The sequence below is a fragment of the Papaver somniferum genome, unplaced genomic scaffold (genome assembly GCF_003573695.1).
Source record: "Papaver somniferum cultivar HN1 unplaced genomic scaffold, ASM357369v1 unplaced-scaffold_107, whole genome shotgun sequence".
NCBI classification, from domain to species: Eukaryota; Viridiplantae; Streptophyta; class Magnoliopsida; order Ranunculales; family Papaveraceae; genus Papaver; species Papaver somniferum.
Window position 1 is genome coordinate 10,118,488 of NW_020619603.1, and position 72,089 is coordinate 10,190,576.

A 72,089-nucleotide genomic window follows, 5' to 3' on the forward strand; every position below is an offset into this window, starting at 1 on the left:
AAACTCATAAGTTGCTCTGATTCAATTTCGCTTCATCAAGATTGCACAAGTAACGCTGCAAATCCATCGTTGTTAAGCTCTTGAGACACCATTACTACCATCCACCAACAGAGAAGCAAGTTTATATCACCAAGACCTGCAGATAACTCGTCGTTTTCTGCATATTGTGACTACTGTCACCAAGATCGCAGGATCTTTTACCATATACCATTGACCTCAAAAAATATCATTACTAACATCATTATAGATTCCCAAACACCATTAGCAACAACCCGAAACCAAGATCAAAATGATCTTTTGTTATAGAGAGACCAATAGAGCTGATGATTTCTTAGCAGGGTTGTATCCTGGAGGAACTTGGGTGGAGCTTCGACATGATGATTTCTCTCCTGACTTTAGAGAGATCGGTTGATACATGAAAAAATATCCCCCTTAACGGGTTAAGGGCACCCTTAAGAGTGGTAACAAACTTGGGTTAAGGCGTGGAGACCTGGGGACTAAGCCCAAGTCTAGGTGGAAAAGGCCCAAAAGGATTGAAGGATTAAGAAGGAATTAACAAAGAACAAAGGGTTAGCTTAAGGAGTGGAGTTAAAAGTAATTAAGAAGTATTAGGACACATGGAGTGATGTCACAAAATGAGGGTCTTTTGGGAAAGCTTATAAAAGAAAGGACAAGATACAATGGAAAGGGGGACTCTCTCTCTCTTATCACAATTGGTACAATGAGGTCATGTGAGGCAACTAGGACGGGTAGGACCTAAACTGAAATTTGGGTACTAAAATTTGGCGACCACATCCGGAGGTTCGTGGCTAGCTCACAAATGACCAACGTGGAAAGCGTCGATCCAAGCGCTATAGGAGAGCAAATTACCAACCGACCCATTAACCTTGATCAAGTAACTTTAGAGGAAGAGGACAGCGAGGAGGAAACACCGATCCTAAGCGTCGTCAAGCAACCGGTGAAGCGCACAGCTCAACCAAAGGAGTCAGCATCGCCTGAATTCCAGAACATGCAAGCAGAAAACTGAAGCAGCGTGCCCGGTGGAGACAAGAATTGGAAAATTGGATAGCCCAAGCGGTTGAAGCAGGACAGATCGCCCCAGAAGAGGCGAGAAGAGAGGATCACCAGGCCAACAGAACAGAAGCAATGTCGGAAGATAGGATTGCGGAGTATTTGGAGCAGAACTACCATATGGTAAATCAAGATGATCTCTGCCGCTTGAGTAACCCATACCCTACACACATCTAGGCTTACTCGTATCCAGAAAACTACATTTATCCAAAATTCAAAACATATGAAGGGCAAGGAAATGCGCGGGAACATCTCAGCCGATTCTTGTCAGCTATAAACGATAGGGCCAATGATGAAAAATTGTGTTTAAAAGAATTCCCGAAGTCACTTACGGGCATGACATTCTCTTGGTATGATAACCTGAAGTAAGAAAGTGTTGACTCCTGGAAGACCATGTCTACACTCTTCCTCGGAAAATTTTATTCGGCTAAAAGGAAAATCACTGCAATAGATTTAAGTAAGAGTGGGCAGCAAATCGGAGAAGACATAAGAAAATACATCTCGCGATTTAGACGCTTAACCATGGATTGCCATGAAGACATCAATGAGGGGACGCTTGTAGAAATTTGCGTACGAGGGATGAATCTGGCTTTCAAGGGAAATTTGATCAACTTCAAGTTTCGGACCTTTGTAGAACTAGAAGAAGCAGCTTATAGAATCACCGACTGCATAGAAGATGTGCCCGTGGAGTCTAACTGGCATGCTACGATAAGTGTCGTGTCAAGAACTTCATCCTACGGGAAATCTAGTGCTAAGGAGGAAAGTTGGAATCGTCCACAAGGATATGACAGAAATCAAGGAAAAGGAAGAGGAAGGCGATATGATGAGCCACCTCCCCTCCCATGCAGTAAAGACCAAATAATCAAGCTCTTGAACCAATGGATCGCTGAGGATGAAATTCAATTACCCCCAGCCAAGGTGGACATCAACAAAATGGACAAGGGTTCAACTAACTACTTCCACTATCAACAAGACTGGGACACCCAACCGAGGAGTGTTTCGTCATCCGAAGCATATTCGAGCGGAAACGGGTAGCAGGAGAGCTCGATAGGCCAAGACAAACAATCACGCACGACCCATTCCCGCACCATTATCCTATAAGAGAAAATCCGACAACGAGCGTACAAGTTGTGGTCAGTTTTATTTCGGAAAAAGGAAGCGGATTAATGACAGATGTTTTTTTTGAATCAGTGAGTAAACACTTCAAAAAGGTCTCAGGTTAGTCAAGGGCGCCTGATTGACTGACAAACTTTACGAAAGGTCTCAGGTTAGCCAAAGGCGCCTGATCGACTGACAAACTTTACGAAAGTTCTCAGGTTATCCAAAGGCACCTGATCGACTGACAAACTTTACGAAAGGTCTCAGGTCAGCCAAAGATGCCTGATTGACTGACAAAAGGTTTCAGGTTAGCCAAGGGTGCCTGATCGACTGACAAACTTTACGAAAGGTCTCAGGTCATCCAAAGGTGCCTGATTGACTGACAAAAGGTCTCAGGTTAGCCAAAGGCACCTGATCGACTGACAAACTTTACGAAATGTCTCAGGTTAGCCAAAGGCGCCCGATCGACTGAAACTTTACAAAGGTCTCAGGTTAGCCAAAGGCACCTGGTCAACCGACAGAAGGCCTCAGAGTTGCAGAGACCCCTAAATGATTGGGAAATAAGGAACGAACACGAGTTACGGGGGGATAGGCGCATTCAACCAACACCCACCCCATCTGCTAACCCTTTGAAATAAGAAGAAAAAGGGTAATAGGCGCGTTTGTCAAACGCCCGCCTCACCCACCAACCCTTTGAAATAAGAAGAAAAGAGGGGGGAGTAGGCGCGTTCAACCAACGCCCGCACCACCTGCCGACCCTTGGAAATAAGAAGAAAGGGGGAATAGGCGCGTTTAGAAAATGCCCGCCTCACCCACTAACCCTTTGAAATAAGAAGAAAAGAAGGGGAGCAGGCGCATTCAACCAACGCCCGCCGACCCTTGGAAATAAGATGAAAGGGGGAATAACCGCGTTTAGCAAACACCCGCCCTACCCACAAACCCTTGGAAATAAGAAGAAAATAAGGGGGAGTAGGCGCGTTCAACCAACGCCCGCCCTACCCGCCGACCCTTTGAAATAAGGAGGAGGGAGTAGGTGCGTTCAACCAACTCCCACAACACCAATCATTTGTTGCCTTAGTATCCTACTTGCTCACTCGCATGAATGGCTCCAAATACACAAGTTCACAAAATACCAAAGCAGTGTAGAAATTAAACATAAAAACCAGAATATCCCACAAATAAAAACAAACAAGTACAGTTAATACAGACATAAACATCCCGTGACAAACATCAACTCAAAAAAAATGGGGGGAGAGAGAGGGGAGGAGAAGAGAGCGAAGAAATGCAACAAATTAAAGCCTTTCCAACTCCAGCTGTTTTGCCTCAAGCTCAGCGCGAACTTTCGTCTCGACAGTCTCAGTCCGCAACACCTCGTCATTAGAAGCACCAACATAAGCAAGCAGTAAGTCCAATACAGTCCTTTTGCTGGCAGTTGTCTCAGCACATTTCTGCAGCTGCTGCTCCAATAGAGAAATTTGGCTGACAAGACGACCACGAGGTTCATCACGGTTCTTCACCTTCATCAACAGATCCTTAAGCCACGCCACGTGGAATTGAACATTGAGTGCAGACGACTCCCAACCACGCAACTTAGTCTCATCAATGGGACCACCCCCCACGCACGTGAGCTGGTCCGCGATATCCAGAAGACTCCGAGTTATATAACACATAACGGGGACGCTTAACAAGCCATGCTTCACTATATGACCGCCCCCGCGCTCAACAATGTCCCTATAATTGTCAGCAAAGACGGTTGGGACCCAGAAATCGTAAACAAGGGTGTGAGTATCAGGATTCACCTCAACCTCTGCAGCGCTCACTACCAAAGGAAAGCGAAATTGAGCATCCCCAGAACTCTCAGCCACCATGGAAGCACCTGATGCTCCAGCACCAGGAGGGTCCACTCGTTTCTCCAAGGGAATTACTGAATTCCCATCCCCATCCAGTTTAGTGCGCTTTACAGATCCCTCGCCACCAAGAACATCGCACTTGACCCCGTCTATACCGGGCTTCGAGGTCTCTTTCCGCTTCTTACCTATATCCTGGAGTCAGTAGTAAGGTATTAACAAAAAGGAAAGGAGGAGAGGGAAAAAGAGAAGCCAAGGAAAGGGGAATGAAATAACCTCAAGAACCTTGGGGCGATACTTAGAAGAGTTAGAAGAGGACTCAGAATCGCTAACAAAACCTGACAAATAAGAAATGAGCACCATTGAAAAAACAACTTCTTTTTATAAAAAAAAAAAAGAGAAAGAGAGGAAAGGAACAAGGAAAGAAGAACAACAGGAACAAAGACATGTATTAAATAAAGAAGTTACCTGCTAAATCATTAACTTCCAAAGCCACATGGGATGTGGACCCACCAAAAACTGACCGACCAGACCCAGAAGAACTCATCGATTGCAAAAAAGTACTAGGGGATACTGGAGGTTCACTCCTGCCCCGATAAGTTTCATCCATGAGAGGATGAATGGATGACACGTGAAGACGCGGCGACACCCAACCACTCCCCGAAGGAAGGTTGATGCCTAAATCCCTTAACTGATACACAAATGGGGTCGAGTCTGCAAGGGTGTGATGCGCTCCGTTGGGAGGTTGTGATGCGCTCCGTTGACGACCTTGATGAGTCTGCATGGGTGCAACATTAGCGGAAGAACAAGGACGTGGGATAGATGACTGGTTCGCTTCCCGCCTAGCCTTTTTCTTCAAACTACTCTCAGTCCAATCACACTCGGGCATGTTCAAATATTCCTCCATCACGTAATAAGGAGCCTTCCACCCAAGACGATTGGAAGGGAGAACTCCCTGAGAAAGTTATTCCAACCACCTACCCCAGTTAAAAAAAAATATATATATACTAAGGCATCAAGTAACTCGTCAAAAGAGCAAAATACCTGAGGCGCTAAGAGACTAGCTGAGGTTCTCACGTTCAGGCGTGGAGCGACTCTTTCATTGGCTTTACAGGCTCATGATCTCCTGGGGGGTCCCAAGAGGTTACCACAGGGTCTGAACAACCTTTGTTAACAGGGACAAGGCGATGCTCTGCAGCCACAACATCATTGAGCTTAATCCTCTCGGACGGATGAAGCTCTCGAAGCTCCTGAACGGTTAATTCACTAGGAGGAGATGATTCAAGTAAAAGGAATTTCAATGCACGGCGCCTTAAAAATCATGATGCTCGTGGGCCCTCTCTGTGACCGCCGATGGGCGCGCGGCCATAGGCTGCCTAAAAGAAAAATCGATCCCACGGTCTGACAAGCGAATCGCTTCTTTAAAGACATAGCGGTTGAAGCTGGCAGTGATGACACTCACACTAGAGTTATTCGGAGGAGGGAACCTGTGAGGAACCCCTTGGTCAAAGCCCACCTGCCTAGCCGCACGATCAGGGTTGTGTGACGCAGCGATGAACTTACCTGTATGAAAACCCGGGAGATAACCATGAAACACATCCATGACTGAGTCGAAATATGCCTCCGAAAAAAGCGTTGAAGAACTCAATTCTATTTCAAAGGGGGCGAGGAAATCATAATGCTCCGGACCGGCGCGGTCGTCTTGATAAGGGCATGGTTCAAAATCCTTAGCCACATCCAGATGCCTGCCCAAGTCGGCTTTCGGGACTTTACCTTTTGAATTCCAAAGAGCCATCCGCGGATAACTATAGGCGACAGGAAGCCTCTCTACCGAGCCATCATCTTGCTCGACATCCTCTTCACGAAGAACAACGAGCTCGTTCGGTTCTGGCACACATGGAGGAACATGCTCCCAATACCACGCCTGCACAAAAGAAGCGGGAATGTAGGTCTCGATCTTATGAGACGAACCCACCGTATTAAGGTCTCGGCAGAACAGATAAAGGTTGTGGTATAGGCCTCCTAAAAGAAACCCCACAGGATAGCAACACCTCCATGGGCACAAGCTCGCCCTTATAGTATCTTGGGGACTGTACTCGAACACTTCGTGACATAACCAAAACAAGATGCAAGCAGCGCGCTCCGCTCGGGGAGTCGTCTCTTGGCTCTTGTTGGGAAATGCCTGCTTATTGATTACTTGAGGAGCCCAATACTTCAGCCGAAGAGAAAAAGACTCGCGACGATTAACCTTGACTTCCCATTCAGAGTCAGTCTCTAGCGGCTCTGACGAACTTTGAATCGCTTAAAAAGCACGGAAGGAGCTGGACAATAATCGATCGTTGGATGGGCGCTTAGGTGAGGATTTATTTTTCTTCTCTACCATCGGGTTCCCTCTCTTGGAAGACAACCAAATCACCTCCTCACCTTGGGATTCTGCATCTTCTGCTCCTATCTGGGGGACTTGGACTTTCCGAACTAATTTACGACGAGAATCATCCTTGCACTTCAACAAATAAGTGCATAAATCCCTGTCCTCATCATTCAACTCTGCAAAAACGGTTTCCTCTTCATATGAATGACTGTCATGGATAGGTAACCCGGTAAGGGAGACTACGTCTTCAAGCACAATGGTAGCTCCCCCCCACGCCGTGAAAAAGGTGTGCACGGGAGCCCAAAAGAGCGTGTCATATCACGAAGACACCTATGAAACTCTCTCTTGAGGGATGAGCGTATAGCTTCCTCGATACCCGCCATCCGAAGCGCCGCAACATGCTCAGGGTTAGAGCGGATACGGGCTTTCCAATGCGGCCATACTAGGTGAGTCTTCACCTTGGATCTGATATCGATAGGGGCAGAAGTTATAATCGCCACGATGGATATCCATGCGTGGGATAACTTTGAACGTTAAGGTGTCCATTCTTTCTGATTCAGGCCGCATAAGCCACCCAGGAACGGCGTGATAAGGTAATACAGGAGGATTTATGAGGCGAGAGGACAGTATGTCCTCCAAAGGAAAGGGGCGCTTACCTCCGCGATTTTCCCGCGTCCTCAACGCACGCTTTAAGACAAGACCGCTCGTAAACTCGGCGAGTGTATACAGACTACCATCGGTTGGAGGAGGAAGGATGAGCTCCGTCTGGCTGGGTACCTCCGCCTCTTCAGGGTCTACATTGCCTGGATGCTCAAAATCGCTTCTTTCGTCAGAATACTAGCTACTAGAAGAACTACTAGACATGGCGAGTGCGCGGGGGTGTAAAGAAGGGGAGTTAAAAGTGAAAGTTTAGAAAAGAAAATCAATAGAGCTCTATATATAGGGGTAATTTCAGGAGTCAGACGTGGAAGTTATGAGTAAGTGAAAAGTAGTAACCGTCAGGAAGCGGGAAAGAAAGTGTTGCACGATGAGGAGTTGGAACGCAGCCCACGATCGTAAATTTGATAGAGGGACACGAACCGCTCCAGAAAAGGGAAAAGCACTGAAAAGAATCTTTTGACTGTAACAGTCAGGGGACTATTGTTGATACATGAAAAAATATCCCCCTTAACGGGTTAACGACGCCCTTAAGAGTGATAACAAACTTGGGTTAAAGCGTGGAGACTTGGGGACTAAGCCCAAGTCTAGGTGGAAAAGGCCCGAAAGGATTGAAGGATTAAAAAGGAATTAACAAAGAAGAAAGGGGTTAGCTTAAGGAGTGGCGTTAAAAGTAATTAAGAAGTATTAAGACACATGGCGTGATGTCACAAAATGAGGGGCTTTTGGGAAAGCCTATAAAAAAAAAGGACAAGGTATAATGGAAAGGGGGACTCTCTCTCTCTTATCACAATTGGTACAATGAGGTCATGTGAGACAACTAGGAAGGGTACGACCTAAACTGAAATTTGGGTATTAACAAGTTCCTAATAGCTGATAAGGCTCAGCAAGTTTATCACAGAAGAATAAGATATGTCTAGTTGTGTTTTTCTCTCTCTCTCTTTTTTTTGTTTTTTATTCTTCTTCTTTGTGGTTCCCAAAACACTATTACCGACACCCAAAAATCGTCAGCAGACACCAAGATCAAATTGATCTTTTACCTTAAACCATTAAACCCAAAAATACCGTTAAAAACAACATTATCAATCCAAAACACAATTATGAACTCCCAATACCAAAACATCACAACAGAAACAAAACAAATCTAAGATTTAGATACTTAAGCCCTCGTTCAGTTTGGTTTCGATCTATGAAAGTGATAATTTTGATGTCACGAAAAACAAAATTAACTTTTTCTACTGTATATATACCATGAACCAAAAAAACACCAATACCACCATCAACTCATGATTTCCTTCTCCCATGAAATTATCACTCAATTAAGTTCAATAAGGTTTTTGAAACAGATTATCTAATAAATAAAAAAGAACAAAATCTAAAAACTTAACGAACTATGCTAAAAAGCACATTGAATGAGATCCTTGCTGGGGTTTGGAGGAGTAGAGAAAAGAAGAGAGAAAATGGAGGCGACAAACACCTAAACCACGTTAATATATTACAATAATAAACGATATTTTAGTTTCAATTATGTGTAACTAAGTATGAGTAACTGTAAAATTATTTATCTTTTCTAAACAATTTAATATTTTTAATTTTCTATTAATCTGTAATTTTGATTCATACCTATAAATGCTATAATATTTTTAATTTTCTATTAATCTGTAATTTTGATTCATACCTATAAATGCTATAACAATAATAAAAATCATAGTTATCGTTTTTATTTTATACAAAAGAAAAAAAAAGAAGAATTGAAACGTTGTTGGTGAAAATAATATCAAATAATAATGCATAGATAAATATTCAAGGTAAATCTTGTTTTTTCAATAATAACAAGGTTAAAATAAAATCAGTTAAACATAACCAAGTGGTCCACCATTTTAGTATTCACCATTTCTATAAATTAATTTTGGGTGGCTTTAAAAAACTGGCACCAAAAGGAATTGTTTTCGGAAAAAACTGAAAATAATACCTTCTTCTTCATCATCATCATAATATGTTACTAAAACAAACGATGCTACACACACTCAAATTCACGCTTCATTTTATCCCGAAAGAGAATCGAATAGATGGAGTTCGCGTTCCGTGCATCAGGATATATGTATGGGTAGAAATGGGGCCATGTGTTATCTTTGTCGGTGTAAAACTCCGCGAAAGAGACGAAGTCAGTTTAGACTTATTGTACTAAAAATGACTTTGAAAACATATTTATACTCTTCATTAGTTACTTATCCAAACTTGATCATGACAAATTACCAAACAAAAATACTAATTTATTAATTCCACAACACGTTACATATTATGTATGGTGTGCCAAGCATCCAACAACCATATTATTTCGACCTCAAATCACATGACAACACACAGAAGAATTTTTCAAAAACTTACAGTACTACCAAACTCGCGTTAATTTTACCAGCACCTGATATTAACCGGATTCAATGAGCAAATCTAAACCAGCACATGAGGTTTTGTTGAGAAAACCCAAACAAGGAGAGGAAATTCAAAGACCTTATTGCACGCACGATATTTATGATGAACTCACTACCCCTGATGTGATTGTAATGATGACGTCAGAGAATGAGCTGAAGGAAATACCTTCCTTCCATGGCTGGGTTTGTTGAGGAGAAGAACGAAATTCTAGCTCGCGAGAAACCTAAAAAATCGACTCATATAACGGTTATTCGTTCTCTTCTCTTTTTTTCTTTTCTTTTTAGTTCTGATGTCAAATAAGATATTTGGTTCTCAAGGTCTTGCTTATCTTTCTCCTCCCGATCCAACACCATGGATATATTCTTCTTGAGATCTTTCTTATTATTCTTCTCTTGATCTAACTGCTCTTGTAGATTTGATATTCGTGATATCCACATCTTCTCCTTTTCTTTATGCATGGAATTCATAATTTTTAATTGTAAAACTACTTTCACTAGAGCTTGTTTTTTAGCAATCAGTCGATCTTGTTCGACAACCCACGCAGGCAGAAAAGCTGGCAAACTATAGAACGGCTTATTTAGTTCCTCACGAGCCATATAAAAGCCTCCGCTGCAATCCGAGGAGACCAGGAAACCTTGAGAGTTTATCATGGTATCATCCGGCCTTCTCATTAAATCGGAAAAGAAACACTCATAATCAGTTTCTTTGTTATTACCTAGAGAGAGATGTTTTGAGAAACCATAACCTGTCCAGTTACTGAAATTGCTTAATTTGAGAGCCGTACCAATCGGTAATATTTCTTCTATCCTGCAAACAAGAAAAGACGAGTACGACCGGTATATAAACAAATGAGGATCTCTATACCACGACATAGTTAAGCTCTTAGTTTGCACAAAGATGCTAATGTAAAGTTTCGAATGAATAGAAAGAAAAGCGTAAATGATCGGAATACGAATGTAGCTGTATACCGATTTAACAATGATCAAACACAATTATAAAATACTCATAGAGATATCTTTAGAATAAATCAGCGCGCAAATAACGTGGTGATGACTAAGTTTGCTGACGATCTTGCACCAAAATTCTCATATATACTTATTACAGACTCAAAGTCTCACGCGCTTATCTCTTAACAATGACTAAACATTGTGAGATACAGATGGATAGATTTTGGAACAAATCAGCAAATAAAGCTGTAGTTACAACCACATCTATTTTATACTATATAATTCTCTATATATCGAATACAAAATATTACAAACATTTTATTTGCTCTCCAAATAAACTTTCTCTCTCCTAATTTATTGTCTAACACTCACCTTAGAGATCTCTCCCAATACACAGTTTCCTTCCTCATATAGGGTACTACATAGTGGATGACAGCTAATAGATCCCCTATTTTTCGGAATCACTATGCGTTATAATCGCTCATGTACATTCGCTCAATTTCGCACACTCTACTCTTTCGCACAGATCATCACACTTTACTCGTGATTATGTTGACATCATTAAATACGTCATCCTAATTTTAGAATATGCGATGGTCTTCGCTTAGATTTGATGACCTTTACTTCGCATACATAATGAATGTGCGATATTTCACTCCTACATTTTGCCTCTTCTCATTTCGTTCTCTTTATAAAGTGAGCGATATGAGAAATCTCCATCCAATAATATTGCACACGATCAACTTTTCATATTCTGCTTTGCCGACACATTTCCAGACTTTGAGCTTTCCTAACTTACACGTGTCTTTCTATCCACTAGTTATCTGACACGTCCTTGTAACCGTCTATTTCTATCCATTCATTCTTCGCAGAATGAGATAAAATCACGAAAAACGAGAGTAAATTTTTCTTATATATCTTCTTCTTTGTTCTTTTTACCTTCTTCTTTCTTTTTCTCCACTTTTGCATTTTAACTGTGATTTCATTGATCTGATTAAGATACACCTCTTTTTTTTTTTTTTACTGTGATTTCATTTACCTATATATCCATCATTCCCATTCTTATAATGGCTCCAGCTGGTAAAAAGATGGAAAATGAATTCACCAGATTGAAAAGAGAATTTGGCACAAGAGGTTTTTCACTTTCTCTTCCTTCCCATTCTGATTATTCATCCAAACTCAATCTTGAATTAATAAATTCTGAACAATGGTCTAATCAAAAGATCATCATTTCATTAGGACAGCTTTTGAATAATCTACTGTTGCCGGGATGTAGTTATGTATAATGTCGTGACTCGTGACTCACAGTAGTTTTTCTGGGGAAAAAAATGGAAAACTTAAACCTGTTTCTGACACAGTGGTTCTTTAAAGGGGTATTTTTGTAAAAATTCTGAGATTCAAGAACCACTGTGAGGGATGGATTTTTCTGCGGAAAGAGAAAAAGAAATCAAACCTTATCTCTTTTATCTCATCTGCATCTAGCCTCTTCCATCACTTCTCTCTGGCTGTTTTGCTTCATTTTTTTTCTGTATCAAAACTTAAGTATTAGGTTTTGCGTCCTCTTCTTCTCTATCATAACAACATTAGCTCCTGAGGATTTGTTCTGAATTGAAAACCAACTGAAAACCAAGATTCATCTAGAAAACTGAATCGAAAGGTAAGTATCATCTTTACTTATCGTTTCAGTTCAATCGATTAACTTATCCATCCACAAATTGAAATTTCAGAAAGAAAAAAAAATCGATCTTAGTAAACCTAAAATCTTAGTTTCACCTCAGATCTCTTTTCTGATTCGTTATCAGTTTATGCAGTTATTCATACTTTTAATTGATTTGTTTGTTTTCTTAATTAGTTTTGTTTTCTTAATTAGTTTTGTTTTATTGATTGTGTCCATTCTCTTTTTATTCAGGCACTGAAGAAGTAGAAAACTCCACCACCATCTTCAGATCCAGCTAAATCTAATGGAGTTAAACAAAAGAATAAGATATTAAGATCAATTCATGATCTAATCTATATGGGTTTCTTCTTTTATGTTGAATTTAATTTAAGTTTTTTAATGTATTTTTCATTGAGTTGTTTTTGTTCTGTGATTTCTACAGAAGTGGAGCGAAGGAAGGCAAAAGGAGAAGGTTAACAACATGCTCATGTTTGATAAAGCTAGGATTTAATCTCTGATTTTGCTTTGTAAGATCATTACTTCAGCTAGTTATGAAATATTATGCATATTATACTGTTTGATAAATATGAGTTTTCTTATGTTACTAGATTACGATCCTTGTGCTGGAAATTTGTGTTGTTACGGCTTTGATTAAAATGGTTTTTGTGGTGCATCAGTTATCACAATCCTTAGTTTCAAATCAAATAGATATAAAGTGTGATTTTGATGCATTTTTTTGTTATAGTTTTGAAAATTTGTGTAATGGGACTGTTAGTACAGGACATCAATATGGAAAAGTCTGCATTGGCATTAATGGGTCATTTAGATTGGCGAAAATCTCATGCTTTTGATCATTTCATGGGTAAGCAAATCCTTTAGAATCCTATTTCAGTTTTCTAGCTTGATTTTGGGTGTATAATATTAGGGATTTCTGAAACTTGTTTCATGTTGTATGTTTTCATCAGGGTCCATGATAGCATCCAATTTATCTGCGATGGTACTACCTGAAAGGTTGGTGTACCTAATCAGAATAAGCTTGTAATGTTCGCAGCTAGTCCTTTGGCTTGTAAACATTTATTATCTTCATAGAGATGTAGTGATAACATGCAAAGCGGCAAAACCATAGAGATGTAAAGCGACTTCTTTTTCATTTTTACTTTTCTTTCATGGCTTTTCCTACAAGGAAGACATATCACTCGTTTTAATCTTCGAATGTGACTCCATTTCCTCTTTTTTAGTGTCCGTAAGTTCCTTTTTAGCATGTCCTCTTTTATTAAAGACTAAACCACGTTGTTCAACATTATTGGGGATAAACATGTTTTTTTTTTCCCAAGTACCTAACCTAAGCATACATTTATTAGCAAATTACTTTTTACAATTAAAATCTCATTCCATTGTTAATATTTCTTTACTATGTTTACAGATACATGTACATTAACAGAAGGCTATTTTTCTATTTTGTTTTTGGATGGCTTGAGATTGTAATTTGTACATTCAAAAGAATTATTGACAAGTTCCTGCTTATACTATTGTTTCGTAGGACGGAACTACTCATTTGATGGAGATGCCTCTCTTGATGTGGTCCAGCTGGTCCATTAGCCTGATAGAGCAATTAACCATTTGACATCGTCCTTGTCCGAACTAGAGAAGAACACCTCACTCTGTTGTCTTGTTATCCGAATATCAGTTGGCCCCGTTGTGGACATAGATGGAGTAGATGCTGGTAATCACGTGGGAGCACTCAATTTTTTTAGATTTACAGTTTTTAAGAGGTTTCATGTCATAGTTTAGTCTTTTCTGATGTATTATGTACTTTTTAGAAAAAAATTCAGGACATGGTGGAAGTGGTGTCGTCCTTGATGCTGCAGTCAATGACCTGTTATGTTTCATATGAATGCTGAAAATAAATGAGAATTCTATCTTGCTCCTTCTGATTCATTTAAAGTTGAAAAAGTAATAATTGAACTGTGTTTTTTGTTGTCCTTTAAATAACAGAAAGCCTTCATTAAGAAGATGTTAGCAGAAAACCATGGACTTCCTTGTTTTTGCTTTGGACATTCGACAGGTGGTGCCATTTTTCTGAATGTACACATTTATCCGACATTTATGATTGTTTTTTACGAGAAGATAGTTATAACTGTGCTTAATTTTTAACATATTGGGGTTTATCTCATGGTAGATAATGTCCAGATATCAGATTCTTATTTTTGCTCCTAATTGAGAAACCATTTGTACTCCCCACTATATATATATATATATATATATATATATATATATATATATTTGTTTTTATCAAAGGATGGTTTCAGGTGGTGCTTGACCCCAAGATTGAGACACACATACAGGGTGTTGTGTTGACCTCACCTTCTGTAGGAGTTCAACCTTCGCATCTAATATTTGGTCTAAGAGGACATAGTTGTCAATTTTTCGACAAATCCTCGTATATTCTTCACATAGTTGAATTGTTTATGCAAATATATTGTGTTCTTACTGTTTCGCAATTATTTTGTTTGAATTTCTTGCAGGTTGAATTAAAATTTGATTATATAAATGGTGATGGATGCATCTATGGACCTACATACGCGTGAGTTCAACTGGCAAGTCTGCTTGGTAAGGATCTCAGTTTGTGAAGTTTTTGGATTCTCTCCTAAGACCTCTGTCAATTCACTATGTATGTTTTGGGTCAGGATATCAATTTCTTCATGAGTTATGGACTGGATATTTTATATACGAAAATAGCTACAGGTCATATGTTTTTTTTTAAATTTCAATTTGAGTGGATACTTGTATATGTGTTGTAGGTGGTGCAAGTGTCATTCACTGTCACTGTCACTTTTCCTTTTTTTTTTTACTATTAATTGATTTAGTCTTGTTTTTTTTGTTTGCAGCTTAGGGATTGAGTAATTGACCTGATTTAATCAAGTTTGTCAGAAGATGAAGGTATAGATGGTGAAGTCTTACTTTACTTTCAACTTAGTGTTGAAATTTTATGCTTGTAATAATCTTGTAATAGGAATATAGGTTAAGGTTTTCCAACTTAGTGTAAGTTTCTAGACTTGGAACTCGCAGTATTTTAGATAGTTGAAATTGTAAACTGAATTCACTTTTCAACACAAAATGAGTTTTAAAGTCGCTATTAAATTCAGTTTCGGAGTCATTATTAATTTAGTTATTGATTCAGTTGAATCAGCTTTGGATTCAGTTGAATCAATATCATTTTTTTTAAGGAAATATCATAAGAAAAACTATTATGTCTGGCTGTATTTATCGATCTACTGTTAAAGAAAGTGTTTTTTTTTTTAAAGAATTCAACCTTTTCCAGATACAGTCGTTTTGGGAAAAACCACATCTAGAATGCTGCTGATGGACACAATCGTTTCTAGTGATATTACTTCATGTCCTGACAGTGGTTTTACTTCGATTTTCCACTAGTGTTCCCATCCCGCTGTATAATCCGGAAATTCCCTTATTCTATGAAATTCTATTCGATGATCGATTCGCAAGAGGTATATTCCAATTGAGTGGAGATCTTATTAGAATAACTTTGGAATACTCTCGTCGCGCAGCAGGATTATGAACCTCTTATTCTTATGAAGTGCGAAATGCATCATACCGTGATAAATCCATCAACCCTACAGAGTACAATGTTGATAATTTCTTAAAAAACTACTATGTTGTTGTTGATGGTGGTTTTAAGATGAGGGTTAAAACCATAAAACCTTACACCTGGCATGACGTCACTACCACCACTGACACATTTATTGAACCATTTAACACGTCTACCTAAAAAATTACCGGGGTACCTTTTTTTTTTACTAATTAGGGTTCCGATAGACCGAACCCTGATTCCCACACCACCGTGCCAGCAGCATGCCAAACATGCCAACCGCACCACCGTGCCAGCAGCATGCCAAACATGCCAGCCGCACCACCGTGCCAGCAGCATGCCAAACATGCCAGCCGCACCATCGTCTCAGCAGCAAACATGCCAGCCGCACCACCGTGCCAGCAGCATGCCAAACATGTCAGCCGCACCACCGTGCCAGCAGCATACCAAACATGTCAGCCTCACCACCGTGTCAGCAACATGCCAAACATGCCATCCACACCACCATGCCAGCAGCATGCCAACCATGCCAGCCGCACCACTTTGCCAATGGAAAACCATGCCAGCCACACGCCAAGGCATGCCAAGCATGCCAGCCGCACCACCGTGCCAATGGCAAACCATGCCAGCCACATCTACGCGCCAAGGCGTGCCAACCATGCCAGCCGCACCATATGCTAATGGTATGCCAAGCCCTTGGCCCCACCATGCCAAGCCAACCGCACCTTGCCTTGGCACTAGCCATGCTAGCCACACCATGTGCCAACGTCTTGCCAAGCCCTTGGCCCCACCATCCCAAGCCAATCGCGCCTTAGCTTGGCCCTAGCCATGCTAGTCACACCATGCGCTCGTCCGCGACCCAACTATACCATGCGGTCCTTCCCTATGCGGCTACCAAAACGAAGGCGTGCGACAATCAACGGTCGCCCTTCAATCCCAGGAGAAAATCCTATACGTCCAAGGTTACCAGACAACGCATGGTAACCTTTGACCCAAGACCCTAGTTTGACCACGCCAAACCGCGCCAATGGCATGCCAACCTTATCGCGCCACCATGCTGGCCTTCCATATGCGGCTACCAAAACGAAGGCGTGCGACAATCAACGGTCTCCCTTCAATCCCAGGAGCAAATCCTAGCCGTCCAAGGTTACCAGACAACGCATGGTAACCTTTGACCCAAAACCCTCGTGTGGCCACACTAAACCGCGCGAAGGCATTCCATGTCAATGGCATGCCAACCTTGCCGCGCCACCATGCTAGACTTCCCTATGCGGCTGCCAAAACGAAGACGTGCGACAATCAACGGTCGCCCTTCAATCCCAGGAGCAAATCCTAGCCTTCCAAGGTTACCAGACAACGCATGGTAAACTTTGACCCAACACCCTAGTTTGGCCACGCCAAACCGTGCCAAGGAATGCCATGCCAATGGCATGCAAACCTTGCCGCGCCACCATGATGGCCTTCCATGTGCGGCTACCAAAACGAAGGCGTGCGACAATCAACAGTCGCTCTTCAATCCCAGGAGCAAATCCTAGCCATCCAAGGTTACCATACAACGCATGGTAACCTTTAACCCAAAACCCTAGTTTGGCCACGCCAAACCGCGCCAAGGCATGCCATGCCAATGGCATACCAACCTTGCCGCGTCAGCTGGCCTTCCCTATGCGGCTACCAAAACGAAGGTGTGCGACAATAAACGTTCGCCCTTCAATCCAGGAGAAAATCCTAGCCGTCCAAGGTTACTAGACAACGCATGGTAACCTTTGACTCAAAACCCTAGTTTGGCCACGCCAAACCGCGCCAAGGCATGCCATACCAATGGCATGCCAACCTTTCCACGCCACCATGATAGCCTTCCCTATGCGGCTACCAAAACGAAGGCGTGCGACAATCAACGGTCCCCCTTCAATCCCAGGAGCAAATCCTAGCCTTCCAAGGTTACCAGACAAAGCATGGTAACCTTTGACCCAACACCCTAGTTTGGCCACGCCAAACCGTGCCAAGGCATGCCATGCCAATGGTATGCTAACCTTGTCGCGCCACCATGATGGCCTTCCATGCGCGGCTACCAAAACGAAGGAGTGTGACAATCAATAGTCGCTCTTCAATCCCAGGAGCAAATCCTAGCCGTCCAAGGTTACCAGACAACGCATGGTAGCCTTTGACCCAAAACCCTAGTTTGGCCACGCCAAACCGCGCCAAGGCATGCCATGACATGCCAATGCATACCAACCTTGCCGCGCCACCATGCTGGCCTTCCCTATGCGGCTACCAAAACGAAGGCGTGCGACAATCAACGTTCTCCCTTCAATCGAGGAGAAAATCCTAGCCGTCCAAGGTTACTAGACAACGCATGGTAACCTTTGACTTAAAACCCTAGTTTGGCCACGCCAAAACGCGCCAAGGCATGCCATACCAATGGCATGCCAACCTTTTCGCGCCACCATGCTAGACTTCCCTATGCGGCTACCAAAACGAAGGCGTGCGACAATCAACGGTCGCCCTTTAATCCCAGGAGCAAATCCTAGCCATCCAAGGTTACCAGATAACGCATGGTAATATTTGATCCAAAACCCTAGTTTGGCCACGCAAACCACGCCAAGGAATGCCATGCCAACCTTGCCGCGCCACCATGTTGGCCTTCCCTATGCGGCTACTAAAAACGAAAGCGTGCGACGATCAACGGATACCTTTCCTCTTAAGATGCAAAATCTCGACCGTCGAAGGCCACCAAGCCAGCAAGTTTCCCAAGCTCGACTTGCCAGACTACAACAATATGCTATATGTTTTCCACGAAGACATTCGAGACATCAACACATATCACAAACCGGGGGATCCTCTTTGGGTATTGGTTTGGCGGTTTACAGCGTGCGGCGTACACTACGCCCGTCATAAGGAAGTGTCATAAGGATGAGGCGGTTAGTAAATACAGGGAGTAATGGTGAAACGCTTTCTTTTATGAAACATCAATTCCATGCGTTAACGGTTACCACCTCCTCCCATTTACTCACCCATTCTTCCATTCCTTAATGATACCAGAGTACGTTTCACTTCGACTTGTATAAATAGGTCTTACCTATTTCCACCGAACAACAAGTTCATTCAGGGAAATACAACACTCAGAAACATTCGCTAGCTTTCCATCTGTGAGCTTCCCATTTTCTGATACAAATCGTGAAACAACTACTCTTCCAGAATCAACCTGGTCTCAACACTTTCTTCGCTTCCCTCCCCAAAACCAATCCATTCTCCTTCACTTTGTGACCGAAGCAAGTCTGGAACGGCCATTTCTTGGTTTAGGCCGGATTTGTACAGATTGATCTCTAGAATCTAAAGTAATCCCTTGCAGTACATTGTTTAGGGTTTAAACTCGTTTCTCACCCACACACCCGAAATTACCGAAATCAACAGAAATCGTTTTCACCCTCAAACAATTGGCGACCACAGTGGGAGATTGATCTTTTGGTTACAGTGTAAATTTTCGACCATCGATTTCATGCTTCGACCCAGACATCAAGACGGTAGAAGCAGGCGATCCGCTCAGGGATCGACGACTCAGTTATTAGACAACCCGATTATCAGTCTTGACGTGGCAAGGGGCGACTTGGGACTTCCCAGAGGTTAAAAGAAAACGATCCGCTCAGGAATCGACGACTCGATTATCAAATGACTCAGGAACGACTGGGACTTTCCACAATCGCGGTTTGCACCTGACTCGTTTTTAGTTAGCACATCCAAAAACCGAGTAAGTCTTTCCTAGACAAAATACATGGTTTACTATTTCAAGTTTTCTCGGAAATGATAAAACCGGTATCCATGTTATGTTTCATCCCATGTCATCTACCGACACGCAACGTTCATGTTTTTATATCTTCCTAGGGATGTTTGTGTTACTTACAATCATAACCAAAAACGACATCATCCTAAAACAGTTCATCCGGAATAATAATCCAAAACCCTCATAGGTAACACTTGTCTATCAACCCAAAAAATCCAGAAAATCAAAACCATAAGCCAGGTGTTCCATTTGCCTTTCAAAAAAAAAAAAAACGAAACAGAAGAATTTCAGAAGACAGAAGTGCATTCAAAGGAAGTCATTCAACGGTGGTTTGCTCTTCTCGAAGAAGGCGTCCTTCGTCGTTTGGAGGACCGCCTGTTTCGGCTCCAACTCTTTGGACGGCCTTTCGGCCTCCGCTTCTTGTTGTTTGACCACGTCCGCGAAAGGACCTTCGGTCACCTCGACCTGCAACTTTTGGATCTCAGAGAAACAATAACGCCCAGTTCTTCGTGGAATCAGTCACCTACCTGTACGTACCTACTTTGCATAATAATGATTACCAGTCACTATTCATGAAGTATCCAACACTACTACGGTGATATTTGAAGAGAAGAACAAGTACTTCTACAAGTTTATGAATGACATACCAACGGCTAAGGTTTACACCAGTTCGGAAGAACAATGTTTCTACATATTTATGGAAGGCATACCTACGGCTAGGGTATGCACCAACACAAGAAAATAAATTAGAAGAGAAACGCTGGAGTACGGACCTGAAATATGCTTGACCGCTTTATTGCTACCGCGTCACGCCAAGCCAACGACGTGTCAAGCCAGCGCCCATTCCAAGTCGATCCAGCGTTAACAGCTTGCATCTTCCCAGCACCAGTAGCTTGCATCCTTTCAGCACTATCAGCTTGCATTCTTCCAGCGTTGTTTCTGAAACACCCAGTAGAAGAGAATCAGCAATCCAATTTCATAATACGTAAAGATCAGGAATGGATTCTCCAGAATCGAGGCAAAGAAAATCAACGACCCCCTGAGTTCACAAAGACTCTCTTTCTGTCAGGAGATGCATGATTTTTGGGGACTTCGCCCACAAAATCGTGCAGTCTATGATGAGACATTTATGTGAGATTCTATATTTCCCCAAGGCGCAACGTCAAGGCATATTAGCAGCCCTCAACCGCACTGCATCAGGGAAGCAGATGTTTCCAACCAGATAAGTCGTTCCCAAACCCCAACCTCTCTTGGAAATCACGATTGATAGAAGGAACTGGGGATTCCTAACCATTGTTCTCTTGAAGGGTGTCCAGTTTGACAACACACCGATTAACGCAACTGCTCCGCTTCAGCGTTCTCTCCATAAGCTGATCCAGGATCCTAAGCCAAAACTTTAGAGTTTGGCCTCCTAAGTTTCAATATTCTCTCCAAGAGCCGAAGCTGCTTCAACACCGCTTCTTTCTGCAAAGGTTCGTATCACCACGCTCCCCATGTCAAGAATCATGATTACATCTAGACAATCTTGGTAGTCATGGCCGACTTTTGTTCCATCCCACCAAAGCTTGTGGTTATAGACAGTTTGCTCGCTTATGCATCCATCCAATCCCTTTACTTCCATGGACAGTCTCTTCTAATCACATCTGCTGCCAAGAACTGTTGCCGCCAGTTTTTTGATACCAGCCAGAGTTTCACCATGGAAACAATCACTGTAAAGGTAACCCGTACTCCTCCATATTTCATATGCATGTGGAAGAAGTAACAAAATCACAAGTACGAACACACGATGGTGATATCCCTATCATGGTCAACCCACCGACCACACACGATGGAAACATTCAAACTACACTTGGGGATTGTGAATCTACACGGGATACCTTCACTATCGAAGCTCAGAAGACACGATCAACCATCAAATCACGACCAGAAAAGCCGAAAAAATACATGAAATGCCTTATTCAATTACTCAAGAGCTCTGAAGGGAACAGAAGGTCGAACAACCTATTCTAATGGAATATTGAGGTCTTTATAATGAGAAGTTTTATTCAAAGATGTGAAACCACAAGCGGGATGCTAATTGGCGAAACCCTAACTTCGCCAAGAATACAAAGAAGATAACAATAAGTCTGCAAAAGCATCAAGATGTCTATGCAACAAAGAGAAACAACAAAAAGGGGAACTGGTCATCAAAAGAAGATGCACGAGTTGCCAACTCCTCTGTCAGATCTTCTCCAAGCACTTTCCACAACAATCTCTCGGGCAGCAAAGGTTCCATCTGAAAGCAGCATCAGCAGTAACCGGCACCTCAACATCCCACTTGGAAACCGTCTCAGCGACAACAACATCCGTCTTCTTCCCGACATCCGCTTCAACAACTGACCCAGCATAGCCCACCATGACTCCCCCAACGTCAGCAACAACAGTTTCGTTGTCCGCTCCGTAAGCCGTTTTAGTTTTATCGCAACCGCAACATCATCTTCCTCGAAAATCTCCTCAGCGACCTCTTGAAGAGGATTCTCCGATTCGTCCGCATCAGAATCAAGGACTATGACACCGTCTTGGACAGGGAAGTTACGGCGGCCTTCTCCTACACGTTTTACAAACTCAGTTTTCTGCCGTTTCAATCGATAGGTGGATCGTTCCTCCCTAGCACCTGGTCGTGAAGAAGTTTTGTTACACTGAAGTCTCTCAATGCACTGGGATACTTCGTCATCTTCCCACTCTTCCTTCATGTTCACCGAATCCAAGACAGTCTGGACACACACCCGTACCTCGCCTAGATAGGAAGAAGGTATGTCCCGAATAATTTCGCCAGCTTCACGGAACAGAGATTCAATTCTACCTAATGCCTTCTCATGAGAAGAAAACTAGTTTCCCCAATCCCAAAATTTCTCTCCGAAGAGTTAGGGGTCTGATCATCGCTGGAAGATCCCTTTACGCGCTACAAAACCAAAGAAAAGGATAAGTTTTCACCCTGTCTGCACCGACAACCTACATAAGAAAGAAGGCAAAAAGGAAACCAGTAGAAAACACGAGACGATAATTGTGAAAGAACATGGGCACAATTTCAAGATGACCTGTGCGAACGAGGGATCCAATATCATCTCTTATAAACAACAGGGCAATAAGGTCCCGAAAATGAAAGACTTCTACCAACCGTGAATTAAGGCGTGACATCAGATTTTTTTAATTAAACCCTATTCTACCAGCAAACATGAGGAAAGTTTCACATCTGTCCACGCAAGATGATTAGGGTTTGGTGAGAAACGCGGAAAGCATAATACTCTCGGAATTTGAATAAGGAAAGGATTTCCTATTTTTGCTAAGTAAAGAGGAGAGAAAATAAGGCCTGCGAAGACAAGCCACCATCGTGCCGAGCAGTCTGCACCTTTGCCAAGCAGTCCACGCCTTTCCCGCGCCAGCATCGTGCCAAGCAGTCTGCACCCTTGCCAAGCATTCCGCGTATTTCCCTTGCCAAACAGTCCGCGCCTTTCCCTTGCCAACGCCTTGACCAAGCAGTCTGCACATTTTCCAAGCAGTCCGCGCCTTACCCATGCCAGAGCCGTGCCAAGCAGTCTGCACCTTCACCAAGTAGTCCGCGCCTTTGCTATGCCAACACTATGCTAAGTCAACCCCTGTTTCAAGCTAATCAATGCTAATGGTTTCCTTTCACACCAAGTCTACGCTAGTGGCTCCGCCTCGCGTTCCGAAACCTATCCCTGAAGATGCACAACCATGCTAGAATAAAGCCAACAGCTTGTATCTCAACCAGCCTCCATCACGCAGCAGCCTGACTGGCAGTGCCACAAGTAGGATTTACGCAAAGCTGGCAGACACAAGGATCATGGATTCTACTTACTTCTCGAAAAAGGTTAGACGAATCTTCCTGAACCTCTTTCGTGACTTACCGTCTCGGTTCTGTCTTTGTCTGTCACCATCTTATGCTTACCTCGCAACAATGCCACTGTTCCGAGCTAAGCAGGGGACTTAATTTTGATGGTGGTTTTTAGCTGAGGGTTAAAACCGTAAAACCTTATACCTGGCATGACGTAACTACCACCACTGACACATTTATTGAACCATCTAACACGCCTACGTAAAAAATTACCGGGGTACCTTTTCTTTTTTACTAATTAGGGTTCCGATAGACCAAACCCTAATTCCCACACCACCGTGCCATTAGCATGCCAAACATGCCAGCCGCACCACCGTGCCAGCAGCATGCCAAACATGCCAGCCGCACCACCGTGCCAGCAGCATGCCAAAAATGCCAGCCGCACCACCGTGCCAGCACCATGCCAAACATGCCAGCCGCACCACCGTGCCAGCAGCATGCCAAACATGCCAGCCGCACCACCATGCCAGCAGCATGCCAACCATGCCAGCCGCACCACCATGCCAGCCGCACCATTGTGCCAATGACAAACCATGCCAGCCACATCTCCGCTCCAAGGCATGCCAATCATGCCAGCCGCACCACTGTTCCAATGACAAACCATGCCAGCCACATCTACGCGCTAAGGCGTGCCAACCATGCCAGCCGCACCATATGCTAATGGCATGTCAAGCCCTTGGCCTTACCATGCCAAGCCAACCGCACCTTTCCTTAGCCCTAGGCATGCTAGCCGCACTATGTGCTAACGGCATGCCAAGCCCTTGGCCCCACCATGCCAAGCCAATTGCGCCTTACCTTTGCCCTTGCCATGCTAGCCACACCATGCGCTCATCCACGACCCCATTATACCATGCCTTCCTTCCCTATGTGGCTACCAAAACGAAGACGTGCGACAATCAACGGTCGCCCTTCAATCCCAGTAGAAAATCCTAGTCGCCCAAGGTTACCAGACAACACGTGGTAACCTTTGACCCAAAACCCTAGTTTGGCCACGCCAAACCGCTCCAAGGCATGCCATGCCAATGACATGCCAAACTTGTCGTGCCACCATGCTGGCCTTCCCTGTGCGGCTACCAAAACGAAGGCGTGCGACAATCAAAGGTCGTCCTTCAATACCAGGAGCAAATCCTAGACGTCCAAGGTTATCGGACAACGCATGGTAACCTTTGATCCAAAACCTTAATTTGGACACGCCAAACCGCACCAAGGCATGCCATGCCAATGGCATGCCAACCTTGCCGCGACACCATGTTGGCCTTCCCTATGTGGCTACCAAAACGAAGGCGTGATACAATTAACGGTCTCCCTTCAATCCCAGGGGCAAATCCTAGCCGTCCACGATTATCAGACAACGCATGGTAACCATTGACCCAAAATCCTAGTTTGGCCACGCGCCAAACCGCTCCAATGGCATGCCAACCTTGTCGCATTACCATGCTGGGCTTCCCTATGCGGTTACCAAGACGAAGACGTGCGACAATCAACGGTCTCCCTTCAATCCCAGGTACAAATCCTAGCCGTCCAAGGTTACCAGACAGCGCATGGTAATCTTTGACCCAAAACCTTAGTTTGGCCACTCCAAACCGCGCCAAGGCATGCCATGCCAATGGCATGCCAACCTTGCCGCGCCACTATGCTGGCTTTCCTTCTGCGGCTACCAAAAACAAAAGCGTGCGACGATCAACGGATAACTTTCCTCTTAAGATGCAAAATCTCGACTGTCGAAGGTCACTAATTCAGCAAGTCTCCCAAGCTCGACTTTACAGACGACAACAATGTGCTACATTTTTTCCACGAAGATATTCGAGACATCAACACATATCACAAACTGGGGGATCCTCTTTGGGTATTGGTTTGGCGGTTTACAGCGTGCGGCGTACACTACACCCGTCATAAGGAAGTGTCATAAGGATGAGGCGGTTAGTAAATACGGGGAGTAATGGTGAAACGCTCTCTTTTATGGAACATCTCCATGCGTTAACGGTTACCACCTCCTCCCATTTACTCATCCATTTTTCCATTCCTTAATGAAACCAGAGTACGTTTCACTCAACTTGTATAAATAGGTCTTACATATTTCCACCGAACAACAAGTTCAGTCATAGCAATACAACACTCAGAAACATTCGCTAGTTTTCCATCTGTGAGATTCCCATTTTCTTCTACAAGTCGTGAAACAACTACTCTTTCAGAATCAACCTGGTCTCAACAATTTCTTCGCTTCCCTCCCCAAAACCAACCCATTCTCCTTCACTTTGTGACCGAAGCAAGTATGGAACGGCTATTTCTTGGTTTAGGCCGGATTTGTACAAATTGATCTCTCGAATCTAAAGTAATCCCTTGCAGTACATTGTTTAGGGTTTAAACTCGTTTCTCACCCACACACCCGAAATTACCGAAATCAACAAAAATCGTTTTCACCCTCAAACAGTTGCGATTATGAAAAACGAATTGACAAAATGGGACATTCGTTTAAGAAGAAAATATGGTATCACTGAAGACCAGAAAATTATGCGAGATGTTGATTGGAACGATAAGTCTAATAGTACTACTCGCAGGTCTAATGATTCATGCTGGCTTAATTGCCATCTCATTTTAGTAGGTCCTTATGTATCTGGAAGAGCTGCTGATGGTTCTGATCTTCCTCTTCTTGCGAAACTTTCTTCTTGTCAACCTTGGAAGTTTGTCTTATATGATGATGAGAATAAGAACATGGTATGAAATCCTCGTACAGATATTCCTAATTTCATATAACCCTTTTTTTTTTAATTTTTTTATTTATCATTTTCTTACTCCTCTGATTTCAGGATGCTAAGAGGGCAAAGACATCACATAATACGTCATCTTCGCAGAATAATGAAGGAAGAAACATTTCTCTTATCTTAAACAATATTGTTTCCCCTGTTTCTTATCTTGATTATTCGCGTAGGTTGAAGCTTCGGGTACAAAGAATACTGGGAAAGCCAAGAAACTCGCATCTAAATCTGGGTCCAAAATTTCTTCCTCTGATCTTTCTAAGAAGCGTAAAGAATTTTACCCTTCCTAAAGTTTTGAATCCAGTGACGACGATATTCTTGCTCTTGAAGATCCATCAATCTCTTCTTCAATGAAAGAACTATCCAACCTTTTCTCTGATCCAATGTCGGCTCTTAATGATGATGATCTTCAACGCACTTTTGCTATGATCTCGAAAGTCTGCGATGCTCCTATTTTGGATGATCCATCTCTTCGCGGAGCTTCTTCTGCAGTAAATCCAAGCTTCCAATATGCAATTGTCTCTTTGGTAATATCTATATCTTCATATTTTCTTTTATATTCTTTCTAGTCTTCCTCTCCGACACATAATATCTTTCTTATATTTTTGCAGGTATCTCGCTTATCCTATGCGGTTTCTTCGGACTATCAAAGAAAACTTCTCAGTTTGAGGAAAGAAAATACCAAACTTAAGTCTGAAAATTCTACCAACACTGAATTACTTCGCATGGCTCGAGAAAGAAATGATGAGCTTATTGGTATGTAATCTTTAGCCTTTTCATTCTCCTTGTTTTACGTGATAATTCACACTCCTCATTTCTTTATATTCGCACTCTCATAGAAAGTGAAGCTGAATTTAGTTGGGCTGCTAGAGTTCTGAATGATGCTAGGGAGAATTTAGTCGTAAATGTGAGCCTTCAATCCGAACATTTTGCGCTGGTTAAAGACATTATTTCTAATCACGAAGGTCATTTGCTTTTTCTTTCATATTTTTCATTTCTTGAAGATGATATCTCTTTTAACTCTGACCATTTTGTTTTCACTTCGCAGATAAAGAAAAGAACTATCTGGAGAAGATTGAAGAATTAAAGACACAACTTTCTGCTGAAGAGAAGAAACGTCTTGAGGAAGCCGAAAAGTTATCTGCTCGCAACTCCAAGTATCAGCAGTTAAAAAAGAACTACATCCTCACTGTTTCAAATAATAGTAAGGATGTCATCCGTGCTCGTGATGCAACAATTAAGAAAGTCTGTGTTGATAATAATATTCCTCTCTCAAATTATAAATTCGCAGATGTTCCTCCCACTGAAGTCGTTCGTGATATTACTGATAGTGAAGAGGAATATGAAGAATATGAAGAAGAAGTAAGTGATTTTGAGGCTGAACATAATGATGAAGATAATTTAGGAAAAAATTAATTATTTTTTACTTGATGTAAATTTTTTTTCTGCCTCTTATTTATCTTCATGTCTTCTAAAATTTCTTCTTCAATATATACCTTTCAAATGTTAATTTTCATTCACAAATAGCAGAGTTCATCATTTTCGCACGTGCATAAGACTATCAAATGGGGCAAATAACACTCTCTTTATGTTTGCATTCCCGTTCTTTCCTCTGCTAGTTGGCACAGATTGATAGGCTAATGAACATAGTGTCGCTCTCTACCCTAATCATATTTTGTATCATGCGAAACATTTCGCAGGAAATTCATACCTTATTTTTCTCATGAGGTCTCATTTTTCCTTCCTAATTAAAGGTCTTATTTTGCCCAAAATTTTCTTTGCTCTTGTGCGACGAAATCGCAGGAAGTCTTTATACTGTAGTATATCGACCCATTGATCTCGCCTTATCTTTTTATTGTATTATTTCCTCTTCAGGTTTTTCTTGTGAGTAAACATGACAAGCCTTAATACTCCCGTGAGTAAAAAGCCTCATGACATTTACGTCATTTGACACAATTCAACTACCTAATGGAGGGTGTCGTCCTTATTTTCCCCCTGGTTGCTCCTTCAAGGAAGCTTACCTATATCGGGTTAAGGTTGGCTCCTTCCATCCGGTAATACAACAACCAGTTGATTTTGCAGTCTCTTATCCCTCCACCAATAAGGTTTATGGTTACGAGACTGCACCCTAAGTAGGGTATCTTCGGACCGAGTGCATCATAGTCAGGACTTGTCAAAAGTGGCAAGGTACGCTCCAGACGCCCCGGGCACTCTTGACTCAACCGTGTACCTCGGCTCCCTGATCGAGTTTCTGCACTCCTTAGGAGAGACTTTGTTACCTTGGTCTTCCAATCTAAGGCAATGAACTTAGACTGAAAATTTAAGGCACCTCTCCTGGATGGGCTTTTTCATTTTTTCTCACCCCAAATCTCCATGACTCAAGTTCCAGGGTCGATGTAGCTTTCCCTTGAGTCATGCTTATCAGGTTTCCCCAAACGTGACGTGCGATAGGTCTTACTTTTTTCCTCTTACATTTATGCGAACTAGGGTGCACGCCACAATTGGATGCCTCTCTTATGTGGTTATATATTTTGTTGCCTTATATTAAGGTCTTACTTTAAGGTCTTACATTTGCCTTTATTTTCTTGATATGATATCATCTTATGAAAATAGAAATTTCTCATTCCATTCTTATTTTTGAGTTATATAACTCTAGTACATAGAATTCTTACTGATCTCTCATACATGAAGAAGGATATTCATCTTAGTCGTCTGCTCCAATCATCTTTTGTATTTCTGTAAGTTCACTGATACTTCTCAAAACATTATTTCACATGATATCTTCAATCTCCTCTGTGCGAGAATCATCGCACAAGTTACTTTTCTGATGAGAACACAACTTCTGTCACTGCATTCTCTTTCCCTCTTTAGAAGTAATCTTTTTGACTCGCTTGGTGTCGTTATTAGCAGAAGATTTTGCTTCAATATCCTTCTTTTCTATCTTCCCAGATTTAGAGACTTCATCCACCATTAATCTTTCACCTCTTTGACTATCCTTAGCATGTTGCTTCCAATTTCTTGTTTTATATTCTCGCTCTTCGCACTTGTCGATATTAATTTCTTGACAGTTTCTGCCTTCATTTGTATCTCCTATTATTACTCCAAGACCTTGAGGTAAAAGAAATTTTATGCATTGATGAAATGTTGAGGCCACGCCCAAGATACTAAGCAACCATGGTCTTCCAATCAGAGCATTATAAGGTGATTTTACACCAACAACACAAAATACAATTTCTGTTGGCAGACTTCGCAGAGGAATTCGCATTTTGACTTCTCCTTTTGGCTTGTTCGCAGCACCATTAAATCCATAAATTTTGTAAGTTGAAGGAATTAACTCATCATCCATGCCTCCCATAGTCTTGTATGTATGATAGAAGAAAATATCAACAGAACTACCAAGATCTATGAGTATTCTATTTATAGCCCAAGTATTCGCTTCATCTTCTTTTTCATTGTCGTCATCTATTTTTGCTTTCGGATTAATTCCCAACTTCACCACTAATGGACACTCATGTAACTCTCCTCCTCCTGGTGTTTCTTCCGCACTGAACGAAATGGTCTGTTTTTGCCAATCCTTTAATGGTGATATCTTCGCAAGGTTAAGGATTTATCTTCCATCATTATCTCTCGCATATACACGACTTAAGATGTTGTCATGAAAATCTTCTATATTTTTGAAAGAGTGTATAATCGAATTGCAATATAAGTTTTTTTCCTTCACACCTACTTCAATTACAAATGTATTCTTTCCTTTCTCCTCACCATATGTATTTCCTCCTGGTGGTGGTGGTGGTAGATTCGGTGTCTGTTGTACTAAGAAGTGGTTTAGTTTTCCTTGCTCAATCATTCTCAGTATGATTTTCCTCACATTTCTACAATCACTTGTTGTGTGACCATGAAACCTATGTTATACACAGAATTCTTTGCTCCTTTTGCCCGGTGGTGGTTCATCTCCTACATTGTGTGGTTCAGGAATTTCTTCCATTAGTATAAAAACCTCCCAGACTTTGTCTAATGTAGTATTCAACTTTGGCAAGCTTATTTGTTCCCAGACCACCTTTCCAGTCCCTTGTCTTCTACTATAATATGGTTGTTGACCTCCATAACCTTTCTGGAGGATTGTCCATTCTTTGGATCTTATTGTTTCCTCCTCGATTTTGGGATTGTCTTTCTTTGTATTCTCTTTCTAGTTCCTCTTGATCTGCACTACCCATGGCTACCAGCTTTTGTTCTACTTCTGTAATTTTCTCTCCTTGATTTCCCTGCGATGTACTCGCAACAACATTTGTCATCCTTGGGAGTAGGCTTCCATTCCCATTGTTCGCATTAGGGATCGCAACTGGGTAAGATTCCATTTCTCTCTGCTTCTTCTCAAGCGCTATATACTCTTCCTGAAATTCACGCAACTCCGACATTGTTATGGTGTCTTTTATCCTGAAAATATGTGTATATAATAAATATGTAGGAAAAAGAGAATTGATGAAGGCTAGTATAAGATATCGTTCATCTACTCGTCTTGCCATTTCACTACACATGGTTATCCAACGTGTTGTTAGATGACGCAAACTTTCATTGACTCTTCTACGAAGTCCAAATGTTGTTTCAATTCCTGGTCGCCTCATATTATTGCTGATATATTGTCCTATGAAGAAATTCTGTAGATGACGGAATGATCTAATAGTTCCTACTGGCAATCCTTCAAACCACTGCAAGGCTTCTCCTATCAATCTTGCAGGAAATTTTTTATAGAGGACCGCATCATTTTCTTCCCATTGCAATAGAGATCTGCTATAAGCTTTTATGTATTGTATTGCACACGAACTACCATCAAATATACTAGTGAATGCAGGTAAATTGCATTTTGGTGGTATTATTGCAATTTGAATTTTCCTTACAAAAGGTGCTTTTCCAGCTTCCTTTACTGCTTCCTCTAACTGTCTCCTTCCACCATTTTTTCTCGTAGTCATCATTTCTCTCAATTCTGCCATCTCTCTGAGAATTTCTTCGCTCATAGTTTGGTCTAAATCCTGTCGCATAGGTCTTTTTAATCTGGCTTGCCTTAATCTATTCTCATGATTATTCTGATGCATGGAATCTTCAATCTCTCTTTCTTCAACTTCTTCTCTTATTCTTCTACGTCTTTCTCTTTCAGATCTCGCACGTTCACAAACAACATTGTTTCTCTCTTCCTCTTGTTTGCGTGCATATTGATCCCTCAATATTTCTCTACCATGTAATATAATTCTCCCTTGTTCCAGATCATCTTCTTCGTCATTATCTAATTCATGGTGAGTGCGATGACGTTCGGATGCATCTTGAAATCTTTTGTTCCTTTGACCTTCTTGTCGGTGATGACGTTCACGCTGTTGTTGGTATCGGTCATATATTGTGCGTCTCTCATCGCGTTGATCTTGTAGATTATCATCTACGTGTAAGTTCTCCTAAATATTACCTAATGTATGCTCTCTCCTTGCATCTCTTCGATTAGACTGACTTTGTCTTGACGAAATTCTACTGATCCTTTATCTTGATCGCGTAGCGCTTCTTGATCTTTGTGCTTGCAATCTGAGATTCTCTTCTCTTAAGTCATCATTCTGACGTATCAAATTCGCACGCTCTTCATCCTCTCTTTGTCGTTCTGCAATCAATCTTTGTCTAAGTTCTTCAAGTGTCATATTTTCTTCATTTCCTTCAATCCTTCCTTCATCTCCAGTTCTTTGTATCTCTTCTTCGGTAGAATTCGTATGTGCAGTATGAATACTCACTCTATCATAATCAATACCATTATTTTGCTCTTGTGTATGTTGTAGTCCATTCAAAACATCATTTCTTTGATTTTCTCTTTCTCCTTCCTCTAGTTGTTCAGGAATTTCACCTCTTCTTCGTTCGGAAATTCTTTTACTTCTTCTAGATGTTGCCGCTTGCCAACAGTAGATCTGATTCTTACCATTACCACTTTCTTGTATTAACAGATTGAAAAAAAATGCGATGATGAAAATTCAAATGTTTAAAGAAAAATACTAGTTGTTTAATTTTGGAAACTTGATTTCTAAACGAATTCACCAACAGGATATATCATTCCTCCCTGTTTCTAGCGCCAAAATGTAGTTGCAGGAAATCCTACAACCACATCCATTTTATACTATATAATTCTCTAAGTAATCATGATGAAAATCACTCGTTTATTAATCAAGATCTTGAAATCGAATACAAAATATTACAAAGATTTTATTTGCTCACCAAATAAACTTTCTCTCTCCTAATTTCTTGTCTAACACTCACCTTAGAGATCTCTCCCAATACACAGTTTCCTTCCCCTTATATAGGGAAATACATAGTGGATGACAGCTAATAGATCCCCTATTTTTGGAATCACTGCGCGTTATAATCGCTCATCTACATTCGCTCAACTTCGCACACTCTACTCTTTCGCACAGATCATCACACTTTACTCGTGATTATGTTGACATCATTAAATACGTCATCCTAATTTTAGAATATGCGATGGTCTTCGCTTAGACTTGATGACCTTTACTTCGCATACATAATGAATGTGCGATATTTCACTCCTACAGAAGCCACCAGCTATGCAGATCAATTAATACATCATCTAAATAATGTATGATTACTTAGTTAATTGTTTAATATTTATATCTCTATTTCAGAGCTCCAAGAAAACATTTTTCTGTTGGATCTTATAAGACCTCGTCACCTTTTTTTTTTTTCAATACCGAAGAAGATATATATTGCAAACTCTTCTCCAGAAGCAAATGTTGAGATCCACCACATCACATCGTAGATCGGCCTTGTTTTCTTATAACCTTTGGCTCTGTCTCTTCTGTGAGATGGAGTCTCTTATTGTAACTCCTTAATCTATACATATATATATTCGTTGTTGTATTGATTAAAAAAAAAACATCGTAGATCGGCCAATAAAAAACAATGGTTGATTACTGGTCATAAAGTTCCTAGTAACTAGGTTCCGTTTGAAGATCTTGATGTTCAATCGTTTGTGAAGGATGATACTCTTTTGATAACCAAAGAATTTCTATGGAGGAATGTACCCTGTTGTGTACACATATATCTCACTATCGGACACGTGTATACAGAAAGGTACGTGGAAAGCATGCAAGCCAAGACATCAAAACACGATGCGTCGCGAAGCACCAAATAAACCCCTAGGAGTTGCTTTATCTCATCCCCAGAAGAGGAGCTAAGATCAACGGTGGAGAGAAAGTCAGCTGACACGGACTGACAGGGGCAGAAGACACTTGTCTGACACGAGCAGACCCCTCAACCACCCGCATTAAACACTCTGAGAAGTGCACGTGTCGACCGACCTATGGAACGAGCGAAGATGTTTCCGCGGGATCGAGGGGGAAACGCAGACCTCTGCGTGATGGACACAAGACACTAGAAGATAAGGTTCCAACGGTCTTCAGAGATGGGTCCCACATTCCTACCTTATAAATACCCAATCTCCACAAAGGGGGAGGGGGATCGAAAAAACATCAGGAGAGAGAGAGAGAGAGAGAGAGAGAATAGCAAAGGTAAGGAATCCCATAGTGGAGAGAAATATGTAAACCCCAAGTCATTCAACTATTCGTGTAACCGTGAATAATATAGCAGAACAACAAACCCCGTGGATGTAGGCCTTAGTGCTGAACCACGTAAACCTTGGTCTTATTTACATTTCAGCACTTTACATTCATTTAGTTCCGCATGCATTTGCTTATATATGTTGTTTTCCTTTTATATTTGTACCCCATGCATAATCGCTACGCACGGGGAAGTTGGAGGAGGCCATGATAAACCCGTGGGTTTTGAGCCAATGAACCCACATCAGGGTATCATCATCGTAATCTCTTTAGACTTTAACAATTGATTGCGGGCATTCGGACCCCGCGTAGTTCGTGTGTCCACAATTTGGCGCTAGAAACAGGGACTTCGTCCCGGTAAAATATTTATCTTGTCCTGTGATTTCATTCTAATTTGGCATACGATTGCTCCGATTTTATCAGCTCTGACTGTATAGATCATTCGTCAACAATATTATATTCAAAAACCCACCTTTTGCCTTCGATAAGAGTTAGTGTTCCAAGCATGGGTTATTGTCCTAATCCGTCGGATTTACAATTTTCATAGTTTTTTTTTATATACTAAAGATCGCCTTTAATAAACCCGCTTTTGAAAAATTGTATTTCGACAACTAACCCGCTTCACGTGGATATTCCCGTTTCTGTTTGAATAAATTTATACAGGGAGAACGTGTTGTGAGTAAAGAAGGCGAGTTTACGCTATATTTCTTCAACACAAAGGCACGTGATGGAGAAGACGCAGGAAGCAGGAAAATCCAAAGCTTTGTCAAATGAAACACCCCGGACCACCCCGATCATCACCCGAAGCAAGCAGAAAGGAGATAAAGCTAAAATGACCAATCGAAGGCAGGATACCACTGAAATCACTTCACCCATGAACGCTAATTCTGTTGCAATGGCGGCTCTCAGAGCAGCAACGATAAAATACGGGGAAGCCGCCGTAGTCCCGAAGGCTGCGGAGGCTAGAAATACCTTCGCCATGAGTCAACTTAACCAACCAAGGGAAAGGGTGGATGAATCCAGAACATTCCAACCCGCGCATCTGCTAACCTTTGGAATGCCGCTAACAAATAACCAGAATCAAACCATACCGGCGGCTCGGGCACCGCAGAAGGGCGCTCACTCCAATTTGGAAACACCAGCAACAGAAGTTGAACCCCTGCCACCTTTAGTACAGACCATGGAGGAGGGCGGCGCCACGGCTGTAGCGGCACGTGCGGGAACTCCCAATCAGGGGTCCAACCAATCACACCAACTAATGGCTGAGCTCGAGGAACTGAGAAGGAACCAACAGGTTTACGCAGAAGCTGTAGCACTTTTGGCCAGAGAAAATCAAGATTTAAAGGAGCGGATTGCTCTAAGCACAAAGACCAACCAACAACTTGATGAAGCAAGCTCCAAAGCACCAGAGCCAAACCAAGACTGCAGAGTCGTCCTAGCGACTAATGAAGACGCGACAAGGAGACATAGCGTATCCGACCCGGATTATGACGATGGAGAATCAAACGGAAATGATCTGAAGAATTTAGAACACCAACGCGCAATGGAGGAACTGCGAGATGAGATGATGGCAGAGATCAGGCAATTGAAAAATAAACAAGGAGGGGGAAGGTTAGAAGAGGTTATGAGAGAAGCTAACTCCACGCCCCTGACGCATCGCTTGGCCAACACCCCTATTCCCCTGAAATGACCTGTCCCGACGTTCGAATGCTATGATGGGTCCAGCGACCCTGCTGCACATGTTCGGTACTACAACCGCGTCCTAGCAAGATGGGGACAGAACGACGCCGTACTCTGTAGATACTTCCCGTCAAGTTTGAAGGGATCGGCGTTATCATGGTTTGATAATCTGCCACCAAACTCCATACACTCATACGACCAACTGGCAGAGAAATTCATAAGAACATACATGTACAACAAGACTGTAAACACTGGGATGGATAAGCTTTTTTCACTAGCAATCGGCTACAAGGAAACCACGAGGGAATACACAAACAGATGGCATAGGATCTGCCAAGCCATAGGAAGCGTGGACCCAGTGGTAAGCATCAATTGCTATAAGTGGGGCTTGGACCGAATGAGTCCCCTATTTGTTGAAATTCACGGGAGCGTGCCCAAGACAGAAGGCGATCTCCGAATAATTATCGAGAAGCACGCTCGACTTGAAGAAATTCAACGGGAAAACCCGAGGGCATATCCGCAGAGGTCTCACCGCACCAATTCAGCAGAACAAACCAATGGGGCCAAAAGGGGTTCCTCAGATGAGAGACCTCACGAAGATAGAAAGGAACGGAGGGATGAACGAAGAACAGGCGACCGAAAATTCGAAGACCAAGTTTACACGAAACTCAACGCTAGCTATGCTCGTATCCTGCGGGAGATCAAAGGGAGGCAAAACTTAGAATGGCCATGGTCTAAGGGAAAGAAGCCCCCAAGATCCGAGAAGTCTAAAGATTACTGTGAGTATCACTGTTTCAACGGACACCAGACCGAAAAATGCAAGAACCTTAAAATAATGATTCAAAAATTAATTGATGCGGGAGAGCTCAAACATTACATACGGAAGGAGGTTACCGAGGACAGATCCAAACGAACCAAGCCAGTCCAACTTCCGGAAGAAAACCGAACAATCAACACCATCTCGTGTTCCGAAGCCACAGGACCTTCGCTCACAGCACAGATTGGAAAAAGGTTACGGAAGCAATTCGAAGATCGCTGCGAGTTATATAAGGTCGATGGGATAACAGTGGACGAACATGAAAAATGGATGGAATTACCTGTCATCTTCGATACCGAGGATATCGAAGAAGATATGGAAGACCATAACGATCCCTTGGTCCTGACATTACCAATAGCGGGATGTAACCTCAAAAAATCCTCATAGACGGGGGAAGCTCTGTGAATGTCCTATTCTATGACGCATTCAAGCGGATGAAGCTCCATGATGAACAGTTGATGACCTCTTATCACACCATCTACGGATTCAATGGAGCGGCCACGAAGCCCTTGGGAGACATTGTGTTACAGGTTAACGCAGGGCCCATGAAACTGGATACCCGATTCAGTGTGGTGGATACCCCTTCCCCCTACAACGCCATTATTGGACGACAGTGGGTACACAAGCTCAAAGGAGTTGCGGCAACATACCACCAGTACCTCAGATTTCCAACACCTGAGGGAATTATGGAGATCAAGGGAGATCGAATCGCTACACGAGAATGCCAGGCCACTCAGGATCATATCAACAACGAGCAAGAAGAACAGCGAAAAATCCGAAGAGTAAGAAATCAAGAAACCACGCAAGAGAAAGCCGTAGAACTATTCCTTAAGGAAACCACAGGAAAAGGCTTGACGAAAGAGGGTAATGTCCGAGGCTCGGAAACAAGTACCTCAACAATCAACAAAGAGCAGAAACACGCCAAATAGCAATTAAAGAGCGCCCCAGTCCTCGGAAACCCAAGGCCTATGTTCACACCCGTGGAACCCACTAAGGAAATCAACATAGGAACGGAAGAAGACCCGAAGAGGGTCAAAATCGGGACCATCATGGGCGAAGGGAGAGAACATTCCTTAACCAAATTACTTAAGGAATATGCGGATGTGTTCGCCTGGAAGTTAGGAGATATGCCAGGGATCGACCCAAAAGTAATCCAACATGAACTACGCATCAAACAGGGCACACCCCCGTTCAGGCAGAAAATACGAAAAGTGGCTCCAGAATATCATGAGGCGGTAGAAACAGAACTTCGGAAGCTACTAGACGCAGGATTTATCAAGGAAGTCAAGTATCCTACCTGGATATCCAACATGGTCATTGTTCCTAAGAAAAATGGAGGGGTTAGAATATGCATCGACTTTACTAATCTCAACAAGGCGTGTCCAAAGGACAGCTATCCCCTGCCGAGCATAGATCAACTGGTTGAAGCAGTTGAAGGGTACGAGGAGCTGTCGTTTATGGACGGATACTCTGGTTACAACCAAGTAGCCCTGGCAGAAGAAGATCAGCAACACACAGCATTCTATACACCACATGGCCTTTATTGCTATACCAGAATGCCTTTCGGGCTCCGAAACGCAGGGGCAACATACCAAAGGATGGTCGATGCTATCTTCAAACCATGGATTGGAGGAACCCTAGAAGTCTACGTGGACGACATGCTCGTCAAAAGCAAGCTGCGTAAAAATCACCACCAGGACCTGAGGAATATTTTCAATGCAATGAGACACATCACATGAAAGTAAATCCGGAGAAATGTACTTTCGGTGTCACCTCAGGGAAGTTCCTCGGTTATCTGGTGACGAAAAGGGGCATCGAGGTAGACCCAGCTAAGATTCAAGCCATAGTAGAGATGCCGTCACCAAAGAATCTAAAGGAAGTGCAGAAGCTCAATGGGTCCATAGCAGCGTTGGGCAGATTTATTGCACGGTCTTCGGACAAGTGCAAACATTTCTTCAATATTCTTAAGAAAGGGAGCAGGTTCGAATGGACCGCCGATTGCGAGGAAGCATTCCAAAAGATCAAAGAACATCTAGCTTCGATCCCTATCCTGCAGAAACCTGACCCTGATGAAGTTTTGGCACTGTACATAGCAGCAACGGAGGACGCAGTCAGCGCGGTATTAGTCAAAACCAATACAAAGATAGAACAGCCTATCTATTACGTCAGCAAGACACTCAATCCCGCGGAAAGAAATTATACTAAGATTGAACAACTCATCCTCGCACTGGTATGGGCTACCCAAAAACTGAGAACCTACTTCCTAACTCACTTCGTCAGGGTACCATGCAGAGCACCATTGGAAGCAGTCCTCAAAAGCACAGGAAAAGTGGGCCGAATAGCCAAATGGAACACCCATCTGGACCAATTCAACATCATTCATGAAATTCAACATTCTCAGAAGTCCCAAGTTCTGGCAGATTTCTTAGCAGACCTCCCTCTAGACAACGACGAAGAGATCAAGGGAATACCAGAAGCCGAGGAAGCAATCAAGGATCCAATGGATATCCTCGAACCTGCGAGTCATAGACAATGGGAAGTCTTCGTCGACGGATCTAAAAATAAGGAAGGGGCAGGAATAGGTATTGTCATCATCACCCCAACTGGAGAAAGGATCATACAGGCACTTAGATTGGAATTCAAAGAGCATACCAATAACATTGTTGAATACGAAGCTGTCATACATGCCCTACGTATAATAATAGAGATGGGGGTAACCGATGTAAGGCTGACAAGTGATTCGCAGCTGGTCATACGGCAAATCGCGCTCGAATATAATGTGTACGATGACACCCTTTCAGCTTACATGGCATTGGTCCAAACATTGGCTTCACAAATCCCGAACATTAAGTTCCGGCACTTATGCAGAAGGGACCTCAGGCATGCGGATGCCCTAGCATACATATCATCCATGTTGAGGGATAAAAATGCCGAAGGTATTAAAATAGCAAGGGTATACGAGCCTTCGATTGCATCTCAATTCTCCTTCGCTACCAATCAAGATACGATGGAAGAATATTGAAGACCAAGTAGGAGAAGACATCCATAACGACTTTGATGAAGAAATCTTGTCAAAAGCAAATCAAGACGAAGATTTCAGCAATGAAGATGACTGGAGGGTGACAATACATGCCTTCCTCGACAAAGGAAGCCTACCTGCGGATCGGAAGCAAGCTAGAAAGACGCTCTCCAAAGTGGGAAGATACGATCTTCGGGACGGGGTCCTATATAGAAAATCTTTCCTCGGACCATTACTACGCTGCTTATCCCGAAAAGAAGGGCATCGAATTCTAAAGGATATCCATTATGGTGACGCAGGGAATCATAGCGGTATGAGATCACTAGCTGACAAGGCAAAAACGCAAGGATATTACTGGCCGACCATGATACAAGATGCTGCGAGGATGTCCCGACGATGCGAAGAATGTCAGCGCTTCGCGAAAAAAATCCACGCGCCGGCAACATTGTTAAACTCTGTCGATAGCCCGTGGCCATTTGCAAAATGGGGAGTAGACATCGTCGGGCCTTTCATCGAAGGATCCAGGAAGAGACGATTTTTGATAGTAGCCACGGACTACTTCAGTAAATGGGTGGAGGCTAAGGCCTTGGCCAGGATCAGAGACGCGGATGTGTTCACTTTCATATTCCAGAACATCATTTGCAGATTTGGTATACCTGCTGAAATTGTGTCTGATAACGGCAAGCAATTACAGGGAAAAAATATAGACATGCTCTTCGACACCTTTAAAATAAGAAAGAACAAGTCCACCCCCTTATACCCTCAAAGCAACGGACAAGCGGAAGCTACCAACAAGACCCTCGCCCTTATACTCAAAAAACAATTAGACGAGCATAAGGGAAGATGGTGCGAACAACTGCACAATGTCTTGTGGGCATACAGGACAACACGAAGGTCCGCTACCGGGGAATCCCCGTTTCTTCTTACTTATGGAGCTGAAGCAGTCATACCTACAGAAATCCTCATGCCAACCACGAAGACTGAAGCCTGGGAGAAAAACCTAACAACAGATATGATGTTAGAAAGGTTGGACGACTTGGAGGGAAGAAGGGAAGTAGCATTGCAAAAGATGGAAAATTATCAACGAAGACTAGCAAGGGAGTACAACAAAAAGGTAAAGCTACGAAATTTTGTAGAGGGACAGTATGTGTTGAGAACAATCCCACGATATCAGCAAGAAAAGAAATGGGGAAAGTTAGCACCTACATGGGGAGGACCGTTTATGATCCACGACATTGCGGGTAATGGTTCTTACTACCTTCGTAATCTAAAAGGTGAGGTCCTCCGGCATCCTTGGAATGCTAAATGGCTCAAACCATACTTCCCATAGAAGCAACGCAGATTTGAATCTGCTGGGAATATACCAGAAGAAGAAAGGAGCCTCCCCGCCCAACATGTTTCTATCTCTGGAAGAGGAATTGCAGACCTCAACTTATCAATTAAACAAGCTTTCAAATTATCAAGTCTGTGGAATCTACCTACAATATTGGGGAAAGTAGTTAATCTACAATCTCTCAGGGCTCCCCCATCAGTGTCCATAAGTGTAGGACCAGGGGGAAGGCACCCAGCAGAAAGAGATACCCAACCAATCTTAAGGCAACGGGTCGACGGAATGGGTGCGTACATATTTTACGCCCCATATCCTAGAACGTTGCCCCGGCCCCCACCGTCTGGGAATCCTCTGGCCCAGGATTTGCCAGCGGGGTGACAGGTCTCAAGACGATCACGAAGGTACCTTCCTTTCGTATCGCACTCAAAAACACTTAACTTTTGTTTTGATTTTTCACAAACTTAAAATACAAAAACATTGTAGGTATATCAAGAAGAGGATTCATTTCATAAAGGGTGATTACAAGAAGTGAACGGCCAAAGCCAAGGATACACAATCAAAAAACATTCCTTTTACATCGTTACAAAAAGCACAATTATGCCGCGGACCCTACAGAACGCTGCCATCTCTACCTAGGTGGCGGTCCCGTCGTCCGGATTTTCCGAAGACTTGATGGGACGCTCCCACCAGAAGAGGGGCCCGAGGAGCTGGGCAATGCAGCAGGAACGGGACGACGAGGGTAGTTCTTCACGAGACCATGTTCATTCCTTAGGCCAAGCTCTATCCTCTCCAGCATCTTGTTCGTCTCCTCAGCCAATTGACAACGAGCCTTATGTTTAATAACTGTTGTCCGCTGTTGGGCTTGGGATAATAACGAGGATAGCCGATTCACTTCTCTGGAAGCAGCACCAACGGCCTCCTCGCGGGTGGCTGCTAAATTCTTGAAGTGATTGGTTTGTTCCTTTGCTGTGCTAAGGAAGATTGAGCCTTTTCAAGTTCTTCATTTGTGACGCGAAGCGTTCCTCGAGCCCTGAAAAAGACAACACCACGGAGTTAGCGTAGAAAACAAACAAGATCACACTCGATGAATTGGGATTATACCTTCGACACAAGCCGAAGCCTCTTCATATTCATTAACAACCGCATCTCGCGCTTCATCAAGATGATCATATTCCGCGGATAATTTCTTATAGTCTAGTTGAAGGTTGGTGAGAGTAAATTGACAGGCATCTAATTCTACCTGCTTCATCGAGTCCATATGACGAAGGTGGTCGACCTCTTTATTTATCTCTGAGACCCCTTTGCTGAGTCTATACATGCACACTTCAAGATTCCTCTCAGACTCAGCAAGACGGGCTACATCGGCACGAGACGCGGAAAGAGCATTGCTGAGAGCATAGACTTCAGCACGAGCATCATCTCGTTCCCTGGCAAGACCAAGCATATTATCTTGGACCCCTGAAAGAGGAATGGACCGCGCCGTCTGTAATTCTTCTTCCAATAGCTGAATCCTAGATTCCAACAAGGAAGTACGCTCGCGGGCTTCCCGCAGATTATCACTGGTCCACAGCAGTGTGCCAAATAAAGCACGATCATGGTTGTACAGATTTTGCATGTCGACCATCTGAACATGCCGCGCGCGCCATACTTCAGCCCGAGCATCCCATTTCCTAGCCTCACTCTTAATCTTCTCAACCAAATCTCTAATACGATTTTTGCCGAGCTCTTTCGTTTCGAAGCCATACCAGCTCGGGGATGCCACCCACTGGACATAGGGTGGGGAGACTCAGACAGAACAACTAAGAGATAAAAGAATGACGACATACGGCGAGGAAAAGAACCAAACCTGTGAAAGTGGAAACTTGGCTACGAGTTTGCTCTAACTCAGCGCGCACTGCAATAAGTTCTGAACGAAGATCAGCCTCTGCTTCACCCAGTCTTTCTTTCTCCTTAAGGCTTTTCTTCAGCTCTTCTATTTCCACCTCGCCGCAGATAATTCCTTTTCCCGATGACGAAGCTTAGCCTCGAGCTTCAGAGATTTTGCTTTAAAGAACTGATATAGCACGTGGTTGCAATGCTCGCTCCTCATCATCTACACATCAAAATGACAAAACATTATTCAACCGAAGCGTCCTATTCTCACGAACAAGCATGTACGAAAATTTACCTCCAGCACACGCTGTTGCGGGAAGCCATATTGATACCCGTCGGCAATAGCCATCATATCGGCAACAGAAGTAGGAGGCTCCGGCACGAGGGTAGCTTCGGGAACGGTCAACCTTTTTCCCCAGGCTTCAGACACCTGCGCCTCGAAGACATCTCCATCATGCGACGGGTATACGCGGTTGATTCCTTTTCCCCAACAACCACAGGAGCAGGATGAGAGACAAACAGAAGATTCTTCTCCTTAAACCAACTCATGATGGCATCCTCACCCTCAGACATCGGCGACTGGGGAAGACTATCGGCGGGCGCGTCAACAACAGATTTTCCTTTGACCGACTCGACCCCCTCAGCATGAACGTTGGCATGTTCTCCGCGCCTACATGCACAGCAGGCTCCTCCGCACCAACACCTTCTACAGCAGCATCACCATTACCATCACCACCAAGAACATCCCAATCGTCATTAGGGGAAAGTAAAGAGAAGTCCTCGGGAAAATCGAGGGCTTCGTCAAAGAACTCCCCGTGGAATACATCCGATCGAAAGAAAATTCTTGAGAAGTGGGGAGGGTATCCATGACATCACCAGCAGGGACGGAAACATCCTCGATGACAACATCATCCGCCACTACACCCTTGTTCCTTCCTCCATCACCGGCGGGACCAGCGAAGACCTCTTCTTCGGCATTGATAGGGGAGGTACCAGTACGTTCCTCCCCATCTGTAATCTCGTCCTCAGCAAACTCTTCGTTCACAGGACTAGTAACTTCTTCTTGGGCCTCAACCTCACCCACCACCATAGTAGAAGACTGCTTCGGCCTAATCTTTTCTTCTTCAATACCTGAAACCGACACCACAAAGGAATTATTCTTCCCGTCCGATGGAAGTTATAAAAACGAAACACAACTAGAATCTGCGTACCTGAGCAGCTGAGATATTCTTCGATGGGAGTATAGCACCGGAACCATCCTCCTCGTCTCCCTCTACGACATCCAGGGCATAAGGAAAATTCATGCCCGCAAAGTTCAGACGCCAGGGGCAGAAATCTCCATAGCGAGCGGGAGGAGATTCGCGCGGCTTACTATTCTCGGTTGGCCGCCATCCGCGGGAACCGGGAATCCAACCGTAAGCCCACGGACCTACTATCTCAATGACAGTGGCGTGCCACTCGTAGTCATGATCGCGCTTGATCCTTTCTCGCGCGGGGAAGAGTTTCCGACGATTGGACGCCTCCGTGCCAGGAACATACTTCAGCTTGGCATCGCTGACCTCATTTAACAGACGAATCTCGCCTCGAGGAGCAGGAAGATTCCGAAGGCTGACACTCCACGGCTTGCGATTCCTGCTATTGACGTAATCACCGAAGGAGTTATTGAAATTCTCAGGAGTGTACCATTCCTTCTCCAAGGGATTGGGGACGTAGCAGTCATCGACGTTTCCCCCTTACTCCGCAGATAGCATTCCTTCAGGGCGCGGAGATAATTCCCCGATAATTGGGATACGGAACGGCTATGAGTATTTGTGGAAGAACCCTCACGACTAGCGAGCACGTCGTAGTAGAAGGAATCACCCGATTTGTACAACGGCAGCATCAGACCAGCCTCGAAGGCCCCAACCGTCGTTAACAAGTGAAATTCATCGAATTCGTACTTAGAGATCAGCTCATACGTAATATCATCCTCGGGGGCATAAAAACGAACCCCGAAGGCTTGGAGCTCATGCTTCTCCTTGAATATTTCAAGATCGATATGCTTGAAGGTTACTTTTCTCCTGCTAACAGAAACACTGCGTATCAAGGGAGCAGCCTCTTCCTCCTCGGGGGGCCGGAGATGAACTAACAAACGCTTCAGACGCTTTTCTCTTCACGGGGGGATTCTTTGAAGATCCAGCCGCAGGAGCTACGCCCTTTGTATTCTTCCCTTTAAAAGTTGGAGAAGACCGTGGATGATGCTCGGGCACTAACGAACGTAAAGGAGGAACGTCAAAAGCAACAGCGCGGGGAGGAGCCTGCGTACTCCGAGTCTCTTCACGAGGACGCACCATTGAGTGATTAAAGACTCTCCGTGAGCCAGACGGAATTATCGGAGGAATCTCTTCCCGAGAAGACGAGGCTCTCGCTCCGGAAGACTCGACTCCGACGAACATCATTGAGACTCTCGACGCTGAGGAGATCTCGACAACCTAGAATCAGGAGTCTCATAGGTAGGCCGCGGACGGTCAGACATGGCTGCGGAAAGAATAAAATCAAGAACAAACAGGTTACACACAATAACCAAAAATCAAAAAACACATTCATAGCAATACAACCACGATAACATAGCAACCCTAAAATTAGGATACAATCTCAATACTCCACCCTCGAAGTAATGGCTGCCTTAATTTAAGATGAAGAACAGGGGCAAACTAGTATGCAAGCATCAGAAAGAGTTCTTCATCACAAACAAGGAACAACAATAGCAGAAAATTCACAATCAACACGGCATAAAACAGTGAAATCAAGAAAAGAAAAACTCACCGGCAAAAACAGAAGTAGAAGAAACGAACAGGGGAAGATCCCAGGTGCAATAAAGACTGACAGAATTTAAGATCACAGGTGCAATGAAGACTGACAAAGAATTTAAGGTCACAGGTTTAATGAAGGCAGGCAGGAAACTTAAAGGAAGAATGAACTGAGAGAGTGTTTAGGAAGAATGAAATTAAATTTCCTCTCTATCCTTAAAATACCCGAAAGAAAAGAGGAAATTAAGGGAGAAATAGGAAAACGTGCCCGTTACATAAGCAGTTAATGCACGAATAAAAGACGTGCCCAAGTATCTAGGAGAAGTTATTAGGAGTGAGAAGAATGTGCGACGATAGTTTTTCTTCAAGGCACCCATTAGTCAGTTAAGCCTGAAGAAAAGGGGCAAATTGTGTACACATATATCTCACTATCGGACACGTGTATACAGAAAGGTACGTGGAAAGCATGCAAGCCAAGACATCAAAACACGATGCGTCGCGAAGCACCAAATAAACCCCTAGGAGTTGCTTTATCTCATCCCCAGAAGAGGAGCTAAGATCAACGGTGGAGAGAAAGTCAGCTGACACGGACTGACAGGGGCAGAAGACACTTGTCTGACACGAGCAGACCCCTCAACCACCCGCATTAAACACTCTGAGCAGTGCACGTGTCGACCGACCTATGGAACGAGCGAAGATGCCTCCGCGGGATCGAGGGGGAAACGCAGACCTCTGCGTGATGGACACAAGACACTAGAAGATAAGGTTCCAACGGTCTTCAGAGATGGGTCCCACATTCCTACCTTATAAATACCCAATCTCCACAAAGGGGGAGGGGATCGAAAAAACATCAGGAGAGAGAGAGAGAGAGAGAGAATAGCAAAGGTAAGGAATCCCATAGTGGAGAGAAATATGTAAACCCCAAGTCATTCAACTATTCGTGTAACCGTGAATAATATAGCAGAACAACAAACCCCGTGGATGTAGGCCTTAGTGCTGAACCACGTAAACCTTGGTCTTATTTACATTTCAGCACTTTACATTCATTTAGTTCCGCATGCATTTGCTTATATATGTTGTTTTCCTTTTATATTTGTACCCCATGCATAATCGCTACGCACGGGGAAGTTGGAGGAGGCCATGATAAACCCGTGGGTTTTGAGCCAATGAACCCACATCAGGGTATCATCATCGTAATCTCTTTAGACTTTAACAATTGATTGCGGGCATTCGGACCCCGCGTAGTTCGTGTGTCCACAATTTGGCGCTAGAAACAGGGACTTCGTCCCGGTAAAAGATTTATCTTGTCCTGTGATTTCATTCTAATTTGGCATACGATTGCTCCGATTTTATCAGCTCTGACTGTATAGATCATTCGTCAACAGTATTATATTCAAAAACCCACCTTTTGCCTTCGATAAGAGTTAGTGTTCCAAGCATGGGTTATTGTCCTAATCCGTCGGATTTACAATTTTCATAGTTTTTTTTTATATACTAAAGATCGCCTTTAATAAACCCGCTTTTGAAAAATTGTATTTCGACAACTAACCCGCTTCACGCGGATATTCCCGTTTCTGTTTGAATAAATTTATACAGGGAGAACGTGTTGTGAGTAAAGAAGGCGAGTTTACGCTAGATTTCGTCAACACAAAGGCACGTGATGGAGAAGACGCAGGAAGCAGGAAAATCCAAAGCTTTGTCAAAAGAAACACCCCGGACCACCCCGATCATCACCCGAAGCAAGCATAAAGGAGATAAAGCTAAAATGACCAATCGAAGGCAGGATACCACTGAAATCACTTCACCCATGAACGCTAATTCTGTTGCAATGGCGGCTCTCAGAGCAGCAACGATAAAATACGGGGAAGCCGCGTAGTCCCGAAGGCTGCGGAGGCTAGCAATACCTTCGCCATGAGTCAACTTAACCAACCAAGGGAAAGGGTGGATGAATCCAGAACATTCCAACCCGCGCATCTGCTAACCTTTGGAATGCCGCTAACAAATAACCAGAATCAAACCATACCGGCGGCTCGGGCACCGCAGAGGGGCGCTCACTCCAATTTGGAAACACCAGCAACAGAAGTTGAACCCCTGCCACCTTTAGTACAGACCATGGAGGAGGGCGGCGCCACGGCTGTAGCGGCACGTGCGGGAACTCCCAATCAGGGGTCCAACCAATCACACCAACTAATGGCTGAGCTCGAGGAACTGAGAGGGAACCAACAGGTTTACGCAGAAGCTGTAGCACTTTTGGCCAGAGAAAATCAAGATTTAAAGGAGCGGATTGCTCTAAGCACAAAGACCAACCAACAACTTGATGAAGCAAGCTTCAAAGCACCAGAGCCAAACCAAGACTGCAGAGTCGTCCTAGCGACTAATGAAGACGCGACAAGGAGACATAACGTATCCGACCCAGATTATGACGATGGAGAATCAAACGGAAATGATCTGAAGAATTTAGAACACCAACGCGCAATGGAGGAACTGCGAGATGAGATGATGGCAGAGATCAGGCAATTGAAAAATAAACAAGGAGGGGGAAGGTTAGAAGAGGTTATGAGAGAAGCTAACTCCACGCCCCTGACGCATCGCTTGGCCAACACCCCTATTCCCCTGAAATGCCCTGTCCCGACGTTCGAATGCTACGATGGGTCCAGCGACCCTGCTGCACATGTTCGGTACTACAACCGCGTCCTAACAAGATGGGGACAGAACGACGCCGTACTCTGTAGATACTTCCCGTCAAGTTTGAAGGGATCGGCGTTATCATGGTTTGATAATCTGCCACCAAACTTATCTTCTAGTTTGAAGGGATCGGCGTTATCATGGATTGAAGGGATCGGCGTTATCTTTGAAGGGATCGGCGTTATCATGGTTTGATACTTCCCGTCAAGTTTGATGACGTTCACGCTGTTGTTGGTATCGGTCATATATTGTGCGTCTCTCATCGCGTTGATCTTGTAGATTATCATCTACGTGTAAGTTCTCCTCAATATTACCTAATGTATGCTCTCTCCTTGCATCTCTTCGATTAGACTGACTTTGTCTTGACGAAATTCTACTGATCCTTTATCTTGATCGCGTAGCGCTTCTTGATCTTTGTGCTTGCAATCTGAGATTCTCTTCTCTTAAGTCATCATTCTGACGTATCAAATTCGCACGCTCTTTGTCGTTCTGCAATCAATCTTTGTCTAAGTTCTTCAAGTGTCATATTTTCTTCATTTCCTTCAATCCTTCCTTCATCTCCAGTTCTTTGTATCTCTTCTTCGGTAGAATTCGTATGTGCAGTATGAATACTCACTCTATCATAATCAATACCATTATTTTGCTCTTGTGTATGTTGTAGTCCATTCAAAACATCATTTCTTTGATTTTCTCTTTCTCCTTCCTCTAGTTGTTCAGGAATTTCACCTCTTCTTCGTTCGGAAATTCTTTTACTTCTTCTAGATGTTGCCGCTTGCCAACAGTAGATCTGATTCTTACCATTACCACTTTCTTGTATTAACAGATTGAAAAAAAATGCGATGATGAAAATTCAAATGTTTAAAGAAAAATACTAGATGTTTAATTTTGGAAACTTGATTTCTAAACGAATTCACCAACAGGATATATCATTCCTCCCTGTTTCTAGCGCCAAAATGTAGTTGCAGGAAATCCTACAACCACATCCATTTTATACTATATAATTCTCTAAGTAATCATGATGAAAATCACTCGTTTATTAATCAAGATCTTGAAATCGAATACAAAATATTACAAAGATTTTATTTGCTCACCAAATAAACTTTCTCTCTCCTAATTTCTTGTCTAACACTCACCTTAGAGATCTCTCCCAATACACAGTTTCCTTCCCCTTATATAGGGTAATACATAGTGGATGACAGCTAATAGATCCCCTATTTTTGGAATCACTGCGCGTTATAATCGCTCATCTACATTCGCTCAACTTCGCACACTCTACTCTTTCGCACAGATCATCACACTTTACTCGTGATTATGTTGACATCATTAAATACGTCATCCTAATTTTAGAATATGCGATGGTCTTCGCTTAGACTTGATGACCTTTACTTCGCATACATAATGAATGTGCGATATTTCACTCCTACAGAAGCCACCAGCTATGCAGATCAATTAATACATCATCTAAATAATGTATGATTACTTAGTTAATTGTTTAATATTTATATCTCTATTTCAGAGCTCCAAGAAAACATTTTTCTGTTGGATCTTATAAGACCTCGTCACCTTTTTTTTTTTCAATACCGAAGAAGATATATATTGCAAACTCTTCTCCAGAAGCAAATGTTGAGATCCACCACATCACATCGTAGATCGGCCTTGTTTTCTTATAACCTTTGGCTCTGTCTCTTCTGTGAGATGGAGTCTCTTATTGTAACTCCTTAATCTATACATATATATATTCGTTGTTGTATTGATTAAAAAAAAAACATCGTAGATCGGCCAATAAAAAACAATGGTTGATTACTGGTCATAAAGTTCCTAGTAACTGGGTTCCGTTTGAAGATCTTGATGTTCAATCGTTTGTGAAGGATGATACTCTTTTGAGAACCAAAGAATTTCTATGGAGGAATGTACCCTGTAGTGGCTGCAGACGTCATTAAGTTGACCCCGAACAACCAAGAAGCAGATTTGATCCAGAAATTTTGGGTGTGCATGAATTTACAGGAACTTCTTAATTATACAGCACTCAAGCCATTTGAACCAGCCATATTGATGGACTCCGGCAAGACAGGTTAATAAAAATATGTCCTTAAATTCGCGTATGGAAGCCTCTTTGCTTACTTTTGTCAACAACGATCTGTTAATTTTCTTTATACTTGTGTTTGCTTTTTTTTTTCATTTGATGTGTCTTTGGTTTTCTTTAAGTTGGATTTTCTGATACGGTTCGAAGTCTATTCGGACTTTTTTTTTTTGATAGAGAAGGTTACGATTTTATTAATTACACTGAAAAGAGAAAACAAGATAAAGTGACGAAGCATGTCTCGAGGGAAGGCTATAGCCAACACCAAAAACAGAGAAACCTAAATGGAGGGCAACAGCCATCTCCAAGACTAATCAGTAACAGAAGGGAACCAATTCAGAGCCCCAAGAAACTAGGGACGCTTCTTAATTTGCGATCTTTGTCCTCTTCCCAAATTTTCATTACTCAGATTCACATTCTTACCATACCAGGTAAGTCTCTGAAGCTCTCTTTCTTTCCATATTGAAGCCTTGTCCTCGCTTGTCAAAAGTTTAAGAGATTTCTCAAATTCAATTTCTTCCATTCCTCCCTAGTCCCATCATCTTCCTGAAGAGCTGAGACATTCACATTACTTAAAATTATGAAGGAGTTATTGATATAAACTGTGCCAGATGAACCACCATTCGCCTTCTTGTTAGTTCCCCTTTATCCATTCTATCGATCTTAGCAGGAGATCCCCTACTTGAGGCTGTCTTCCAGTTACCATCGACACTTGCTGGGACTGCATTATTTATAGTAATTTCTCTTGCATTAGAAGTTAAGACATTAGTGCTTGCCTACCTGACAGGAGAGTTTTTGCTAACTGATTTCCTGTCCCCAACTTTATCACTAGATGCCTCTGAATCTCTAACTTTGTCATCCCTCTTATTAGCATTCTTCTCCAAATCTTTCAACTGGTAAGCGAAATCACTTGATATACGGAAGGGGTTATGCTTAGGTTTAGTCTGCATTGGAGTAGGCTTTGCTACTTCCATTGTATTTTGCACTACCACTGTCTTAGCAGCTGTTCCACTGCATGTAGCGTTTTCTAATTTACTGTTGGCATCCATTGTAGTTGACAAAGCTTCCTGAGATGGAGCGTATGGTGTCGTACTTTGTGTTATTGCTTCCTGAGATGAAGTGTCTAGTGCATCCTTGGTTGTTGCAACTGGAACTGGATTTGATGCAGCTTCAATCACTTTTGGAATACCACCAATTCCTATCTCGACATCTTTACTTCCACCATCAAATAAAATTTCGATTCCTACCATGTCTTCCACCTGCAAAGACTTACCATCCTTCTTTGGATTCCATATGTTTTTCACCTTCTTTGAACATGAATTTGTAGCATGCCCAAAAACCTAGCATACATCACATTGAGATGGTTTCCACTGATATTTTACATGCAATTCAATAACTATCTTTCCATCTATCACTAGTTGGATGTTAGAAGGGTGTTTGAAATTTGTATCAATTTCAACACAAACCCTGGCATATGCTAATCTATCTTGATTTAAGGTACAATCATCAACATATAAAGGTTTTCCTAAAAAACTAGCAACCAAACCTAATCCATCATTATCCCACAAATGTAATGGAACCCCGTAAATCATTACCCACACTGGGACTGCTTTGATCATAGAGATAGAGTTATCTAACAATTGAGTCGAAGGTCTCAATTGAAAGAGTTTTCCTGAGATAAAAACAAATCCTTTCCCCGACACTAATTTTCTATACTTCTCATCTTTGAAATAGAAAATGAAAACAACATTGTTATACAACTTAATTGTTACCTCTTTCTTGAAGTTCCTTAGCTTCCTCACTGCAAGTTGAACAACTTTAAATGATTGTCATTTACCCACAAAAACCCACCACCCTGTTAACACATTTTTTCATCCCTGCTGAGAGTTCATCTATTTGAGATTCTATATGGGGTTTTCCATTTACTTCTACCGGAGGAGTAAACTTCATAGGGATGATTGAAGAAACTGCTCTAGGTTTTGGAAACAAACCTCTCCATTCTTGCTTGTTTTGATCTCCAATTGATTCCTGCAGAGTAGGAGCACCAAACTCTGTTGAGATTTTTCTGCATCTGCTTTCTGAATTTCACTTATAAGGTTTACTGTCAATCCTCCTTTTACTCGATAAGATTCCTTGAGGGAGAAATTTTTGAGATTTTAGATCGGAAATAGCTTCAAAATCTCCTCCACGTCAGCACTCTTTCTCTCTCCATTTAAAGTCTTTAGTAGAAGGTGATAAGTATGTTCGGACTTGTATCATATCTTGCTGCATCTCTAATCTTGTACTCACTGTTAAAATCCATTATAATGACCTTGACCCTGGTTTCAAAAGTTGATTTCAATGTGTAACCTTTCCTATGATTATCAACGGGACTAGTACTTTCCGATTACCATTTGAACCAAAATTAGACATGATTATAAGTGTCAATCCGGTTTCCAAATGTTCTTGTCCGATCATAAATTAGTGGTGACCTAGTAAGAAACTCTTGAACAGATCCTTCAAAATAATCGAATTTGTTCACAAAAATCTTTTATCTTTTTCAGTTTAAATTTAGTCTTATTTATTAAGAATAATTTGTAGTCTTGTATTTTTTTTAAGAATTAATCAACCCTATATAATGGTTATGTAAAAGCTAGTATATAACCCAGACGTGTACAACTGAGATACGTAATGCTTGGGCAAGAAGTTTCAGAGGGTCATCAGCTTTTACGTTAGATAAAAGATTATCTGAGACCAGGTGTACCTTATCGCTATGGAACAGATTAACCTTTGGAAATATTCAGGAAAAGCTAAAGAATCTTCAACAGCAACTTACAGTCATCCAACAACCACAACAGAATAAGGATAATACTCAGCAAGTGATAGAAGTTGAAAAGGAAATTAAAGAATCGCATGCTCGTGAAGAAGAATTTTACAGGCAAAAATCCAGAGAAACTCTATTCCCTGAACTGGATCAAAATACAAAACATTTTCATCTTCAAGCAAACAAGAGAAGAGCTAGAAACAGGATAGAAACTCTCCAGAAGCAGAATGGAAGTTGGTGTACGGGAAGAAACAATCTTGAAGAATTATTAACTTCACACTTCAAGAACATCATGAGCACTACAAATCCTCCAAGAGACGTTGAGCTTCTAGATCTCCTCCCAGCTTGCATCTCTGATGAAGTGAATATAGAGCTTACAAGGATCCCAGATGAAACTGAAATTAGAGCACTGCTAAAGTGTATGCAGCCATGAAAAGCACCGGGTCCTGATGGTTTTCCTCCCGGTTTTTTTCAATCTCAATGGTCAATAGTCAGAGAAGATGTTATAAGTATGATTCAATCCTTCTTTACTTCAGGGAGACTTTTGAAGAAGATGAATAAGACAAATTTATGTCTTATACCTAAAACTAATCTTCTTAACACACCAGGAGACTACAGGCCCATCGCTCTGTGCAACTCTACATACTAGCTGATTACAAAGCTAATTGCAACCAGATTAAAGACTCATCTAGATAAATTCATCTCCCCAATGCAAGCTGCATATGTTTCCGGGAAGACAGATAAGTGATAATATCACCTTAGCCCAAGAATTAATTCACTATATAAAAAAAGAAGAAGAACAAGAAGCATTATCTGGCCATGAAGCTGGACACGAGTAAAGATTTTGATCGTGTAGAGTGGAGTTTTCCGAAGGATGTTATTTTAAAACTGGGTTTTAGCAATAAATGGTGTGATCTAGTCCATGAATGCCTGTCGACTACGGAAATTCAAGTTCTTCTGAATGGTTCACCTTGTCATCCTTTTAAACCAACATGAGGGATTCGACAAGGTGATCCATTATCACCTTATCTCTGCTTGATCACAATGGAAGTGTTTACAAGGGCTCTTACTCATGCAGAATTCTCAGGTGATATTCAAGGTATAAAAATTGCAAAACATGCTCCTCAAGTCTCACAACAGCACTACCACTTCCAGTGCATTCAACAACATCCAGCCACTGTCACTTCCCATTCTCTTTCTCAGCACCACCAGTACCACCTGAAATTCCACAATCCCAGTTCATAAATCCACCTACATACCATCTTGTCCACCACATCAAAGCCACCACCAACACTTGCATTTCAGTTCAGCTACATCTAAACACACCAACCCCTAATCACAACCACCAGCTGCATACTGCAAATAATTAATCTTCTCTGCATATTCATCGTTTCAATTACATAGTCGCCCCACATTTCCTTCTCATCCTTGACTTCGAATCCACTTCTAAACTTGAAGCCAAAACTCCATGTTCATCTCTACCTCACACAGCAACAACTCCATCTTCAGTTCTCTAACTGCAATTCTCAAATCCACTGCATCAGTCTTGAGATTGAAGACAAACCCATCTACAAAACAGCATCAGCATCTCCAAAACCTCATCCATCTCTTTAATCTCCATCAAAACTAAACCAATAAATCAAGTCAAAATATATAAAATTGAAAACAAAAATAAAAATTATGAAAAGTTATAGATTAAGAACTTACAAGAGAAAATCACTAAAATGAAGAAAGAACTCCCTGAATATTTCTGGGTAAATCAGTTCCAGACCCTAAAACAAACACATAAAAATATAAATATAAATGAATCATCTATCAATCGAATTGTTTATCTACAATATTATACTCTCAAATATAAAAACTTATTCTCAATCTTTAAATCGAAACCCTAGAAATCAATTTTTTCAAAAAAAACATGAAATTTTGGGTGACAAAATATGAGAATCACTTTCTTCTAAACTTTTTAACAGTGAAAGAAACCAAATCGAATAAAATCCTAACTGTACCTGTACACGATGAAAATCTGAACTGCAACTTAAGCTGTTGAAATCCGCCTGAAATCAACCAACAAAACAATAATTGTTAAACCCCCGTGACCAAATCGACCAGTAAAAGAAAAAGAAAACTTAAATCCAAAACCTAACTATACCTGATGAAGAACTACAACTAAAGCTGTTGAGATTTACCTGAAATCAACCAGCAAAACAATTATTGTTATACCCCCATCAAGAAAATCGACCATTAAAAGAAAAAAAATAAGGAAAAGAAAACTTCAATCAAAATCCCTAAATGTACCTGTACATGATGATTTTGAAAATTAAACCTAACTGTTGTACAATTGAGAGATGTAAAAGGTTAATGTTAGTGAGATTTTCTGATGTAAGGGCTTAATTAGGTTTCTATGGTGGAGTTCTGAGAGAGGAGGAGAAATTTTGGGTGGTCTGGTTTTTTCTCTACGAGTGAACTTTATGAAGAGATAGAAAGGATGCGGAGGAGATAGCATCTATTAACGCAGGTGAGGAGAGATAAAGAGGATAGCATCGATAACGCGGGTGAGAAAAGGAAGGTCCCACCTAAGCAAAGTAGCACTGATTAGGTAATGCAGTCGCGGTGTGGGTTGATGACTCGGGAATATAAGCGTAATTAAAAAATTTATACAACGACCGTTTTTAACATTCTGGGTTGTGCTCCGCATTTTTACTAAATGTAGGACAGTCTTGACCGGTCCACGGTCCATTGACCGCCATTGAGGGTCGGGGTGTGGGTCATTAAAACCCCCTTTTCCACTAGTGACACTTATTATTCGCAGACGATTGCTTACTCTTTGTAAAGACAGACATGCATAATATCAACAATCTCTTGCAAATTATCAACAGATTCAACACAGTATCAGGACAACAAATTAATTTTGAGAAATCGGTTGTTTTCTTTTCCAAGCACTTCCCATCACGGCACTGTAGAATCTTGCTGAGAAGATTACGAATGAAAAAGATGAACTCTGAAGAAAAATATCTGGGCATTCCGTTATTTTTAAAGAGGAAGAAGACACTCTCTTTCAACTCTCTTATCAGCAATATGAGAACACGCTTAAAGAGATATCATGGAAAGTTTATCAACCAACCTGGAAGATCAGTCATCATCAAGCATGTGTTAAATGCTCTTCCTTCACATAATATGGGAGTGTTTAAGATACATGCTGCTACGATCAAAGAGATGGACAAAGTGCAGAGAGACTACTGGTGGAATAGACAAGAAAGTGGTGGACTGTACATTGCTAGCTGCCAAGAATTAGGAAGGACAAGGCTACAGGATGTATGGGGTTTAGAGATTTAGCTTGTTTAAATAAAACACTTTTATTTAAAGCTGCCTGGAGATTATGTCAGAAGCAAGACCAGCTATGGGCATCTGCTCTAAAACAAATATATTTTCCAGCAACAACAACTCTTCACTCAAAGAAGAAAAAGGATACCACATGGGCATGGCAGAGCATGCAAAACAATATGGAGTTTGTCAGGAAAATAGTTTTCGGCTCATGGGTGATGAATCAAACATTCAAATATGAGCTGATAACTGGATACAAAATATCCAAACTCCACATGTGGCTGCTGTTAGTGAAGACGAGGCAAAGAACCATGCAACAGTAAACAAGTTAATAGACACTCACACAAGAAGTTGGAAACTTGAGTTGATTCGAAGGATTTTTACACATTCTGATGCGAAAAATATACTTCAAACAGAAATCAATACAACGGGAGAAGAAAAGATAGTATGGACTCTCACCCGCAATGGACAATTCACGGTTAAATCAGCATACAAAAAACTGGTGGAGATAAAAACAAACAAACATGAGGTTTTTGATGCAGAGAAGGCAAAGGTGTACAAGGAAATTTGGGCTCTGAATACACTTCCACGAGTTAAGCACTTTATATGGAAGTGTTTCAATGATATAGTACCAAGTAATGAAAGAATGGATAGACATATGCAGTGTGATGGGGAAATCTGCAAAATATGCAATCAGGAGATCGAAACAACATCACACATCCTATGGGAGTGTTCTTTCTCAAGGGAAGTACTAATTTCTACTCCAGGGGCTATTCAGAGTAACCAAGAAACAATAACTCAGTCAGCGAATGGATTTGCAGCTGGTTTGATGACGAGATGAACAATTTGGTTGATGACTGGACTGTACAGATGGAAAATATGATATGGGAAATATGGAAAGCATGATGCAATTTTGTGTTTGAGAATGTAAAACCAAACCCAATATAAGTCATACATTATGTGCAGCGTATGAAATCGGGCAACGAGTAAAAAGATGAAAAAAAGGAATCACAATCATACAACAGTGCAACCATCAGCAATACTCCAGTCCAAACTCATTGGACTCCACCTAACAATCCATATTACTCTATTTATTGTGATGCAGCTTTCAAAAAAACTGATAAAAATCACTCAGGCGTTGGACTAGTACTTCGTAATTTTGCAGGAAAATTTGAGCAAGCACAGTGTGCCTATGCAAACAGACACTTGAGTGCAGAAAATGCAGAATGTGAGATCCTATTAAAAGCTATGGAATGGGCAGACGATCTCAACCTACAGTATGTAACGTTTGAATTGGATGCGCAATTTGTAGTTGAAGCAGCTACACAGGACCTGAATAAAGCAGCATGGGAGAATCACTCTATCTTATTAGATATTAGGACTAAATTATGCAACCATCCCCTATGAAGGTGCAAGTTCATTAGGAGGAAAATTAATAAGCCATCAGACTTTCTGGCCAAGCATGCCAGAATTTTTAAAGTTTGTAAGATTTGGCAAGTTTTACCACCAAGTTTCATTGCCAATGTAATCTGGGAAGATGCACACCCTGCATCCGAAATCCAGTAAGCAAAAAAATTTATGTTTTGCATCAAAAAAAAAAAGCTAGTATATAACCCGAAAACGCATCCCTCTTTTTTAGAGAAAAAGGAACCTTTGTAATCTCTTCATTTGAAAATGGAAACCGAGCTATTACAACTAGCTCCAACTACTGAAAAAACTATGAGATGGAAACAAGGCGGTGCTTTCACATGGTCAAATAAGCAAGCCAATCCTCTTTTGTGTAGGCTTGATCAATTTTTGTTATCCATAACTTCGAAGAGGATTTTCCGAATGATTTACAGGTGGTCTTGACTAGGACTATTTCTGATCACAATCCACCTATGGTAATTTCAAAAACGGTATCGTACTTCAAGTTAGACAGGCTATGGATTCAACATAAGGATTTTCTTCCCAATGTGAAGCGGTGGTAGGAGGTTATGGTTTATTCTGGAAGTGAAAGTACTCGTTTCTTTCTTAAACTTTATAATTTGAAGCATCTTATTAAGCCTTTGAAAAACCAGGAATTTTGGCATGTTTCTAGGGATAACTCGGAGCTCACAGGAAGGATTCATGAGCTAAACATTTTGGAGGAAACGGGTGCGCTTCAACATACTCAGCTGGAGGAGAGAACTCAGTGTAAACTGAAGTTGAGAAATATAGAAGAAATGGAAGCAAGGAAATGGCAATTGAGATCAAAAAAAAAAAGTTGGGGAGATTCAAATACAAGGTATTTTAATAACATAGCCATTGCAAGGAAAAAGCGAAATACAATCGCAAAACTTCAAGTAGGAGGGGTAGATTTTTTTGAACAACACATTATTAAGGAAGAACTTCGAATCTTTTACATTATTTTGTTCACACAGGGTGACGAGGTTAACTCGCATATGAAAAATCTTCACTTTCCGAAAATAGGCAGATTATTGCTTGAGCGGGATTTCACTGAGGAAGAAGTTTGTGATGTGGTAAGGAAAATGGGGTGTAACAAGTCTCCGGTCCGGACGACTTCACTGCTGAATTCTTTAAGAACTGTTGGAGGACGTTAAAAGAAGCCTTCATGAATCTAGTTAAATATTTTCACAGATTTGGTTCAACTGATTGGCGCTTCAATTGCTATTTCATCACTCTTATTCCTAAGAAGGGGGATTCTTGTACTCCTAGAGACTTCAGATCCTTAATTCTCATTGTGATAGTGTATAAAATTTTATCAAAGTTACATGCAATTCGTTTGAAGAAGGTGATGCCGGTCCTAATTTCTGATTTTCAGGGGGCTTTTATTCATGATATATAGATTCTTGATAGTTTTCTTATTTCCAAAGAGTGTGTGGATAGCAGATTGAAGGCTAAGAAACCTGGAATTTTGCGTAAGATATACTTGGAGAAAGGTTTCGATAATGTTAATTGGTAAGCTTTGTTTACAATCTTACAGAAGCATGATTTTGGCGACCAATGGATCTCTTGGATCAAATGGTGTGTAACTTCTACTCATCTTTCTCTTCTCGTGAATGGTGGATCAAAAGAGAAATTTAAACCAAGTAAGGGTTTAAAGCAGGGAGACTCATTATTACTTTTTTTCTTTTGGTGGTTGAAATTATCTCCAAATTAATAAATGATGCGGTTGAAAGAGGTCATCTTTCTGGTTTCCAAGTGGTGGATCACGACAGTATTATTTATTATCTTCACTTTGCGGACTAAATCTTGATTTTTATTGATGCTTCGGTGGAAGAAGTTAGATGTCTCTTTATCATTTTGGCTGTATTCGAAACTATTTTTGGAGGAGATAGCATCTATTTTATGAAGATATAGAAAGGATGTGGAGGAGATAGCATCTAGTAACGCAGGTGAGGAGAGATAAAGAGGATAGCATCGATAACGCGGGTGAGAAAAGGAAGGTCCCACCTAAGCAAATTAGCACTGATTCAACTAGGTAACACAGTCGCGGTGTGGGTTGATGACTCGGGGATATCGGCGTGAATTAAAAAATTTATACAACGACCGTTTTTAACACTCCGGGTTGTGCTATGCATTTTTATTAAATGTAGGACCGTCTTGACCGCTATTGAGGGTCGGGGGTGTGGGTCATTAAAACCCCCTTTTCCACTAGTGACACTTATTATTGGCGGACGATTTCTTACTCTTTGTAAAGGCATACATGTATAATGTCAACAATCTCTTGCAAATTATCAACAGATTCAACACATTATCAGGACATCAAATTAATTTTGAGAAATCGGTTGTTTTCTTTTCCAAGCACTTCCCATCACGGCACTGTAAAATCTTACTGAGAAGATTACGAATGAAAAAGATGAACTTTAAAGAAAAGTATCTGGGCATTCCGTTATTTTTAAAGAGGAAGAAGACACTCTCTTTCAACTCTCTTATCAGCAATATGAGAACACGCTTAAAGAGATATCATGGAAAGTTTATCAACCAACCTGGAAGATCAGTCATCATCAAGCATGTGTTAAATGCTCTTCCTTCACATAATATGGGAGTGTTTAAGATACCTGCTGCTAAGATCAAAGAGATGGACAAAGTGCAGAGAGACTACTGGTGGAATAAACAAGAAAATGGTGGACTGTACATTGCTAGCTGGCCAAGAATTAGGAAGGACAAAGCTACAGGATGTATGGGGTTTAGAGATTTAGCTTGTTTAAATCAAACACTTTTATGTAAAGATGCCTGGAGATTATGTCAGAAGCAAGACCAGCTGTGGGCATCTGCTCTAAAACAAAGATATTTTCCAGCAACAACAACTCTTAACTCAAAGAAGAAAAACGATACCACATGGGCATGGCAGAGCATATAAAACAAGATGGAGTTTGTCAGGAAAAATAGTTTTCGTCTCACGGGTGATGGATCAAACATTCAAACATGGGCTGATAACTGGATACAAAATATCCAAACTCCACCTGTGGCTGCTGTTAGTGAAGACGAGGCAAAGAACCATGCAACAGTAAACAAGTTAATAGACACTCACACAAGAAGTTGGAAACTTGAGTTGATTCGAAGGCTTTTTACACATTCTGATGCGGAAAATATACTTCAAACAAGAATCAATACAACGGGAGAAGAAAAGATAGTATGGACTCTAACCCGCAATGGACAATTCACGGTTAAATCAGCATACAACAAACTGGTGGAGATAAAAACAAACAAACATGAGGTTTTTGATGCATAGAAGGCAAAGGTGTACAAGGAAATTTGGGCTCTGAATACACTTCCACGAGTTAAGCACTTTATATGGAAGTGTTTCAATGATATAGTACCAAGTAATGAAAGAATGGATAGACATATGCAGTGTGATGGGGAAATCTGCAAAATATGCAATCAGGAGATCGAAACAACATCACACATCCTATGGGAGTGTTCTTTCTCAAGGGAAGTACTAATTTCTACTCCAGGGGCTATTCAGAGTAACCAAGAAACAATAACTCAGTCAGCGAATGGATTTGCAGCTGGTTTGATGACGAGATGAACAATTTGGTTGATGACTGGACTGTACAGATGGAAAATATGATATGGGAAATATGGAAAGCATGATGCAATTTTGTGTTTGAGAATGTAAAACCAAACCCAATATAAGTCATACATTATGTGCAGCGTATGAAATCAGGCAACGAGTAAAAAGATGAAAAAAAGGAATCACAATCATACAACAGTGCAACCATCAGCAATACTCCAGTCCAAACTCATTGGAATCCACCTAACAATCCATATTACTCTATTTGTTGTGATGCAGCTTTCAAAAAAACTGATAAAAATCACTCAGGCGTTGGACTAGTACTTCGTAATTTTGCAGGAAAATTTGAGCAAGCACAGTGTGCCTATGCAAACAGACACTTGAGTGCAGAACATGCAGAATTTGAGATCCTATTAAAAGCTATGGAATGGGCAGACGATCTCAACCTACAGTATGTAACGTTTGAATTGGATGCGCAAGTTGTAGTTGAAGCAGCTACACAGGACCTGAATAAAGCAGCATGGGAGAATCATTCTATCTTATTAGATATTAGGACTAAATTATGCAACCATCCCCTATGAAGGTGCAAGTTCATTAGGAGGAAAATTAATAAGGCAGCAGACTTTCTGGCCAAGCATGCCAGAATTTTTAAAGTTTGTAAGACTTGGCAAGTTTTACCACCAAGTTTCATTGCCAATGTAATATGGGAAGATGCACACCTTGCATCCGCAATCCATTAAGCAATAAAATTTATGTTTTGCATCAAAAAAAAAAGCTAGTATATAACCCGAAAACGCATCCCTCTTTTTAGAGAAAAAGGAACCTTTGTAATCTCTTCATTTGAAAATGGAAACCGAGCTATTACAACTAGCTCCAACTACTGAAAAACACTATGAGATGGAAACAAGGCGGTGCTTTCACATGGTCAAATAACCAAGCCAATCCTCTTTTGTGTAGGCTTGATCAATTTTTGCTGGCCATAACTTCGAAGAGGATTTTCCAAATGATTTACAGGTGGTCTTGACTAGGACTATTTCTGATCACAATCCACTTATGGTAATTTCAAAAACGGTATCGTCCTTCAAGTTAGACAGGCTATGGATTCAACATAAGGATTTTCTTCCCAATGTGAAGCGGTGGTAGGAGGTTATGGTTTATTCTGGAAGTGAAAGTACTCGTTTCTTTCTTAAACTTTATAATTTGAAGCATCTTATTAAGCCTTGGAAAAATCGGGAATTTTGGCATGTTTCTAGGGATAACTCGGAGCTCACAGGAAGGATTCATGAGATAAACATTTTGGAGGAAACGGGTGCGCTTCAACATACTCAGCTGGAGGAGAGAAATCAGTGTAAACTGAAGTTGAGAAATATAGAAGAAATGGAAGCAAGGAAATGGCAATTGAGATCAAAAAAAAAAAAGTTGGGGAGATTCAAATACAAGGTATTTTAATAACATAGCCATTGCAAGGAAAAAGCGAAATACAATCGAAAAACTTCAAGTAGGAGGGGTAGATTTTTTTGAACAACACATTATTAAGGAAGAACTTCGAATCTTTGACATTATTTTTTTCACACAGGGTGACGAGGTTAACTCGCATATGAAAAATCTTCACTTTCTGAAAATAGGCAGATTATGGCTTGAGCGGGATTTCACTAAGGAAGAAGTTTGTGATGTGGTAAGGAAAATGGGGTGTAACAAGTCTCCGGTATGGACGGCTTCACTGCTAAATTCTTTAAGAACTTTTGGAACACGTTAAAAGAAGCATTCATGAATCTAGTTAAATATTTTCACAAGTTTGGTTCAACTGATTGGCGTTTCAATTGCTATTTCATCACTCTTATTACTAAGAAGGAGGATTCTTGTACTCCTAGAGACTTCAGATCCTTAATTCTCATTGTGATAGTGTATAAAATTTTATCAAAGATACATGCAATTCGTTTGAAGAAGGTTATGACGGTCCTAATTTCTGATTTTCAGGGGGCGTTTATTCACGATATATAGATTCTTGATAGTTTTCTTATTTCCAAAGAGTGTGTGGATAGAAGATTGAAGGCTAGGAAACCTGGAATTTTTCTTAAGATAGACTTGGAGAAATCTTTCGATAATGTTAATTGGTAAGCTTTGTTTACAATCTTACAGAAGCATGATTTTGGCGACCAATGAATCTATTGGATCAAATGATGTGTAACTTCTACTCATGTTTCTCTTCTCGTGAATGGTGGATCAAAAGAGAAATTTAAACCAAGTAAGGGTTTAAAGCAGGGAGACTCATTATTACTTTTTTTCTTTTGGTGGTTCAAATTATCTCCAAATTAATAAATGATGCGGTTGAAAGAGGCCAGCTTTCTGGTTTCCAAGTGGTGGATCAGGACAGTATTATTTATTATCTTCACTTTGCGGACTAAACCTTGATTTTTATTGATGCTTCGGTGGAAGAAGTTAGATGTCTCTTTATCATTTTGGTTGTATTCGAAACTATTACTGGTTTGAAGATGAATTTAGATAAGAGTACTGTTTGCACCCATAAATATTTCCGGACACTAAACACGATGATTTTGATGATTGATGTGAAATCGGGTTAAGTTACTAATGAAGAAAAATAAAGAAGACAGATTTAACATGGTTCGGCGATTGATGCCTACATCCACGGATGAAATCCCCTTAGGGAGAGATAATTTATTGATAAGAATTACAATCTTTTTCTCTGATTCTGAAAAAACCCTCCCTTTTCCTTCTACTAGGGTGTCCCTATTTACACAGCTGAATAATTAATTTCAAGATAAACTTAAATGGGATTAATCTCCCCGCGTGCCTCCTGGAATTAAATGTGCATGAAACTTCCTGCATGCCTCCTTAAATTAACTCTGCATGAAACTTCCTACATGCCTATTGACTTTCCCTGCATGCCTCCTGGCATTAATCTGCCCTGTATGCCTCCTTGTATTGATTCGCGGGCTTCCCGTGTATTTTATACACGGTACAAACAAGTACTATGATCAGTATGGGTGACGACGGGGTGATTGATGTTACAGAAAAATTGTCGTTTACTTACCTTGGAATGCCGATTGGATCATATTAGCGGAGCACTCAGTTTGGGAACATGTTTTGATTAGAATGGAAAAAAAAGCTAGCGTCGTGGAAGAAAAGGCAACTTAATAAAGTAGGTAGATTAATTCTCATCAAGAGTTTTCTTGCGAGCTTACCAATTTATTACTTGTCTCTTTTTCATCTTCCAGTTAGTGTGGAAAAAAGAATGATTAGAATTATGTACAAGTTTTTGTGTGGAGCTGTGGAAGGTAGAAAGAAATTTGTGTGGGTTTATTGGAAAAAGCTTTGTGTTCCGAAGGTGAATGGGGGTTTAGGTGTGAAAAACTTGAGGAGACTTAATCAATCACTACTAGTCAAGCGGATTTGGAGATTTTCGAAGACCAAAACAAGCCTTTGGAGGAAGTTAGTAAACGAAAATTCACTCACAATAGTGAATTGCTAATCCCTGATGTGGATAATAAGCCACAAGGTAGGAATTTGTGGAAGAATGTTACTAACATAGTGACGATGGTCCATAGTATGGCAAGCTTCACGGTAAGAAATGGTAAGGGCATTGGATGTTGGAAGGATCGTTGTCTAGAAAGGGGGAGATTGCAAGACTTGTTTCCGGTTGTTCACAAGGCGACGAAGGATAAGGATGCAACAATTTCTAATATGATAGCAAATGGACTTCTGGTTTGTGAATTCAAGAGAGCATTAAAATTGAACGAGAAATTAGAATGGGATTTATTAAGGCGTGATTTACATCATATTCCTGAGCTCGTTGAAGCGGATGATGAAAATGGAGATAATTGAGCACTTCAATACTTCAAGATGTTATGAAAGACTTTCATACAACCTTGAAGAATGTGGCTTCAATAAGTTTCTTTGGAAAGGTAATATTCCAAACAAAGTGAGCTTTATTCTTTGGGATACTTTCCATGATTCGCTACCTACCAGGGATATGTTGCGTCATCGGGGTGTAACCATTGACAGTGATCAATGTGTTTTGTGCAATGATGATAGGGAGTCAGCAAATAACATGTTCATCCACTGTAAGTACTCTTTTGAGATTTGGAAATATTTCATTAAAGCTTTCATGATAGCCTGGCTAATGCCAATAACTTTGCTTCAACTGTTTGAAGCATGGTTGAGCAACGTTATTGCAAGGGTGAGGTAAGGATGTTTGGCATATATTACATTATGCGGTTTGTTGGATCTTACGGAATGAAAGGAATGGAAGAGTTTTTGGAGGTCGACACAAGAGTATGCAAGAAAATGTTGATTTGGTTAAGCAATTGGCAGTGTTATGGTCTTGTGACAACGATACTTTTAAGTATGTTGACTCTAGTTTAATCTGGAGTAATTGGAGCACTCTAATGTGTTTGTAGTTTTTGTTGTAATAACCTTGGTCTGATCCTTGGTTTTCTTTTTTCTTTTTAATATAACCTTCTCTTCGGAAAAAAAAAACCTATAAAATGGAAAACTAACTCGTAATTGTGCAAATATATAAACTTATTCTTTCCCATTGATACTCGTTGAAGCGTATTTTATTGCTGGAAATATATATGTCCCCACAACTTAATTTTGGAAATATGTATGTTATCACAAACTAGTTACGGTAAGAGAACTTTTTATGATAAAAGTAAAACTATCAAGATAGGTTCCTAAGCTCTTGTATTAAGATTCAAACTTATACCGGAGAGGGGAACTTCATGATGAACGCGCCGGTGTTAGTCTCGTTCATGAGTTCCGGAACCACAATTGGAGCCAACTTAACCGATTTAGTTCAGTTCCGGATAATCGGAGACTCATTGAAAACCCTAAACCTAATTGTTTATCCTTTCCCTATGGCCATCTTTCTATAAAGTAGGTGGAAAACTAGACGACTGTCGGCTGTCAAGAAGATATTATCCGTGTCCTGGTCGGAAGAAACAAGAAAGTTATGAAAACCCTAAAAACATATTTCTCAGATGATATCTGGTTTCAAATGTTTCCTTATTTTCCTTTGATTCTCATTTTTAAGTTCAGATGCGTATCGAAGTTATGGAATCTTTATCTCTCAAGTCCTGATTTCATACACCGATGGATTCAAATCAACAATACGAATCTCCCATGGATGTTAATTTACATCTTCAAACAAAAATCTTTCAGAAAATTTTCATTGGCATATCCTGATCATCATTCTCATTTCATTTCAAATCACAGCGGGTTTTCTTTTGAATTCTTGTCAAATCCAAACAGTAGTACTTACAGTACTTTATACTTATTAGGATCAAGTAATGGTTTGATTCTATGTTCTAGGAATAGAAGTCATTATGTCTGTAATCCACTCACTCAAAAATGGGTTGAGATTCCTCCTCCGCCACCTCAATCTGATATGGGTATACTCTCAACTCTATCTGGCTTCGTATGTGACTGCTCTTCCGCACTCACAAGTTATAAGGTAGTGCGCATACTGACACCGGATTGCGATACAACCTGTTTTAGTATTCAAGTATTTTCTTCTGATTCGGGTAAATGGAATTTCTATAATGTTTTTTGCTCTGACGATGAGAGTTTAAGGTTCACTCTAGGTGCACATGATGGATTTCCGAAATATGGTGTAATTATACACAACAATGTGTTATACTGGGTTGACGGCTATAATAGACTAGTAGCTTACGATCTAGAAAACAATGCATCTGATTTTCGGCAATGCAGGTTGATTAATTTGCCCGATTGGGAATTTGGTTTAACTCGTTGTCTTGGAGAATCGAAAGGTTGTCTTGGACAATCGAATGGATCGATCTTTTATGGTCGAATCAATAGACGTCAGGAAACTCTCTGCATCTGGGTGCTCCAGGAGGAGGAGAACTTACATTTGGTGCACAATGATATTGATTTATCTGATCTCTTCGCCGAATTTAATATGAAACTAAATGCTAATATATATCATAGTAGATGGGGTAACCGAATTGAAGTTTTTGGCTTCAGTCCAGTAGACAGTAATGTTGTTCTGGTAGGTTACAAAAACTACATTTGGGCATACAATATTGGAAGCAGAAAATATGATGAGCTCTGTCATCCCACTTTCATGGGTAACGAACATTCAGCTTCTTCTGATATTGACTACTTGCCGCTTGTGTTTAAGCCAATGCCAACCATACTTCCACCTCGGTCTTGGTAAGGCACTTCAGTATCTCTAGTTAAGAAAATGTATTGTGCTCCGTCGTGGAAATTGTTATCCGTCAATTACTTTTAATTTTTTTCATGTCAATTGTCTGGGATGACATCTCATAGACTCATAATAAAATTTTGCGTATTTCCTTATAAGCTGTAAAATGAGATTGTCCAGAATTTGATATCTTCTTCAACGATATCACTCTATTGGAGCTTCAATATTTGGAGAAAAACATCTTATTATAATTTCACATTTTTTTTCTTTCTATCCATATTACCAGTAGATATACATTATTTGTCACTGTCAGGTGTTTAGGTCCTCCCCAACCCAAACCTAAAGCCTGGACATTTCTTTAAATATCACAATGCAGAGTGTTTGTAGATTGTAATGTGCAACCGGATTGTTTTACTTTTACATCTTTAGATAGTAGCGGCTTGACTCAATCCTGTTTGAGTTACATAAGTTGCATTAAACTGTGACCTGTACATAGTTGTATTAAACATATGAGAATTTTGTGTAGGATCGTCAACCAGCTTAGTCGTCACTACGTTATTGGGATCTTGTTTAATCTTAAAATTATATCCAAGACACCGTCTCTCTCGTTATTACAGTAATTCAGATATAGTAGTATTGATCAGCTGCTATAGTTGTTATATGGAGCTCTGAAATGGTATGAATTATTAGATGGCCTCGTTCGCTGATCATTATTAAGAAGATAAAGGAAATTTCAAATTCCCAATCACTCATTTCTTTCAGTTCACTTACAGATTTTCTATTAAGATCTGTCATGTTATCATCGGTTACAAAAACTGTATTTGGGCATATAATACTAGAACCAGAAATACCATGAGCTCTGTCATCCTTCTTTCATGGGTAACCAACATTCAGGTTCTGATACTGTCTACTTACCGCTTGTGCTTAAGCCAATGCCAACCATTCTTCCACCTCGCTGTTGGTAAGCTACTTATAAATATATCAACTGTTTCACTGTTTGGGATGGCATCTCATAGACATGTATGGTAATAAAAATTTGGGTATTCTTTGTAAGATGTAGAATGAGATTGTCCAGAATTTGATATCTTCTCCATAAATATTACTGAACTCCGAAATCTGGAGATATACATCATATTATATTTTCGTTTTTTCTTCCCCCCTTTCTTTGCCCTTCATATTGTTTTCTTCTTTCACCTTCATATTACTGGTAGATACACTGTGTGTCACTGTCAGTGTAGGGGCAAAATATCGCACAGAGCTAAAATACGGCCTCGCCCTGACTAAGACGACCATCAACACGAAGAAGAGAGAAATTAGGCGAAGAGTAATTATGCGATAAGGAGAACTAAGAACGAAGAACAACCACGCGACAGGCATAGCACGACGTGTATCAAGAAGAGCACGAAGCAGTAGTGCGAAGGACAGCGACATCTTCCCAAAGCCTGGTGAATAAGACAAAATGGGCAGAGATCAGCTAGCAGAGATTTGCACGTTAGCTTAGTTGTCTTCTACCATGACGATTGGCTATATAAGGACTCAAATAATGAAGAGAAAGGCAGGTTGAAAAGAGTTCCCGCCACTAAAGAAGAAGAAACCACTGGAGTTAGCTTTATTTATCATTATCCTTCTTATATGTATGAACCATTGTGATATTAAAAGAACATCATATTCTCCATACGAAGCTTGTATAAAAATCATATCTAGTGTCAAGGGGTGTATAATATCATTAATGTTTGAGTTTATCTTCATGACTTAGACTTAGTGTTCTTATCACTTCATTGGGTGTAGTTATGGGGTTTTCCGCAAGTATAATCATTTTTTTTTATTGATGAGAAATGATTTTCTGTCAAAATGAATTTTTTCTTAATCTCATATACTACTCCCTTCGTTCCTTTTTAATAAGTTGGTTTTGTTTTTAGAGAAATTTAAAGAAATTAAGAGAACTAATCATTGAAAGTGGTCCTCATGACACTTATCAATAAAAGAAGTGAAGTGATATGGTCCCCATGACACTTGTCAACAAAAGAAGTAAGGTGCAACGGTCCACATGACACTTGTCATCAAAAGAAGTTAAGAGAAAAGTGGTCCCAGAAAATGAAAGTAACATTTGACTTTCCCAATTAGGAAACCAGCATATTTTTTTGAAACATTTATTTATAGAAACCAGCCTATTAAAAAGGAACGGAGGGAATATATAAAAAAGATTGTGTTTCTTCTCTGAGATTCTTCTTCTTGTTCCTAATTTGGGTTCTCGGTGGAACACAATACAGAAAGAAGAAAAGAAAACCAACGAGGGGAAGCTCACATCAATCTCAAGGTTAAGGGTCAGCCGGTCAGGTATGTTTCTTATTAAGGGTTTTCCTTTCCGTTTGTCAATTTTGTGTTTGTATTACTAAGCGTTGTTTCTAGGATTGATGGTATTTGGGAATATCAGTGGTACATCTGTTTTTTATCTTTTTAGATTGATGGACTCTTTATTTATGTAAAATCAATTCATGGGATTTTTTTGTTGTTGCTTGTTAGATTATTATCCTAGCTTAATTGGGGGTCATCGGAATTAATTGGGGGCCATGCACTAGAGGACAAAGAAGGTCACCGGAATCTAATTTGGGTCACCCCTTATAAAAATATTTTTTAAATGGCTAAAATGCTCCTAAATGATTAGAGTTAAAATTTAATTAATTAGTGATAATCTTAATTAATTAGTGATAATCTTATTTAATTAGAGTTTAATTTTTTTCCCAGATTTTTTGTCTACAATTTTTAGTCTAATTTTTTTTTTTGCCCAGATAGTATGAAAAATCGTCAAGGTATTAAAAAATTTCATTGACGACGCTCAACAGTCGTTAATGTTTAGACTGTTTAAGTGACGACTCTAAACTGTCGAAGATTCATCAATGGCGGAAATGTACGACAGTTTTGGGTCGTCATAAAAATGATCAATTCCCTGACGACCCTTTGGAAGGGTCGTTACTGTTTTGGTTACTCATTTGACGACTTAAACAGTCGTTAATGTTTTAGAAATGTCGTTATAGACTGTCGTTAATCTCTAAAAAGAGTCGTTAGTGTACGACAGTTTAGAGTCATTATTGTTTTGATCATGATGTATATGACGACCCTAAACTGTCGTTAATATCGGTGAAGGGTCGTTACTTAAAAAAAATATTAATCAAGGATAAAATAATATATTCATCTTCCGATTTTTACACCCCTGAAAAATTTGGGGGCAAACAAAATTCCATGGCCCCCAGTTAGAAACCATGGCCCCCAATTAACCTTAGTACCTCCATTTCCTCCCCCGTTGTTAGCATCAACACACCACCACCACAAGCATTATCGTCATCATCAATACTAAATCATATTTGATAATTTAATGTTGTTTGTGGTGATTTAGTTTATGTTTTTAATTGTTTTTTGTTCTGTTTTGTAGTGAACCACAGATTGTTAACTTCTGCTCTCCAAGTAGTGGCTCTCACATCTTTGGATTACAATCATGACTTTGTCTTCTAGATTCATTCCTTCCTCTTCTGGTATCCTCAGTGTTGGCTGCGGAAATTATGGTAATCTCTGTGTAAACACATCTCATTTGATGATTTATGTTTGATTTCTCAGTTCAAATTTAAGGTTTTGTTGATTTTGGTATGTTGGGATTGATTCTAATCCAAATGAAATTTAGTTAGTTTACATTTATTTGATTTCTCGATGTAACTTTTTCATTGTTTTATGATGAATTAGAAAGTAAGTTTCAGGCATCTCATCTATATAGTAGCACTGCGAAATTCTGCAATTAAATCTTTGAAATCTGCGAATTAAATAGATGAATTTTAGTTATGTTACTAGATTATTTTGAATGCTTGATCTAACTTATCATTTTGGGGAACAACAGGTGGGAAAGTCCTAGATTTTTCCTGCTTATCTATTTGCATTTGCATAGAGCAGTGATGTCCGATACGTAACACCTCTTTGCCAACATGTACTATTGTTGTCATGTGAATCTAATTAATTTGTCATAATTGTTGAACAGGAATTTATAGAAGAAACTAGTTCCCTTGGACGTGTTAATTTTAGTGTACCCCACTGAATGACGAATTGAAATCCTTACCGACTGAATGATGCGCTGGAGATGGAATACTTGGAGATGTTTTTCTTGGTGAGACTTGGAGTTGTTTTTCTTGGTGAGATGGTTGAATGGCCACAATAATACATAAATGCTGTACTAGGAAGTTATATCATACTGTTAGTATTTTTATTTTATTTCTTCTTTTGTTCTTGTTTCAAACATGAACGAAACATGTAGCTTTGTCTTGTCAAGTTAATTGAATTCAGATTAATTTTAATAGAATGAGTTCCATTTGGTTTCAAATCTCATATGTTGGATTGTGTCAAGTTTTAATCTGAAAAAAACCTGAAAGGGAAAAACAGATTTGGTTGGAATTCACACATCTGAATGATATTTGACTGAAATAGACTCGCCTGAATCAGATTCAGGTAAAGCCAACTCAGCTGAACCAGGATAGGCTGATATAGAATTTCGACAATCATCATCAGTCGTTATTTTTGGACATAAGAAAATCGTTGTTAATTTTGGACAAAACTGAACCGTCCTATAATAAATAGTACACCAAAAATATGACAGACAATAGGACAGATTATATTAGTCGTATAACTCTATACTCGACAGTTTCTGCCTGTCCTAGATTCCGCATTTTGGACTAGTGTCAGGTTGTGAAGCACCACCTTGAGAAGGCGAAGTAGGACCTTGATCATCCTCAGCGACGAGAGGAATTTGATGCTC

General features: G+C 41.1%; 2 long non-coding RNA genes across 3 annotated transcripts; one reads left to right on the top strand and one right to left on the bottom strand.

Moving 5' to 3' along the window:
* Nucleotides 1-11,406: 11,406 nt before the first annotated feature.
* LOC113327780 lies at nt 11,407-15,226 on the top strand. 2 transcript variants are annotated; one of them, XR_003349211.1, is made up of 8 exons: nt 11,407-11,558; nt 12,334-12,608; nt 12,862-12,943; nt 13,047-13,092; nt 13,622-13,804; nt 14,077-14,146; nt 14,607-14,691; nt 14,970-15,226. It is a non-coding gene; the product is annotated as an uncharacterized LOC113327780 (long non-coding RNA). The 2 variants fall into 2 exon arrangements; XR_003349210.1 differs by lacking the exon at nt 11,407-11,558 and adding an exon at nt 11,891-12,081.
* A 37,629-nt stretch (nt 15,227-52,855) lies between these two features.
* LOC113328452 lies at nt 52,856-55,307 on the bottom strand. Its single transcript, XR_003349424.1, has 5 exons — nt 55,086-55,307; nt 54,940-54,976; nt 54,797-54,844; nt 54,498-54,562; nt 52,856-54,416 (listed from the first exon to the last, which is right to left on the bottom strand). It is a non-coding gene; the product is annotated as an uncharacterized LOC113328452 (long non-coding RNA).
* Between the last annotated feature and the right edge of the window lie 16,782 nt (nt 55,308-72,089).